Source organism: Coffea arabica, chromosome 6e, assembly GCF_036785885.1.
Source record: "Coffea arabica cultivar ET-39 chromosome 6e, Coffea Arabica ET-39 HiFi, whole genome shotgun sequence".
Classification (NCBI taxonomy): Eukaryota; Viridiplantae; Streptophyta; class Magnoliopsida; order Gentianales; family Rubiaceae; genus Coffea; species Coffea arabica.
Window position 1 is genome coordinate 52,299,658 of NC_092321.1, and position 69,257 is coordinate 52,368,914.

At 34.7% G+C, this 69,257-nt stretch overlaps 7 protein-coding genes across 10 annotated transcripts; 2 read left to right on the plus strand and 5 right to left on the minus strand.

The window, feature by feature from the left end:
• The first annotated feature begins 1,321 nt into the window (after positions 1–1,321).
• Positions 1,322–2,230, plus strand: LOC140009919 (uncharacterized). The gene has a single exon (XM_072056259.1). The coding sequence runs from the start codon at positions 1,322–1,324 to the stop codon at positions 2,228–2,230; it is 909 nt and encodes a 302-aa protein (XP_071912360.1).
• Positions 2,231–4,799: 2,569 nt separating this feature from the next.
• LOC140009920 (uncharacterized) lies at positions 4,800–6,820 on the minus strand. The gene is made up of 3 exons (XM_072056260.1): positions 6,189–6,820; positions 6,001–6,068; positions 4,800–5,065 (listed from the first exon to the last, which is right to left on the minus strand). Exons 1-3 carry the CDS (start codon positions 6,818–6,820, stop codon positions 4,800–4,802), a joined length of 966 nt encoding a protein of 321 aa, XP_071912361.1.
• Positions 6,821–32,681: 25,861 nt separating this feature from the next.
• LOC113694589 (uncharacterized) lies at positions 32,682–35,826 on the plus strand. Of its 3 annotated transcripts, none has more exons than XM_027213429.2 (5): positions 32,682–32,928; positions 33,086–33,317; positions 33,422–33,494; positions 33,975–34,140; positions 35,542–35,826. In XM_027213429.2, the coding sequence occupies exons 2-5, from the start codon at positions 33,152–33,154 to the stop codon at positions 35,767–35,769; spliced, it is 633 nt and encodes a 210-aa protein (XP_027069230.1). In that variant the 5' UTR covers positions 32,682–32,928; positions 33,086–33,151; the 3' UTR covers positions 35,770–35,826. The 3 variants fall into 3 exon arrangements, with proteins under 3 accessions (XP_027069230.1, XP_027069231.1, XP_027069234.1); XM_027213430.2 differs by having other exon boundaries at positions 32,684–32,928; positions 33,116–33,317; XM_027213433.2 differs by lacking the exon at positions 35,542–35,826 and adding an exon at positions 34,644–34,946 and having other exon boundaries at positions 32,692–32,928; positions 33,116–33,317.
• A 103-nt stretch (positions 35,827–35,929) lies between these two features.
• LOC113694588 (probable inactive leucine-rich repeat receptor-like protein kinase At3g03770) lies at positions 35,930–43,496 on the minus strand. Of its 2 annotated transcripts, none has more exons than XM_027213428.2 (8): positions 42,948–43,496; positions 41,252–42,588; positions 40,402–40,535; positions 38,886–39,126; positions 38,350–38,555; positions 38,213–38,259; positions 37,611–37,722; positions 35,930–36,330 (listed from the first exon to the last, which is right to left on the minus strand). In XM_027213428.2, exons 2-8 carry the CDS (start codon positions 42,585–42,587, stop codon positions 36,043–36,045), a joined length of 2,364 nt encoding a protein of 787 aa, XP_027069229.2. In that variant the 5' UTR covers position 42,588; positions 42,948–43,496; the 3' UTR covers positions 35,930–36,042. The 2 variants fall into 2 exon arrangements, with proteins under 2 accessions (XP_027069229.2, XP_027069228.2); XM_027213427.2 differs by having other exon boundaries at positions 41,252–42,771.
• Positions 43,497–46,248: 2,752 nt separating this feature from the next.
• LOC113696772 (protein ALP1-like) lies at positions 46,249–47,550 on the minus strand. Its single transcript, XM_027216155.2, has one exon. It carries the CDS (start codon positions 47,548–47,550, stop codon positions 46,249–46,251), a length of 1,302 nt encoding a protein of 433 aa, XP_027071956.1.
• Positions 47,551–48,577: 1,027 nt separating this feature from the next.
• Positions 48,578–49,186, minus strand: LOC113696773 (glutathione S-transferase T3-like). The gene has a single exon (XM_027216156.1). The coding sequence runs from the start codon at positions 49,184–49,186 to the stop codon at positions 48,578–48,580; it is 609 nt and encodes a 202-aa protein (XP_027071957.1).
• Positions 49,187–50,762: 1,576 nt separating this feature from the next.
• On the minus strand, positions 50,763–55,362 carry LOC113695091 (plant cysteine oxidase 2-like). The gene is made up of 5 exons (XM_027214055.2): positions 54,904–55,362; positions 53,007–53,128; positions 52,298–52,454; positions 51,939–52,145; positions 50,763–51,100 (listed from the first exon to the last, which is right to left on the minus strand). The coding sequence occupies exons 1-5, from the start codon at positions 55,145–55,147 to the stop codon at positions 50,976–50,978; spliced, it is 855 nt and encodes a 284-aa protein (XP_027069856.1). The 5' UTR covers positions 55,148–55,362; the 3' UTR covers positions 50,763–50,975.
• Positions 55,363–69,257: the final 13,895 nt, after the last annotated feature.

Below are 69,257 nucleotides of genomic sequence, written 5' to 3' on the forward strand. Positions count from 1 at the left end.
CTCTAGGTTCTCAGTTCTTACCAATGGGCAGCCGCATGGGTTCTTCCCAGCAGGGCGACCCCCTGTCACCCTTTTTGTTCATTTTGGTGTCGGAGGTGCTGAGTCGTGGCCTACGGAATCTCCTCGCCTTAGGAAAGCTTCAGGCCTACGCACAGCCATACGGCACTGAGCCGATATCTCACCTGGCTTTTGCGGACGACGTTGTCATCTTCACCAGGGGGAACCGACGGACATTGCGGAACCTGATGGGTTTTCTGCAGGTTTACCAACATGGCTCCGGGCAGAAGGTTAACCCAGACAAGAGCTTCTTTGTGCTGTCGGCTAGATGCTCGTCGGCTAGGAGACGTCTAATACCCAGACTCACGGGCTTTCAGCAGAAACCTCTTCCGTTTACGTATCTAGGTTGTTAACTCTACAAGGGAAGAACCAAGAGGGAGTTCTTCCAAGCTGTGATAGGGAAGATGCATCGCAAATTTGCGGGTTGGAAGACCAAAACGCTCTCCGTCGGTGGGCGATTAATCCTGATCAAACATGTTCTGGCAGCGATGCCTTTACACATTCTTGCGGTTCAGGAACCTTCGAAAGCTGTCCTCCACCAGATCAAACAGATGATGTCCAGGTTCTTTTGGGGAAAGGTAGAGGGGCGAGGGAAACGGCACTGGCGCTCCCGGGATTCGCTTTGCTCTCCAACGCAGCACGATGGACTCGGACTTCATAGGTTTGAAGACGTGATGGAGGCTTTCGGCTGTAAGCTCTGGCGGAAGCTACGCAAGGGCGACACGCTCTGGGCTAGCTACATCCTCTCCAAACACGTAGCAGCTCACGAACACATCACGACAGCGCCGCTGCACCCCTCGAGTTCGAGGGTCTGGCGAAGACTGACAAAGGTCCGCGCCTTCATGGAGGAGAACATGCAACTACTGATCCATGATGGCAGCGCCTCCTTTTGGTTCGAGAACTGGTTAGGAAGGGGGCCTCTGGCACGTGCCAAGCAATCCATCACGCTACCCCATAGCTGGTAGATGGGGAGTGGAGCTTGGATCCCGTTGGGAGCGACCTCACGGTGGAGGATTGGCAGCGCATCCTAGCCTGCCAGATTGTACCCTCGCATGACAAAGACCGCATAATTTGGAAGCCCTCGACATCTAGTTCCTTCAAAGTTTTCTCAGCACTGGAGAGGCGTCGTGCAGCTACCAACTCTTTAGTCTCTCGCCAACTAATCTGGGACCGCCGGATACCAGTCAAAATTTCAATCTTCATGTGGCGTTTGCTCAACACTTTGCTTCCCTTTCCTGACGTCCTGCGCCAGTTTGGTCTGCACATGCCGTCGAAGTGTCCGTTCTGCCCCAACGAGGACACCCTGGACCACGGCTTCGTTAGTTGCCAGGTTGCAGATCAGGTGTGGAGCTGGTTTGAGCGGACTCTCGGTCTGCCGGCTAGAGATGCGAACGGGCTTCTGCTGAAGTTACAGGGGTGGTGGATGCACTCCTCAGGCAGTCTCAGGGGTACCCTCTTCCATTTGCTGTCCGCGCTCATCTGCTGTGAGCTGTGGAAGGCTCGGAACAAGGCGGTGTATGAGGACTTGAGGGCTTCCCCTGCTCAAATTCGCCATCGAATAGTGGGTTTGCTGAACGACATTGTAAACGCTCACCCCTTTCCTTCTTCAGCTTCGCAAGAGTCTCCCTTGCGCCTATTGGGATTGAATGTACCGGCAAGTCGCCTATGGAGGACAAAGTGTTTCACCCTTATTTGGTCCTTACCTCCTTACCTTGATGCGAAGCTGAACGTTGATGGCTCCTTCCTGGGGAACCCGGGCTCCTCAGGAGACGGAGGTATTCTAGGGGATCACACTGGCCGCGTCCTAATGGCCTTCTCTTTCTTCTACGGATTCTGCACCAATATGGAGGCGAAGGCCAAGGCGCTCCTGGAGGGTCTCCGCCAGTGCCTAACTCTGGGGCTGCCGCAGCTAATAGTTCAGATGGACTCCAAGCAATTGCTTTGTATGGTGCAACAAACCTCTGTGACACCTTGGAAGCTCGACACCACCATCAGACGTGTGCGCCAGCTCCTTACCACAGCTCCCGTTACCTTGGAGCTTTGTTACCGTGAGCTCAACTCAGCGGCGGATGCACTGGCGAAGCACGCGGCCATGGGAGGCCAATCCGCCACCTACGACGCGTCCACTCTACCACCAAATGTAAAGGGCATCTCGGCATTAGATGCTCAGTAGTTTCCATATTTTCGTCTCCAGCATGTAAAAGAGTAGTACTCCTCTTCCCATTGGGTTTTGCTAATTAAATAAAAATAAACTTTTAGTTTAAAAAAATATAAATCAAAATTTGTAGAATATAAAATATTTTAAAGATATTGAATCTATTAACTAACCTTTTGTCAAGTAAAAGTATGTCACACTTAGTTTTATCATTGATATATGTTTGATAGTCTGAACCAACAGGTACAACTAAACCAATTACATCTGCAAAAGATCAAAAAGTATAAGTAATACCAGTTCAAATATACAACTTAAATAGAAGGAGCAAATTATCCGGTTGGCCATTAAACTTTTGCGATCGTCTAGTTTTGGTCACTCAACTTTTAAAGGTTTGGTTTTGGCCACTAAATTATATAAAGGTAAGACGCGAGGTCATTCTGTTACATTTAGCCGTTAAGTTCTTTGATCTGTCCGTTAGCACGATTTTCAAGACAAAAGGCAAGGTCTTTTTAGGAAGTTCAAAATAGCTGCTCTATTTTTTTTTTTTTTAACTAGAGGGCTTTTCTTCCCTCAGACCCTCACTCGATCTCACTATCTGGTGGTTGGTAGAAGTCACCATCAGACCCCACCAGCTCCGCTGCGTCTCCTTCGTCTACGCCTCCGCTGTAGAGGATGGGAATTTGTTAAGGAGGTGGCCCATCTGGATGCCAACAATTTCATTATTCACCATCAGTTAAAGATGGATGGAACTAACAACCCTGGTAGAAAAGAAGGGGATGCCTTATAAAGCAACAGCGCGTCTTCTCTTGTTCAAGTAATTGGCTATGATGATGATGTTTTCTTTATCTGTGACATCAAGGAAAAGCCGGCCCATGTCTTGGCAGGGCAACCTGAATCATGTGTGAGATGAGAAGGATTCGAAAATGGGTTCTTTCTCACTTGCATGTAATTAGGTTTTTGCAGCCATTGTGGCGTCCTCCTTCCTCTGATCAAAAGAATAGATCTGAGTCAACCTTCTTTACTGTTGCTTATTTTTGGCTTGCTAGTACTGCCTGCTATTATGGATTCATTGAAATTTTAGCTCTATGAAGAATGAGGCAGCGAAGAGATGGGATTTTTTTTTTTTGAAAGTTGGTTTTCCCTATCTATTTACACCTATGATTTCTTTCTTGTCAAATCCCATGGGCCTTTAGAGTCCTTGTTTGAAGGCAGGGTCTTGAATCCAGCTGATGATGACAACGATGTCTTTGATCTAGAGAAATAGTCCCTGTAGCAGATGCGAACGAGGTCATGGGCCTTGAGCTCCAAATGTTACACTGCATTATGTCAATCGCCGGGACCAGATCGCCGGAGTTCCGCTCTCCAAGCTGGGCTTCTTTCATTTCCTTCTCTTTTCCACATTTTTCAATTTTTGAAAAAGCATTGAATGCTATTTTGAACTTCCTAAAAAGACCCTGTCTTTTGTCTTGAAAATCACACTAACGGACAGATCAAAGAACTTAACAGCTAAATGTAACAGAAGTCTTACCTTTATATAATTTAGTGGCCAAAACCAGATCTTTAAAAGTTGAGTGACCAAAATTCAACGATCGCAAAAGTTTAATGGCCAACCGGATAATTTGCTCTAAATAGAAGTATGGTTAATTATGAATGAAATACCTATCAATTGCAAATCATTGTCCATGTGTTGTTCTGTATCTCTTAGTTTGACCAGATTAAACTTGAAACGGGGTATGGTTCCACAATCATCTAAAATATTCACTATCTTCGTATCGTTTCCAAATGATAATTGGTACTGATGTGATGCAAGCCGATATTTAAGATCTGCCGAAATTACATATATATTTTGAAACCAGTATACCTTGCCTTCATGGAGATGATCTGTGAAAATATTTATCAGATTACTGCCTCTTATAACTCCCTGCATGACAAATTTCTGATAGTTTTCAACAGATTAGTAAATATTCAATATTCAATATAATAAATAACATACGCTCTTAATTATTACCTGATCATCTACAAAAAGCATCTTGATACATCCCGAACGTTGAAGCACTCCATATATGGTCATATTTATTAATTGAAACAATCTAACCTTTACATTCCATCTGTATCCGCAAGGATCTCGATAGAGTAAAGGTGTATATCAAATATCTGTAAATTATTATAATATAGCATGAAGGTTAATTATTTAAACACTATAGTTGAGACAGCAAGTAACACAAATTCAAAGAAGTACAAAAAAAATGTCAAAGTGTGAAGCATATGTAGTACATATAATATGAACTAAATATACTATTTTTTTAAACAAAACGATGTCCACAATTTATCAAAGGGAGTCAAAAATCTCACGATACACAATATTTTTTGTGTAATCCCATGGATCATTATCTCTATTAACAATGAGTATTTTCAATCCAACTGGTGAAGTAGCACGGGACAGAGCAGCATAAAGTTGACTATGTGAAAACACATGTTCAGGAAGGTAAACGCCAACACTTTTTAATGTTTGGCCTTAACTTTTGTTGATAGTCATTGCAAATGCCACTTTCACAGGAAATTGTCTCCTTTTAATTGAAAAAGGAATCTATGCGCTCTGCGGTGTTAAAGAGATCCGAGGTATGAGTACTAAATCTCCAATTTTAGATCCTGTTATGACTTCTGCCTCGAGGACTTTATCCCCCATTATGGTAACGACAAGTCGTGTTCCATTGCAAAGACCTTCTGACTGATTGAGATTTCTCAAAAGAATTATAGGAGTTCTTTCTTTAAGTTCCAAAAAATGATTTGGAAGTCCAGGAAAATTCAAAGAATGCAACATTTCAGGAGGATTCATATTTTCAACAATGTCACCTTCAGTATTGCAAAAAGTATCAGCCCTCATGTAGGTACGTGATTGTCCAGGAAGAATTAATAGCATCTTATCATTCAACTTGTCAACATCACCATTTTTTGGAGCCAAAATAGCATATTCCTTGAGGTAAGTGCTATTTTTCTATGAATTTCTCAAATTTGGATAGACAGAATCTATTAATCGCATCAAAGATTGATTGTCATTTTTTATGAGAAATTGCGATGGCATCTGAATCCAATTTGATTCCCCAAATTCAGTAAGTGAAATTGCTGAAACCTTTCCTTCACCAATAGACAGCAACCAATTTGCAAAATCTGTCAATTGCTGACGCATATTTTCAGGAAGACGTAAATTCATTACGCGCATATTTATTTTAAGATGCAGTACTTTACAGTGATCCCAAATCGTTGATTCTTTTATTGTAGCTGATACTGTTGCTTCTCTCCTACCTTTAGAAACAATCAGTAATATTTGTCGAAAATCACCGCCCAAAACAATCAATTTTTCTCCGAAAATACGATCCTCAGAATTATTTTCACTCAACTTTAAGATATCCTTTAAACTTCTATCCACCGCTTCAAATCCATGCCGATGTATCATTGGAGTTTCGTCCCAAATTATCAAAGATGTCTCTCTAATTAATTTGGCTAAGTCAGAATTTTTATTGATTGAACAACTTGATGACTCATCCAAATTAATAGGAATTTTGAAACGTGAATGTGTTGTCCTTCCACCGGTAAGAGTATTGCAGCAATGCCTGATGATGCAACTGAAAGACCAATTTTTTCCTATGATCTAACTCGAGCAATCAATGTTCTCCATAAATAAGTTTTACCCATCCCACCGCTACCATACATAAAAAATAGTCCTCCGTGATTATGTGTGTATGATTCCATAATAAGATCATATGCTTTCAATTGATCCTTATTCAAACCTGCATATAAATTATCAAATAATTGCTGCTCTGATGTAAAATCGTAATCAAACTCTTCTCTTATAAGTCTATTCATGAAAAACTCAGCATTTTCAAATGACAGCAATGGCATTGGTGAAAAATCTCATAAAGATCGACCATTTTTATTCAAAATGAGTTCGAGTTCGACTAATCCCAAATTTTCTAACTTATCATCATCAATGCGTATTTGAGAGTTTCCAATATCCCTTCTGATCTGATATTGCAAATCATCTGTTATACTTTTCCAGTGACGCTGCCATATATCAGAAGGGTTAGTTATCTCAGAATGCATAAGTATTGTACAATACATGCTTCGTAATTTTTTGGCAGATGCCCATGTAGATGTTTCAGCAAAAGTTTCGTTCCACTCATTATCATCATCTAGAAGACCAAGTGCTACACATGTAGCTTTGAATGTTGGATGCACAACTCCATCAATAGTTCTCAAATGTTCAAAACTTCGTGCACCACGAATTTTATGCAGCAACATTCTCAAATAGTATCGCTCACTAGAATGAGGATGTGCATATGGTAGCCTTCCAATACACCTACCTTGCAATCTGGACTCCCATTGACGTTTATTTTGGTTCCAAGTCCACTTACTCGGAAACTCCGCAAACATCAAGTTTCTAGCTGAAACATCGCTCTGATTTCTTTCAAACCATTTCGTCAGCATTGTGTCATGTATGTGATCACGATCAAGAACGTCATAAAGATGATTATCATCATTAAATATCACAAATTGATGATCAGGAAGATGATACTGCAATCTAATCACTGATGGATATGGTCTCTGCATTTCGAAATCAAATATCTTCCAACATGACTCAATTGGCGATAAATATCGACAATCTAAGTACTATTTAATCTCATCAATGCTTCTGTAACGACGATGACCACTTTCATTTGCAAGTACAATGCTATTCTCAATTTGAACATTTGTTCTATCAACCCCCTTACTCATGTACTTGTACAGATATTTAGTGATTTTCGGACATGCAACTTTGGTCACATTGATATGACCATCAAAGATCACAATCAAATCTCGATTGTAAGAAACAACCCATCTGTTGTCAAATGCAAAACCATTAAAGTTACCCTCTTACTTGGATCATCTCTATGTCTGTATGATACAAATCCATCTTCATCAAAAGTGGTTTCACTACAAAATTTTTTTGGATAGTGTTTAGAGCACTTTCCATTCACCATACACGGAGCATTTGGATAAGTATCACCACAGGGTCCGTGTAACATGCACCTGATGACCGTATCATAAGCTAGTGTGTCAGCATTTTTGTCAGGTATTTCAGCACAAATGATATCATCAATTTGCTCTGAAGTAAGGGGCTTATCATCCGCAGCTAATGTTAGAGTGATATGAGTATGTGATAAACCACGTTTTTGAAATTCAATGAGAGAGATGTCTGCATATTATGGAAGTAATCTTAGTGTATAGCAGAATATAGGGATTGGAAAAAAGAAATTAATGATTTAAATAAAGTAAAATTTGTACCTGCAAGCACTTTTCCAAATAGTTTGGTATTTTTTAAAACATCCATCAATTTTTTTTGTCTTATCCGAAAAACTCGAGCCGTATATCAGGTCTGTCCTCAACTTTCTGTCCCGATATTCTTGTCAACTCTTGTTTAATTTCTGGCTAACTGGGATTGCAAGTAAATACAATGAAAAGATCTGAATTTTCAATTGTCCTACAAATTGCCATCGCATCCTGAAAATGTTGTACCATATTTCGGGATCTACCCAAAAATGAAGATGGTTGAACAAATCTCCTTCCAACTGCTGATGCATCTGTACCTCCAGCAAGTACAGCATCTTCTAAACCTTGATATACATCAGCATGTAATACAAATTGATGGGTTTTCATAAAATTTAATCTGTAGTGTTCAATAGCTGCATAACAATCAACAACGAATTGTTGAAATAGTTTGGCACCTTTCAAAAGTGTGTGGCCTTCATTTTGTCGAAATTGTATACGATACGCATAAAATTCGCGCATCGACACAAATTCTCTCTTCCTAACGGCAGAGGGTGAAAATCTTATTGCACAATGCCATCCGTCTATTCCATATGAAAATAGTAAAGGGAATTGAAGTGGCATGTATGATAGATGTGTCTCACTGATTCTTTTCAAATTTTCATCTCGAGTGACAGGCACAATATTACGGTGTGTGACATCTCCAGTATCTTCACCGACAATCAAAGCATCAACTTCATTTGCAGTTGGTTGGATATATTGTCTGTCACCTCGAGCACTAATTATCTATACTTGCAGATTGACAATATTTTGATTTCGAAGCATGTCTCTTGCACTTCGAAAAACTTGTACATATGGATTTATTTCATCTAACATATTTTGCAATCCTTCAACTATTGATGCATCAATCCCAATTGGATTGCCATCATGACTGTTTAGAAGATTCATACGATTCTGCAACTCATTATCGGTATCATGAAAGTATAATTGTATGAATCTACCTAATTCTCCAAGAGGTGGCAAAGGCTATCCGATTTGATGATAATTTTCTCCACTAATTCGAAATGAATATGGTTCGACAGAATTGACTACAGAATGATCTATTTTGCCTCCCGTGGATGTAAACCTGAATAGTGCATTCAACAATCGAATCTTCTCTTTTAATGTTGGAGTGGTAAATATATGTTGTAAAACTTGGGGAGTTTGAGGCAATAACGGTAAAACAACATTCCCATCTTGACAATATAAATTAAATCTTGGATTTTGTTTTGTACTGCTTTGAATTCTTTCCTCCACCCACATTAGAGATTGACATTTGTGACAGATTACTGTTCTTAGACCAAATGTGCATCTTCTTGTGATTCGACATCGTCGTCGCGTTCGGCCTATTTGGTCTAATTGATTGATGAAATAAGTATAATAAAGTACATACCTAAAACTAATAAAACTAAGTATGAAAGACATAATGTAAAGTTGTTGTATGAAAATAAAGCACATAATATTTGTATGCCTAAGAACATATAGTAAGAAATATTAATTATGGTAACATGAGAAAAGTATTAGTAGATTACCGATTTGTTCTGCTCCAGTTGTGTTAGTAGACATAATGTCTTGTGTAGCAGGAACAAATTCTTCGGATGAGCCTGTATGTATAATGGATTTTAGAAGTCAAATGCAAAAAATGAATTGGAAGAAATTGAATTGCATAAATAATAATTGATTACTTAGTCAAGATACATGAAAAAACTTGGACTTACCATCATCGAGACCATTAGATGATGACGTAGGTGTAATAGGAACTTCAGTAGTTGGTGAGTCATTATGCAATTCATCTACCGTTATGTAATATAGAAAGTTAATATAATAATGTAGCGTGTTAAAAAAATTAATGGTTAAGCATGAATTTGAAATTGTGGATAAATTTGGAGTTAACATGATCATGGTGAATTGCGGCTGCAGTCGATGGATGTTGAAGTTGAAAGATGTTGAGTAATCATTTGTTTGATCTAAAAGTATATTAAAATAATTGTATTAAAAGACGTATTAAATTAAGTTACAATTATTAATGTAATACTCATAAAAAATGTAATGATCTAATATACTGTATGAATATTATAAAGGAACATGAGTAGTCTGATGTAAAACCATAGCAAGATCTGATGAACATAGCAATATTTGTTAACACAAATTACTTTATGTGCAAAGATTAGAAATATCGAAAAGAAGTATTTTAGATTGAAAAAATATTTTTTTAATTAATGAATGATAATATGTGTATTTAATAGTAAGATTTGTGGAAATTTATCCTTAATTTGGTAATGTTTATGATAGTAGTTGGTAATGTTTTATGTTTGAGAAATTATTTAGTGGGTGAAATTGATGTACAATGTGAAGCTTGATTGAGAAAATTAAGAGTTTTGAGTCACTATATTTTTTATGGTATGTAATTAAACATTTAGAATAGTAAAAAATATTTTTTATTATGTTAATTATTGATCCAAACAAATTGGCAATTTTGGTAGTAGAAGCGGTGATATATTTATGTGAACCTATGATATTAGATAAGATTGTAGTGATTCAAAGAAAGGTTATCTTTTATAACTTCAAGATAAGATTGCAGTGATTTGAAGAAAGATTAAAGTTTATAATCTATCGATTGCATCTTTAGTGTTCAGTTTTAGCATGAATCATACAACCTCACGGTTGCAGCTTTACTGTCCATACCCCCCCTCTCAAATACTGGTCACCTGGTACTTTCGCACATTACTATGTAGTAAATGACTTTCGAACCTATTCATTATGGTTGACTACTACACATGCAATAATAGTTTTTAGTACTATTTGTTAACATGTAACATTTTAACAAAGCAATTGGGTAGCTTTCGGTAGTATTTATTAAAGTGCTTATAAGCAATTGGTACTCTTTTCACATTCTTATAAACAATGAAAACAATAATAATATTATAATATTCGAAATATTATTAATACTTAGAAGTACAATGAAAATGCCAATATTTAAAGAATAAATAATACCAAAATTTATAACTTGATTCTTATAAACAATGAAAACAACAATAATATTATAATATTGGAAATATTATTAATACTTGAAATTACAATGAAAACGCTAATATTTAAAGAATAAATAGTACCGAAACTTCTAACTTGATTCTTATAAACAATGGAAACAACAATAATATTATAATATTGGAAATATTATTAATACTTGAAATTACAGTGAAAACGCCAATAATTAAAGAATAAATAGTGCCGAAACTTCTAACTTGATTCTTATAAACAATAGAAACAGCAATAATAGTATAATATTGGAAATATTATTAATAATTGTAATTACAATGAAAATGCCAATCTTTATAGAATAAATAGTACCGAAACTTCTAACTTAATTGTTATAAACAATGGAAACAACAATAATATTATAATATTGGGAATATTATTAATAATTGAAATTACAATGAAAATGTCAATATTTAAAGAATAAATAGTACCGAAACTTCTAATTTGATACATAAGATTACTGTCCATAAGATTACATCTAGGAAATATGTTAATTTTTAGGTGCTATTGTCTCATATGTTCTTGTAAACAATTTTTTGCAAGAATTCATGGGCTAGTGTTAAAGATTCTTAGGATATGTTTTTTTTCAGGTGATTCTGTCAAATAGTATCCTCTGAGTTTGAAAGTCTTATAATTTTTGAATCTCTGAAAATGGATATCATTCAAAGCACCACCAAACTGTCTTTTATACTTCTTATGCTCAACCATCTCATTCTCATGAGCTTATATGTCGATGGCACCTTTCATAAATATTAGTATGTGATTTTGCACAAAGTTTAATTTGAAAGAATAATCAATTATGGATTTTGAAGGTTTGTTTTCTTAGGTTTCAGCTCCCACATTTTTTTACAGATATAATGAGTCAAACTTTTTGTAAATCCTTGCAAAAAGAAAATTCCTATGACAAGTGTTCTCAATGTTGACGTTGACTTCCTGTCATCATGATTGCATAACTAAATTTTGTAATGAGTAAGCAATACTCTTTTGATAGCTTATATACCTACTTAATTCTGTTCAAAAGGTCTTGAACAATTTCGTAATAATCATGTTGTTCAATACTTTGCTAACTTGTAATATGCTGAACCTTAAGTAGAACACTTTTGCAACACTATCATCTTTTGGAGGTCTATTGATTGAAAGTATGTGCAAATGTAAAGGGGCTTGCTGGATGGTACTGGTAGGCTTTTTGAAGACTGAGATGTTGGCATAATCTAAATTGTCTAAGTACTTTCCTCACCTCTAACTTCTAAACTTGACCACCCAAAATAACTGAGTTCTTCAGATACTTTATGATAAATCTAAATTGTCTAAATATTATAATGTGTAAGCTATGGCATGGGAGCATGGCAGATATATGACCAAGCCACGGATTTTTATCTATCTACCTACCCAATTATTGTGTAATCTACTTTTAGCTTAATGTTTTACGAACTCCATCACTTGGACTCCAGGTTATTTTAGTCAATCCTTAAGTTAAATATTACCTCAATTTAACTGGAAAGGCAAAAATTTTTGTTGTTTCTTGGAATCCTCTAGTTTATGCAGATGCATGTGAAATGGAGGTAAAATTGTTACTCATTGTCGTCTGAGTTTGGGGTGTTCTTGACGTCACCTTTCACCTTTCCGTTTGTAATCCAAGATTTTTAACGCACAAAATCCTTTGTGCGTAGAAATAATACATTTCTTTTGAGTATTATTACATTTAATTATAATTTCCTTTATAATGTATTGTATACACACAATTGTATTATACATCTAGGTTTCATCCATAAGATGCCATCTAGTTTATACTGAGGATCGTACTTCTAGTTTATACTACTGGGAATTGGAAGCTCCATTAAAGGTCCTTGCCGGGCATTAAATTGCAAGGCTCATGACTCTTCTTGGCTAAACCAAAGTCTGCCATCATGTTCTCTCTCAACCTTCATTCTCCCATTTGGCATTTGCCCGCCAATTCCCCACTTCATCTCCTTTGTTTCCCTTATGCCCACTATTCATAAAACAGTCACGGGACTATTTCATAAAAGAGACATTTCATGAAAAAATATTTTTTCTCTAATCAAAGCTATGACCATGTTCCGGGACTAATCTGACTAATTACTAATACAATGAGAACTATATGTCTAAATGTCTAAACTCATAGAAAAGCCATAGTACCACACTTTGTTGATTTAGCCAGCAAGGATCAGTAACATGTGAAGAAGGAGAATATTTAAAGAATGAATAGTATCGAAACTTCTAACTTGATTCTTATAAACAATAGAAACAACAATAATATTATAATATTGGGAATATTATTAATAATTGAAAATACAATGAAAATGCCAATATTTAAAGAATAAATAGTACCGAAACTTCTAATTCGATGGACGCGATGTTTGAATCAATGTAGTCGAGATTTTATCCATCGTAGTTGATGTGAGATTTCTCTTTTGTCGATGCAAAGTTTTCCAATTCTTGTGCGGGATCATTGTGGAGTACATTTCATTTTGTTAGCAAATGTTTTCTCCTTTGCAATCTTGCGAGTTTGAAATTTAGGCGTTGTTGACATGCCTGTAAACGGCCATGTTCCATTGTGAAATTAATTTGAGAGCTACTCACGATACCAGCATAAAGTGGAAAGAGTACTTGCAAGGTTGCAATCTTATTATGGCAGTAGCAGAGTAGAAAGGACAATATATGGCATTGGAAGAGTAGAAACGGCAATATATGGCATTGGCAAATTCGCAAATTCTTGATTGGAAGGGTTTTAATTGTAGTGGGAAGGTCTGTGTGGAGTGAAATTTAACTTGAGGGCTAATAAGGATACCAACAGCAAGTGGAAAGAGATCTTGTGCAATCTTATCATGGAATTGGAAGAGTTTTAATGTAAGTGAAATTCTTGATTGGAAGAGTTTTAATTGCAATCTTATCATGGAATTGGAAGAGTTTTAATTGTAGTGGGAAGGTGTGTGAGGAGTGTTAGTTGGAGTAAGGTGTGTAAGGAGTGTTAGTTGGAGTTAACTTCTTGTTTGAGGGAAATGTGGGAGTATTAGTTGGAGTTAACTTCTTGTTTAAGGGAAACGTGGGGGCGTAATGTGCCCATGATATTTTTTACGAAATAAATTAAATTTAAATGCTAGAAAAATAGAGTTGAGGGTGGGAAGGTTTGTGAAGGCTTGTTGCTAAAAATCCCTTCTCAAATTTATATAGATATAGATTATTTTAATATACTTTTAGATCAAACAAATGATTACTCAACATCTTTTCAACTTCAACATCCATCGACTGCAGCCGCGATTCTCCATGATCATGGTAACTCCAAATTTATCCACAATTTCAAATTCATGCTTAACCATTAATTTTTTTTAACGCGCTACATTATTATATTAACTTTCTATATTACATAATGGTAGATGAATTACATAATGACTCACCAACTACTGAATTTCCTATTACACCTATGTCATCATCTAATGGTCTCGATGATGGTAAGTCCAAGTTTTCTCATATATCTTGACTAAGTAATCAATTATTATTTATGCAATTCAATTTCTTCCAATTCATTTTTTGCATTTGACTTCTAAAAATCCATTATACATACAGGCTCATCCGAAGAATTTGTTCCTGCTACACAAGACATTATGCCTACTAACACAGCTGGAGCAGAACAAATCGGTAATCTACTAATACTTTTCTCATGTTACCATAATTAATATTTCTTGCTATATGTTCTTAGGCATACAAATATTATGTGCTTTATTTTCATACAACAACTTTACATTATGTCTTTCATACAGTGATAGTTTTAGGTATGTACCTTAGTATACTTATTTTATCAATGAATTAGATCAAATAGGCCGAATGCGACGGCGACGTCGAATCACAAGAAAATGGACATTTGGTCCAAGAACAGTAATCTGTCACAAATGTCAATCTCTAATAAGGGTGGAAGAAAGAATTCAAAGTAGTACAAAACAAAATCCAAGATTCAATTTATGTTGTAAAGATGAGAATGTTGTTTTACCGTTATTGCCTCAAACTCCCCAAGTTTTACAACATATATTTACCACTCCAACATTGAAAGAGAAGATTCGATTGTTGAATGCACTATGGGTTTACATCCATGGGAGGCAAAATAGATCATTCTGTAGTCAATTCTGTCGGACCATATTCATTTCGAATTAGTGGAGAAAATTATCATCTAATCAGATCGCTTTTGCCACCTCTTGGAGAATTAAGTAGATTCATACAATTATACATTCATGATACTGATAATGAGTTACAGAATCGTATGAATCTTCTGAACAGTCATGATGGCAATCCAATTGGGATTGATGCATCAATAGTTGAAGGATTGCAAAATATGTTAGATGAAATAAATCCATATGTATAAGTTTTTCGAAGTGCAAGAGCCATGCTTCGAAATCAAAATATTGTCAATCTGCAAGTACAGATAATTAGTGCTCGAGGTGACAGACAATATATCCAACCAACAGCAAATGAAGTTGCTGCTTTGATTGTCGGTGAAGATACTAGTCATGTCACACACCGTGATACGAGATGGAAATTTGAAAAGAATCAGTGAGACACATCCATCATACATGCCACTTCAATACCCTTTACTATTTCCATATGGAACAGACGGATGGCATTGTGCAATAAGATTTTCACCATCTGCCGTTAGGAAGAGAGAATTCGTGTCGATGCGCGAATTCTATGCGTATCGTATACAATTTCGACAAAATAAAGGCCACACACTTTTGAAAGGTGCCAAACTATTTCAACAATTCATTGTTGATTGTTATGCGGCTATTGAACACTACAGATTAAATTTTATGAAAACCCATCAATCTGTATTACATGCTGATGTATATCAAGGTTTAGAAGATGTTGTACTTGCTGGAGGTACAGATGCATCAGTAGTTGGAAGGAGATTTGTTCAACCATCTTCATTTTCGGGTAGATCCCGAAATATGGTATAACATTTTCAGGATGCGATGGCAATTTGTAGGACAATTGAAAATTCAGATCTTTTCATTACATTTACTTGCAATCCCAGTTGGCCAGAAATTAAACAAGAGTTGACAAGAATATAGGGACAGAAAGTTGAGGACAGACCCGATATTACGGCTCGAGTTTTTCGGATAAGACAAAAAAAATTGATGGATGCTTTAAAAAATACCAAACTATTTGTGTAAGGCCCAAAGACAACCTAAGAGAGGGGGTGAATTAGGTTGATTAAAATCTTAATCAAATTTATGCAATTTTTTGCTTAATAAAAATTTACCTTCTTTTCTAATAATGATCAATCAAGTAGATTAGAAGAAGAGAGCAATATAGATTCGAAAAACAAGTATAGCTAAGCAATGAGAATTTTATTAAACAAAAAAGAATAAGATAGAATATCAAACCGATTGTCTACCAAGCTTTCCTCAAACTTGAAGACCAATCACTAGGTTGAGCAACTTCTCTTTGATGAAAGATGATCAACTAGATGTACAATGTAGGGAGCACTTCCTCCTTGCCCTAAGCCTCACTTAGTCAAGCTAAGAAGTTTTACAATCACTCAGATAACCCTCAACAAAGCTACACTAAAGAAACTTTCAACCACAAGAGAAATGCTCACAGGAAATTCACACCACTTGGAGAACAAATCTAGCTTTGGAGACTATTTTCTAGCTAAAATATCTCTTGAGATCTTGTAAACAAAGTGTGCAAAAGTCACTTTCTCGTTCAGAATCGTTTGTATTTGAAGGGGACCAAAAATGGGCTTCATTAATGCTTCCAACGGATAGAAGGCAGATGAAGAGTCAGCTAGCCGTTGGGGCTATCGGACGTCCGACAGCTTAGTCATCGTCCGATCCCATCGTCCGAAAATCAGTCAAGTTGTTGTTCGGACGTCCGATGGGATTTTATCGTCCGAGCTTCTGTGTCCGAACGTCGTCCAGAGAGTTATCAAAGCTTTGTGGAATTTTTAGGACGTCCGATGAGATTGATGTACGTCCGAAGCATGCGTCCGATCCTTCTGGACGTCCGATGCTTCCTTACGAGCGTCCGACAGAGTTTCCTTCTTGATGTTCTTTATCCTTTCGGATGTCCTACAGCTTCCTTTCGGACGTCCGACATGAGTGCCCTGTTTTTGCTTCTTCTTTTGGTTGATTTTCTTTCCTTGACACCTTTGTACCTGATTCTCTAAAAAGCAAAACACTTATATTTGAAAAGAATTAGATAAACATTTCAAAGTGCTTTTGTGATCATCAAAATCAAGAATAACATTCTCCCCCTTTTGATGATGACAAAACAATGATTTGAAATAAAATTTGATGATTACAAATAGACTTCCCCTTTCTCAATCAATCGAAGAACAAAAATTGAAAAACTCCCCCTCACTTGGCTACTTCCCAGATTTATTTAATCATCCAAAAATAGTTAAGCAATTTAAAAACTCCCCCTCACTTAGTTAAGCGGTTTATTCACTGATTTATCCAAAAACAATTAAGCAATTGAGAAACTCCCCCTCACTTGGCTACTTCACAGATTTATCCACATATCCAGTCAATTCATATCTTTTCTCTCCCTTTTTGTCATCACAAAAGTCAAAAGTAAAGAGACATGTCTAGAATCAGTAACATAAAAAAAAAAGGACTAAACATTCTTAACAAAATAGCTTACGAGCATCACAAAATATTACAAGCATATGTCCAGTTTTGGACATTGCAAAACACCAAATGACACCAAGCACCAGAATTCAATAGATAAAAAGAGTTCAAGGCAACTATCTAGCATTCAGCAAATAAAAACAGTCAAACATAATGCAAATGATCCTAATAGGACTAGTGATCCTAAATGATAAGCTAAGAGGATCCAGGCGTCCTTCGAGCAAGCTGATACTGAGAGAGATCCTCCTCCTCAGTGTCTTCATCATTTTCAGTAACTGGTTTCTTGCCTTTATCAGATGTGGAAGGATCATGTGGTGCCACGGGAGTAGAGGTGAGGTCGATAGGAGCAGGACTCATAGAGCGAACAGGGGCTGATGAACTTGGATCATTGGAGCGTGGCTCCTTGCCAGGAGGGACTTCCTCAACCACAGGTGGGGGAAAAAGAAGATTCTTTTTATCTATGAAGTTAGCTTGTTGCTGGGATGACATGGTGAGCATGAGACCATGTTCAAGAAGCAGAACATGTTGCTTAAGGTCTCGAAGGAGCTCAACCACCTCAGAATTTGAAGAAGAAGATGCCTTAGTGGCAGTCTTCCTAGGATGAATAGAGGTCAGTGCAACAGAGGATGGAGTGTGAAGTGGATCATGTGCAGCCTTAGATCTAGGTTCATTAGAAGTAGCCCCCTTATACGCCCACAGATTATCCCTAAAGACAAGATTTTTGCGCTCAAAATAAGCCTTAGTGAAGGCAGAGGAAAATGTTCCTTTGGGACAAACACCAAGGATAGGTACTTTGTAAAATTTAAAAACCTTTTGAAGGAATTTTCCATAGGACAGTTTTCTACGAGAATCAGTGGTATAGCGAAGTAAAAACTTGCACATGACAAAGCCAAAGTCAATGCGAATTTTTTCTCGAAAACAATAAAACAAATACAGCTCCATTTTATTTGCATCTGTTCTATGACCGTCAGTAGGCACAAGCAGATTTGAAATGATTGAGAAAGTAATAAGATTCACTGGAGCAAGGTCATTCAGTTTTGCATCAGCAAGGGCAGAAAACTTCTTTTGAAAATAAGACATCATCTTAGCACTATCAAAGTGATTATCAGCAGTGGGATGCTCTTCATAAGAAAAGAAATTGGTAATTTTACTTTTGCATCCTGGTTCAATAACAGTATTTAAAACAGCATTCACAATCTCAGGATCAAACACTAAATCTACCCCATTTACCCTGGACATAATTTCAGTGTGATCAGTGCCTTTCCTAAAATTGGCAAAGAATTGATATAGCATTTCAGGGAAATAAACGTTAGGCATGGAAACGATATGTGACCATTTCTGAAATTCAAAGAGACGCAGAATGGACTCTAAACCTATTTTACGAAACTCAGAGGGATTTACTGAACGTTGAGGAATGAAACCTTTTTGGGATATCCAGGAGTGTTTTTCTTTGGCAGCGTCATCAAAGAATGGGGCGACAGTGGTTGATTTGGAGGTCGGTTGATAAGTTCCTTGTCCGGATTCTGGCTGAGCGGAAGGCTGGGAAATTTGAGCCTTTACTGCCCCCTTTTTGACACGTTTGGATGATCTTTTGGCACTAGGAGAATCAGCATCTTCATCCCTGAGTGTGTGTTTGCGTCCGGCAGTCACCTTTCCTCCTCTTAGTTTCACCATTGTGTGAAATGCGTGAGATGTATGATGCTAATGATGCACACAGTAGTATGGGAGTGAATCACACAAGAATTTTGGGTTAAAGAAGCCTTGAAGATGATTGACCAGAGCGGTTATGAGAAAGTAGGGTTTTGAGGGAAATTTGGGAATTTTCGAAATGTGATGAGATTTGGTGAACAGATCCGAAAATTGAACTTGCAATGATCAGGGAAAGTTTTTGGTTGAGTCAATTTTGGAATGAGTGCTTCAGAAAAGCACGAATTGAGTGTGAGAAGAGTAGAGGTTTCCGTCCGAATGAGAAGAGAAGAAGAGAGTTCTGAAGCAAATGAGGAGGGAAGTCACTTTAAAAAGTGTACCGTTGCACTGTCGGACGGCCGAACGTAGTCGTTCGTCCGACAGTTTCGTCCGAACAGATGTTTTCTGGGAAAATAGCTGAAGAACATCATCGGACGTCCGTTCATCTGCTTTAGGACGTCCGAAAGTTTTGAACCGAAAAATTTTAAGATGATTTTACTATTATCCCTAATTTTGATCTTAGATGAATGAATTAATCCAATGGCAAAGATTTTGTAAGAATATCAGCAATTTGATCTTTAGAGCAAACATAATTCACACAAACTTCACTAGTACTTTTTGAACAAGAAAGTGACAAGTTCCACTAGTACTTTTTCTATCCACACGACAACCACCAAAATCTGCATCCGAATATCCATATAGAGCAAATTCACAAGATCTAACATACCAAAGACCATGGTCTAATGTACCTTTCAAATACCTAAAAATTCTTTTAACAGCGTTCAAATGTGATTCTTTTGGACAAGATTGAAATCTAGCACACAAGCAAACAGCAAACATAATGTCGGGTCTACTTGCGGTTAAATAGAGTAGGCTTCCAATCATACCTCTATATGCTTTTCATCCACATGTTTACCTTCTTCATTTTTGTCAAGTTTTGTAGAAGTGCACATTGGAGTTCCAACTTGCTTTAAGTCCTCCATGCCAAATCTTTTCAGCAATTCCTTGGTGTATTTTGCTTGATTTATAAAAATTTTCTCTAGTGCTTGATGTATTTGAAATCCAAGGAAGAAATTTAATTCTCCCATCATACTCATTTCAAATTCACTTTGCATAATGGTGGAAAAATCCTTGCATAGATACTCATTAGTAGCACCAAAAATAATATCATATATATGCACAATAAGAGGATCATTTAACACTTGCTTAGTAAAAAGTGTGGTGTCCACAATAGTTAGAATTGTGTCTAACTAACCACATGCATCTCATTCCTCTGTTCAGATTTCTTTTTACATAACAATCTCCTTTCAAATGCCCTCTTTGACAGCAAAAACTACACATAATGGAAGAGTCTTTAACATGTAATGATTTGATAAATCTCAATCCACTCCTTCTATATGTTGTGAAACCATATGCATTTTTGTTGTGTGCTAATGTTCTTTCATGAGCAGTAAGAGAGGTGGTTGACATGTTCTTTTTGAGATAATCTTGTTTTCTAGCTGTTAAAGTCTCATCCAAACTGTCCATCCTTTTATTCAAGTCACCATGTCTTTTCTTTAGCATTTCCCAAATACTTGTCTTTCTATCAAGTTCATTTTGAACATCAAATCCGGCTCTTACAAGACACTCATTGTCAGCCTTTAGTTGTTTATTTTGTTGAAAAAGACTTGCATTTTCTTGAATGAGAAACACAACTTTCTGTTTTAGCTGCTTGTTTTTATCATAAGATTCCTTTAAGGCATTATGCAATTTTTCAACAAAGGATTCAAGATCATCATCATCTTCATCATCACTATCAGATTGAGAGTGTATGGAAGTTACATCATTATCTCCAATAGCCATGAAGGCCATTTGAGCTGATTCTTCCTCTTCTTCAACTTCCCCTTCGGAGTTGCATTCATTCCAAGTAATCTGGAAGTTGTTGAATCTTGGCTTTCGATCAGCTTTCCCATCTTTCATTTTCTTCATGGGACATTCATTTGCATAGTGTCCAGGCTGTCCACATTCATAGCATTTGTCCACTAGCTTCTTGTTGAATTCTTGTTTTCCTTTTCCTTGCATTTGATGAATAATTTTGAAATTGATTGCTAGGTCCTCCCCTTCTAAACTTTCTTTTATTCAAGATTCTCTTGAAACCTCTTGTCATGAGAGCAAGATCATTATCATCACCATCCGAGTCTTCATCATCCAAGTGAGTTGGATCATCTTCACCTTGAGTAGTCTTTAGAGCAATGTTTCTCTTTGCTCTAGCATCCTCTTCCTCCTGCACTTTAGATTTCAATTTCAACTCATAAGAGGTTAGTGAGTTAATGAGAGATTCAATAGGCACAGAATTTAAATCCTTAGCCTCCTCTATTGCAGTCACTTTATTTTCTCATTCTTTGCCCAATGCATTGAGAATTTTCCTGTTCTTCTCTCCCAAGGTGTACTCTTTGCCCATCACCTCGAGATCTTTGATCAAGTCATTGAACCTGCAATACATTTTGTCAATATTCTCAAGAGGTTCAATTTTAAATGATTCATACTTTGTGACCAAGATAGCCTTTTTCTGTTCTCTCACGTTGTCACCACCCTCATGGATTTCTCTTACCTTATCCCACATTTCTTTGGCCGATTTACAACCTTTTACTCTAATTGATTCATTTGAATCTAAGGCACTATAAAGAACATTCATGGCTTTGGCATTCAATGTGAGATTAGTCCTATCTTGAGCATTCATTTCAACTCTTCTTTTTGGCCGAAGCAACCCTGTATCTGCATCAAGAAAGTTAGCTTCATGCGATCCTTCACTCACAATAAACCATAGCTCAATATCAATAGATTGCAAAAAGATAATCATCCTTTCTTTCCAGCTAACATAATTGGAGCTACTGAACATGGGAGGCCTAGTAACAGATTGCCCCTCAACAAACATAGCATGACTGGTTGTCATCTTTACTCCAAGCCGTTTGAGCTTAATCTCTAGGAGACCAAGCTCTGATACCAATTGTAAGGCCCAAAGACAACCTAAGAGGGGGTGAATTAGGTTGATTAAAATCTTAATCAAATTTATGCAATTTTTTGCTTAATAAAAATTTACCTTCTTTTCTAGTAATGATCAATCAAGTAGATTAGAAGAAGAGAGCAATATAGATTCGAAAAACAAGTATAGATAAGCAATGAGAATTTTATTAAACAAAAAAGAATAAGATAGAATATCAAATCGATTGTCTACCAAGCTTTCCTCAAACTTGAAGACCAATCACTAGGTTGAGCAACTTCTCTTTGATGAAAGATGATCAACTAGATGTACAATGGAGGGAGCACTTCCTCCTTTCCCTAAGCCTCACTTAGTCAAGCTAAGAAGTTTTACAATCACTCAGATAACCCTCAACAAAGCTACACTAAAGAAACTTTCAACCACAAGAGAAATGCTCACAGGAAATTCACACCACTTGGAGAACAAATCTAGTTTTGGAGACTATTTTCTAGCTAAAATATCTCTTGAGATCTTGTAAACAAAGTGTGCAAAAGTCACTTTCTCGTTCAGAATCGTTTGTATTTGAAGGGGACCAAAAATGGGCTTCATTAATGCTTCCAACGGATAGAAGGCAGATGAAGAGTCAGCTAGACGTAGGGGCTGTCGGACGTCCGACAGCTTAGTCATCGTCCGATCCCATCGTCCGAAAATCAATCAAGTTGTTGTTCGGACGTCCGATGGGATTTTATCGTCCGAGCTTCTGTGTCCGAACGTCGTCCAGAGAGTTATCAAAGCTTTGTGGAATTTTTAGGACGTCCGATGAGATTGATGTACGTCCGAAGCATGCGTCCGATCCTTCAGGACGTCCGATGCTTCCTTACGAGCGTCCGACAGAGTTTCCTTCTTGATGTTCTTCATCCTTTCGGATGTCCTACAGCTTCCTTTCGGACGTCCGACATGAGTGCCCTGTTTTTGCTTCTTCTTTTGGTTGATTTTCTTTCCTTGACACCTTTGTACCTGATTCTCTAAAAAGCAAAACACTTATATTTGAAGAGAATTAGATAAACATTTCAAAGTGCTTTTGTGATCATCAAAATCAAGAATAACAATTTGGAAAAGTGCTTGCAGGTACAAATTTTACTTTATTTAAATCATTAATTTCTTTTTTCGAATCCCTATATTATGTTATACACTAAGATTACTTCCATAATGTGCAGACATCTCTCTCGTTGAATTTCAAAAACATGGTTTATCACATACTCATATCACTCTAACATTAGCTGCGGATGATAAGCCCCTTACTCCATAGCAAATTGGTGATATCATTTGTGCTGAAATACCTGACAAAAATGCTGACACACTAGCTTATGATACGGTCATCAGGTGCATGTTACACGGACCCTGTGGTGATACTTATCCAAATGCTCCGTGTATGGTGAATGAAAAGTGCTCTAAACACTATCCAAAAAAATTTTGTAGTGAACCACTATTGATGAAAATGGATTTGTATCATACAGACGTAGAGATGATCCAAATAAGAGGGTAACTATTAATGGTTTTACATTTGACAACAGATGGGTTGTTTCTCATAATCGAGATTTGATTGTGATGTTTGATGGTCATATCAATGTGACCAAAGTTGCATGTCCGGAAATCACTAAATATCTATACAAGTACATGAGTAAAGGGGTTGATAGAGCAAATGTTCAGATTGAGAATAACGTTGTACTTGCAAATGGAAGTTGTGATGATCCCACCTCCCCCTAGAGCGTACCCTAGGGTTTAGGTAGTCGTCTGCCCAACTCTAGTCGGGACTCACTCACGTTTAACTCAAGAAAAGAACTTACAACCATAGAAAAGAAATAAAACAACGATTCCAAACTTAACATATACATCGATGCTCAAATCCAATTACAAGACTTATACACACCCAAATATATCAAGGTGTTTACAATCCAGGTGCAACCAACCCTAGTCGAGCACTAGCGCGAGTACAATTGTAAAATCCAAAAAAATTAGACTACGCTAGCCTGTACAAGTCTCACGCCTCGCTCGTATCCCTTGTAAGAAAAACAAAACTAAAAGAATGAACTAAAAGCCCAATGAGGTTCCATACACATAATCGAACAATTAAATCCAGGACATTAATCATTTAATAGCAAATAATCCAAAAAGTATTTAACATATAAAAGCAATAATAACCCACTCATTAAAAGGATACATGCTCACGTGGAGCCATTCGTTCATTCGTTCGCCAACCATTTTCCTTATTCCTCCAACATTAGAAAACATTTGCAAGTGAAAACTCCTCCAATGTTTTTGACATTCATTCATTCATTTCATTTCCCGCCACTAGCCAATTCATTGGCTAGTCTCCACCAATTTTCGTAGTCATACTCGAGTATACCAAACATTATCCCAGGGTCACCAATCGCCCGACCGAATCCACTTCTGACTCGAGTCGACTGGCAACGAAGGGCAAGGGTCCAGTTCAACCAAAAGTCTTACATTCATGCACAAGTAGCATTTAATCATTTAATCATTGAAAATTTCACATTCATTTAGGTCGAGTGCGATAAACTACACACTCGCTTAGCAAAAATTCATTTTAGCAATCATTGAAAACATTTAACATTTAATCAAACATTCACAACAATCTACATAGTCATTTGAAGCATAACCTACAAAGAACACTTATCAATTTAAGCAAAATAACGTCAAAAGTTTCCTTCCAAATTATGCCCTTGATCACCGACAAACCCTAAGAATAACCAATCCCAAATTGAAGTGAGCAAAAGTAATTCAAAGTTTTCGAAAGAAAACTAGCACTTTTCATCTTAGTTGATACCAAAACTTGGTCAAAACAACTCATATATTACTATTGAAATGCATTCAAGGATACATATGTAACTTAAGATCCAACTAACCCTAAACTCAAACCTTACATCTCACTAATATTCATAAAAGCAAGTAATAGAAATTTGGGCAGCATGCCCTTTGTATTTTGCTATTTTTCAGCCATTTATGCCTTCATTTTTTTCCTCAACTCAGCCCAAATTCACACATAAGAAATCTTAACACAATAGCCCTTCAACTACGCTCAATGTCATCCAAATAGAAGGCAATTCTAGCAATGCAATCATAAAAATCAAAGTTGGAAACCAGTTTTGAAGACGAATGGCTAAGTAGCAGGTTGACATCTTCCGGCGTTTTAATCACATTTGACGCTACGCTTATCGGATTGGGGTAAATTTTATGGTGTTTCAAAGCTAAGACATAGACCTACATTTCCTATGAAGATATCGACACTCAGTTCGTGCATTTTTAGGGTCAAAATATGCAATCTCAGAGAAAACAGAAAGCTGCCTGTGAAATAGAGCTTTTGGCAGTCAGGGGTATTTTAATAATTTCACATGTTACAATACTCAGATTGAGATGAAATTTTATAGGCAGATAGTTAACTCCATTCCCTACAACTTTCATGTTTTGACCTAGACCTGATTCGGCCTCTAACATAGACGAATATGCAGGTCAAAAACAGGGCAGATTCATCATTAATGCTGGAAATTTGATGTTTCAATGCTTAAAACTAACACTCATGCCTTTAATCATTACCCCAAGTTCCTATCCGAACTCATAAACATCATATACTAGATAAACAACCTTAATCACAACTGAAAATTACAAACTAGCTGAAAATTATAAGCTAATAAGCAAGACCATGAAATCTTCCATAAAATCCATCACTATCAAGCCATGTATTACTTCAATTGCAAAATAAGAAAGAAAAAGAGAGGTTTCTAGTATAATACCTCAAAACCCCCAAAATAAGTTGTGATACAAGGACTTTCTTCCTCCCAAAAATTGCACCAAGCTCACCTCCAAGCTTCCCTAAAGATTAATCGGAGTGGATTCAAGTTTCACTTTACTTTTCTCAAGAATCAAGCAAGCTATCAAGATGAAATTTTTGGAAGTTTTTCTCTCTTTTCTTTCCCTAGAATTTTGGCCAAGGTGAAGGAAATGGAGAAAAAATGAAACCAAGAGAAAGATAAGAAGATAGGAAATTAATTTGGTCAAAGTTGGTTGGATCCTTGGCACTTGTCAAGCCAAGATTTCCTTTCTTTGTTTTTTTCTTTTCTTTCCTTTCCTTTGGTCAAAAATGGTGGCTTCTTTATAGGATATTTTAGGGGTGATTAGCTGAAATAAATGCAAGGTAATTAAGGTAATAAAATAGTGTTCAAGTAGTGTACTCACTCGGTAGCAAACGGTGCACGTCGGTTCGAGTTGTTTTTCCTTAACTCGCACATACTTGTGTTTTTACTTATGGTTCACTAGTTTATTATTATCACTTCTAATCGCATACTTTCCCTTACCTAATACTCATTCTTATCCATCAAATTTAGTACACACAGCTCACCAAGTAATCACACGGCCAAAATACGCGAAAATCCTAATTTACGCTAACTATAAAACTAAAGGTACAACCCTTGATTCTATGATTTATTATAACTATTGAGGGAGTAAATGAGTAGTAAAGATATTATAAAATAATTTAATCAAAATAAAAGGATATTTTAAGAAAATAAGAAGAATTTTGTGAGTCCTCACAAAAGTGGTCATCGTCGTTACAGAAGCGTTGATGAGATTAAACAGTACTTAGATTGTCGATATTTATCGCCAATTGAATCATGTTGAATGATAGTTGATTTCGAAATGCACAGACAGTATCCATCAGTGATTAGATTGCAGTATCATCTTCCTGATCATCAATTTATGATATTTAACGATGATAATCATCTTTATGACGTTCTTGATCGTGATCACATACATGACACAATGCTGACGAAATGGTTTGAAATAAATCAGAGTGATGTTTCAGCTAGAAACTTGATGTTTATGGAGTTTTCCGAGTAAGTGGACTTGGAACCAAAATAAACGTCTATGAGAGTCCAGATTGCAAGGCTACCATATGCACATCCTCATTCTGGTGAGCGATACTATTTGAGAATGTTGCTGCATAAAATTCGTGATGGACGAAGTTTTGAACATGTGAGAACTATTGATGGAGTTGTGCATCCAACATTCAAAGCTGCATGTGCAGCCCTTGGTCTTCGAGATGATGCTAATGAGTGGAATGAAGCTTTAGCTGAAGCATCTACATGGGCATCTGCCAAAAAATTACGAAGCATGTATTGTATAATACTTATGCATTATGAAGTAACTAACCCTTCTGATATATGGTAGCGTCACTGGAAAAGTATGACAGATGATTTGCAATATCAGATCAGAAGGGATATGGGAAACTCTCAAATACGCATTGATGATGATGAGTTACAAAATTTGGAATTAGTTGAACTCGAACTCATTTTGAATAAAAATTGTCAATCTTTATTAGATTTTTCACCAATGCCATTGCCGTCATTTGAAAATGCTCAGTTTTCCATGAATAGACTTGTAAGAGAAGAGCTTGATTATGATTTTACATCAGAGCAGTAATTATTTGATAATTTATATGCTAGTTTGAATGAGGATCAATTGAAAGCATATGATCTTATTATGGAATCATACACACATAATCACGGAGGACTATTTTTTGTGTATGGAAGTGGTGGGATAGGTAAAACTTATTTATGGAGAACATTGATTGCTCGAGTTAGATCGCAAAGAAAAATTGTTCTTTCAGTTGCATCATCAGGCATTGCTACAATACTCTTACTGGGTGGAAGGACAGCGCATTCACATTTCAAAATTCCTATTAATTTGGATAAGTCATCAAGTTGTTCAATCAATAAAAATTTTGACTTAGCCAAATTAATTAGAGAGACATCTTTGATAATTTGGGACGAAACTCCAATGACACATCGACATGGATTTGAAGCGGTGGATAGAACTTTAAAGGATATCTTAAAGTTGAGTGAAAATGATTCTGAGGATCGTATTTTCAGAGGAAAATTAGTTGTTTTGGGCGGTGATTTTCGACAAACATTACCGATTGTTTCTAAAGGTAGGAGAGAAGCAACAGTATCAGCTACAATAATGTTTCGAAACAAGATGGAATGTAAAGGTTAGATTGTTTCGATTAATAGATACGACCATATATGGAGTGCTTCAACGTTCGGGATGTATCAAGATGCTTTTTGTAGATGATCAGGTAATAATTAAGAGCGTATGTTATTTATTATATTGAATATAGAATATTGAATATTTACTAATCTGTTGAAAACTATCAGAAATTTGTCATGCAGGGAGGTTATAAGAGGCAGTAATATGATAAACATTTTCGTAGATCATCTCCATGAAGGCAAGGTATACTGGTTTCAAAATATATATATATATGTATAATTCCGACAGATCTTAAATATCGGCTTGCACCACATCAGTACCAATTATCATTTGGAAACGATACGAAGATAGTGAATATTTTAGATGATTGTGGAACCATACCATGTTTCAAGTTTAATCTGGTCAAACTAAGAGATACAGAACAGCACATGGACAATGATTTGCAATTGATAGGTATTTCATTCATAATTAACCATATTTCTATTTAAGTTGTATATTTGAACTGGTATTACTTATACTTTTTGATCTTTTGCAGATGTAATTGGTTTAGTTGTATCTGTTGGTTCACACTATCAAACATCTATCAATGATAAAACTAAGTGTGACATACTTTTACTTGACAAAAGGTTAGTTAATAGATTCAATATCTTTAAAATATTTTATATTCTACAAATTTTGATTTATACTTACCAAAATTCTCTAAATGAAGTTTGACAGTAGTTCAGTTGACTTTATGTGATAAATTTGCAACTAATGATGGTGAACACTTGCGTCAAACTGTTACAAAAAATAATGTTTTGCTAGCCTGTGGTATTTGTGTGAGAAATTATAAAGGTAATTCAATTTATTTTCACTTTATTTTATTTAATTTTTATAGTTTATCAATAAATATAGCACATTATGCACGACCGTCACTTTATACTATTCGAGCAAGCAAATTGTATGTCAATTGCTACTTGGATTTTGCTCAATACCTACACAGTTGGTAAGTTTTACAAATACCAAAATATTAAATTATTAATAATATTTCATACCCTTATGAATATGTATTTGAAAAATTTGCAGGTTTGAGAATGATAAATATGCTCAGAAATTAGTGCATGGTTGCAGTCATGCAATTTTACAATGTCCCAAGCATTGTTGATATCAAATGCTAAGAGAATATGGATATCCGAATATGCAATTATACCTACGGTACAATTCCTCTCAATTAATTAAGTAATGAACGAGTATCTACGTGTAGTTTTGAATTAATATAATCTATACATTCTTTGGATGGTTTTAGGTTAAATATTTTCGGATACTTGCTTACATTCAAAGTATCAACATAGACAATATGTTCCATGAGTTATGCAAAAATTGTGGACAATCATGTCAATCTCATTTTGCAAAAATGGTGTGTATCCATTGTAATGACGTAGTTAACACTATTGTCAGGTAATTATTTTCATATATTTTAAATTTTAATATAATTTTTTGCATCATATATCACAATTTCTTCTTAACAGATACAATGTTAACATAGAAGTTAGAGATTCCAGTGGTAACCTATACCTCGTTCTTCAAGACAGGCATGCATGATTCATGTTTCGTTGTGATACTTCTTATCTTAGAAATTTAAAAACAAAGGTATACATTATTTATATGTATATATTTTTATACAATATTATTTACAAACTGTCTAAAACAAAAGATAATTTTGAATTATGTATGCTTTTAATTGTCAGGAAAATGGAGGTGCATTGTTTGACCACACATTAATTCATGCAAAAATCATGCATTCTCATTTATAGTACGAACTCCACAAAAATCAACAGAATTAATTAAACCCCCAATACTGGCGTTCGTACTAAGAGTTGATTGGTGTGAAGAATGTTCACACCTTCGTAGAAGATTATCAAATCAAAGGCAAAATGTTTGTAAGTATTTTATTTACTTATCAAATTAAATATTCAATTATATTTAATTGGACCCTTATGTCGCTCAATTTATGATATAGATTTCTATTTTTTTTTTTCAGGATCCAACCTTCATCAAAGTGATAGTTTATAAATAATGGAAATGTTTTTATCATATATTGAACTATTGTTACAATGTTTCATTTTTTTAAATATACTTTCATGTGCCCGTGATTATAATATTTTACTATTTTTAAATTCCTCCATAGATTGTAATTTTTTTCAAAAATGTAATCTGCTGTGCGTAGCACGGGTATTTATACTAGTTTTTTAAAATGCTTAACGCCATCTACCAATTGTTAAGTCAAATGGGATGACTGTTACTTCTGAACCTCAAGAGGTATTGGTAGTTTGGTCAAAATAGAGAGGTAAATGTAATTAATTCAATACTTGATTTTGTGTTGTGCTATAAACAAAAATTTTTTGGTTTAAAATTATTTTTCTTTTTTTGTTGCCACTCTATATATATGAGTTTTCAGGCAATCATTATCCAGTAGAGACATCCAACGATCGGGATGGCAATTTCTGGCACGACACAACAATACGACTGGAACACGATCCGTAATTAATAGGTTTTAGCACGACCTGAATTTTAATGGATCATTAGTGGGTCAACTTGTTAGTGACATGAATGTAAGTGAGTTGGGTCAACCAGCGGGTTGACACACTAACCCGATAAGGTGCTTATTTTATAATAATAATTAACACTATAGAAGCCATTTTGAGTATTTTGTAAAAACTAAGAACGATCAAACTTGGCTTGAACATTTCAATTAGATGTTTTAAAAACTCATATTTTGTATCTTCTCATTTATGGAAATATCCTACCATGTTTCTAAAAGGTTAATTGGATCTCACTTTCTAGAGAGTTTTTTGAGAAAAATTACTTTAACACTTCTTATAGGATGTTATATATGTGAGATAAAGGGTGATTGAAATATGTATAGAAGGAATATTCACAAAAAGTGGAGAAATTTTCAAAAATAGCAATCCAAATAAGGTTGACTTTGTAACTTATATTATGCTTGGGAAGCTTCATCATCTATCATTTTTGTAATGTTTTGAAAACTTTAAATTTTATGTTGACTATGTATTTCAAAAAATTTACAGTGAGTTTTAACAACAGTAACATTGGTCGATTACATGATCAAATGGGTTAAAATAAGTGATTAAAATGCTAGAGTGCTTCTTGCATAGCTCAATAGGTTGATTTGGCAAAATAATGCATCACATCAAAACTATTTTAATCGTATAGAGTATTTAATAGGTTATGCAAGTTGGGTTGGATCAACCTGTTAACAAACAGGTCATGACACGACATGAAAGTCTAATTGGTTGGATGAGGGTTGAGATTTTCTAACATAAACACGATAACGACACGACACGATAAGTGTAGAGTATTTAACGAGTTACGCGAGTTGGTTTGAATCAACTCGTTAACAAATAGATCATGACATAGCACAAAATGAAAGTCTAATGGGTTGGGTTAGGGTTGAGATTTTTCTGAGATGAAAATGATAATGACAAAACACAACAAGTACACGACACGATCCATTGCCACCCTTACACCATGACACATAGCGAAAAAAGGCCCAAGTCGTTTATTAATTCTATTGTTTACTTAATTCAATTCATCCATTACTTGCAAATTAGAGACATATAATTTTATCTTTGGAATAATTTCATAAACCTCTACCGAGGTTTCTAATAGAATCACTTGGCAGCAATTTTTAAATATCTCACTTGTCTCTCTTAATTTAAGTTTTTTTGTAGCATTTGAAATCTATTTCAAAATATAATTTTAAAGAACTCATTTTGGGAGAGAGAATATAATTTTATTCTGAATTTACCCTTTTGTTATCTTACTTTTTAGTATAAAAAATTTTTTAAACCAAGGACTGTGGGGGAATAGACCAAAGTTTTCAGTACATGGGGATTAAAAAAAAGCCAAATAAAAAAGGAGTGCTACTCCTTAACGTATATAATAATTTAAAAAACTTGAGTATATTAATGATAATTTAAAAACAAAATCCAAAAGCATGAAATTTTAATTCTAACGGGATAAAATATAGTGCGCTTTTAAAACACAAAGAGTAAATATTTCAAAGTGTATTTGAAGACTTTCCAAGTTACAAAAGTATTATTTTCTTTACTGTAAAGTGTATTGAGTTAATTTAAAGAGTTTTATAAATAGTTCACATTTTCTAAGTTTTCTAATTTTTTTTAATCCAAGTCAATAGCTTGCAAACTAGAATAATAAAAAAAAATGCTAAAAATTATATATAAACTTGTTTGTGATGTTTCCAAAAAAGATTATTTTCATTACTATAAAATTTTCAAGTTATTTTTACAAGTATTGTAAATTATCTATAATTTTAAATATCTTAATATTTGTTGTTCGAACTCGTGACATAAAACAATATTAAGAGTCTTTCGAGCCCATTATCGACTTTATAATTTCAATTAAAGAATCATATTGACCAAGTTGATAAAAATTGAGAAATAAAATTAATGTGATATGACAATTAAGATTCCACAAGAAAAGGGTAAATATAGAATGAGATTATATTATCTATTCTAAAATGAGTTTTCTAATTATTATATTTTGATGTGGGTTGCACAGGTTAGAAAAAAAAATTCCAAAATAAGGGAGGCAAGTGACATTTTTCAAAGTTTAAAGGTGCCAAGTGATATGTTAGAAGCCTCAGGGGAGGTTTCTGAAATTATCCCCTTATGTCACCGTGCTTGACTTTGACCTATACCGTAGGCGTAGCCGTCTTCTCCCCCGAGTCTTCCTTTCATCCTTCTTTCCTCCTCCTCCTTTCCAAATTTCACCACTGCCCGCCGCCTTGCGTATGATATGAGAGCCTCCTTGTCTTCTTCGCCCTTTTATTTTTGTTCCTCCTTCTCTTGAACCTCTGCCACCCATCTACTGTTTGGTGAAGAGTCTGCAAAGAGAGCATTTTGGGTTGAAGATTGATTTGCTATTTCTGTCTTTCTGTGCAATTTCTCACAAATTGGACACGGGTAATTTTTTTTCTTTGAAAATCATGGTGAAAGCCTCCGTTACTCGGTAGACTTGGCCGCTCTTTTGAGTTCCGGAGTCGACTCAGTCCGAATAAAATGCGTCCACCAAATAATGGAGCAATACTTTTTCTCTGATTTTTTCCCCCTTTCATTGCAGAGTCTGATTCCTTTGGTGAATGTATTTCAGATATGGTTTCTGGGCTTAGGTGATTTTGGTGCGCATATGGGGACTCGAAATTTTTTATGGAACTCGGCTAAGAAGTTTTTCACCATTGGCCTCATAGGCCTTACGGTATCTGACCGGTATTTTAGCATTGTTCCTGTTCGAGGTTATTCAATGTCTCCTACTTTTAATCCCCAAATCAGCAGTTCTACAGGATCCTTGACTGGTAACTTTCTCATCTTCTTTGTTGTCTTCTGAACAAGTATGCTAATGCACCAAGTTTTGCACTTATATGCTTAACTTTTAATGTTAATGATAAGTCTATTGTAGATGACCGTGTCCTTGTGGAGAAATTTTGCCTCGAAAAGTACAAGTTCTCATGTGGTGATGTGGTGGTCTTCTGGTAGGTTCCTTTTTGCTACTTCTGGATGAGAGAATTTCTCCCTCTTATTTCCTGCTGGTGTAAATATGTGCTTGAGCCACATGATTTTTGAGCTATGCTTAAGCTGATACATAAACTTAGAAAAGCAGTTTTACGTTGTGAATATGCACAAACTTGTTGAGTGACTTATAATGGTAATTGGTTAAAAGAATATTACTTTGAGGCTTAGTGGATAAACAAAACTATAGATGGAATGGAGAACATTGCATGGATACAAAGCATAATTTATTATAGATGATCTGTAGACCAAAAATTTCTTGGGACTCAATTTGCAGTTGAAAATCATGATTTGATGCCAAGCTTAGACTTGATAAATGAGTTGGCGGCCTAATTTTAGATGTTATGGTGCATTCTGTGTTTGCCTTTAAAAATTTAGCTTAGTGGAGTTAATCTCATGGAATGTTGTTGATAGTGACTTTTTTTAATCATGGCTTTGTGCAGCTCTCCTAGTAATCATAGGGAAATGCATATAAAGAGAATAACTGCCCTACCTGGTGACTGGATCAGTACTCCTCACTCTTACGATGCTATTGTGGTCCCGAAAGGGCATTGCTGGGTTGAGGGAGACAATTCAGTGTTTAGTTTGGACTCAAGATCCTTTGGACCGGTATAGACATTCTTCACTGTACTGTTGAATTCAGTTTAAGGAGTATGTAGAGTACTAACAAGAAGAGAAAAAAAGATGCCCTCTTTGTGTTTATTCACCTATATTTATGTGTATTTCCACGGGATTTGCGTCTGTGTTTGTTAAATTGTTGATGGTTTGTTCGTAGCATTTAATTATCAATAATCATGCTCTTTTACAATTCAAAGTGCCTGCTTAGATTATGTCATGTCTGGAAATGCTGTTGTACTGGATGTTTTAGATCATTGAACGGACAAAAGTTAAATGCATGTAGTTACCCAAAAAAAGATGTTGAATGCATATGATAATACATGTTTGCTGACCACAGTAGGGCAACAAGTTGTGAAAACATTTTTAGTCCAAAATAAATGTTTGAGATTCCTGCTTTTGACATAAATGGTTATTGCTGGATTAAGTCTCTGTATGCCTGCATTTGTAGAAAAAGGCTTTGTTAGCTAATGAATTTCTTGATGGTTTACTTCCAGATTCCTTTGGGTTTGGTTCATGGAAGGGTCACACATATTGTCTGGCCTCCCCAAAGAGTTGGTAAAGTTGACAAAAGAATCCCTCAGGAGCATTTGCCTTTCTAATTTTTTTTTTGAGTTTGTCTTCTGTACGTTCTACCAATTTTTGCCTATGCTAAATTGATTAAGATATATTCTTCAGAAGTTAAGAGTTTAAGGTGGAGCAATATTATCTTAAACTCTTCAGGCTACAAATTATTGTTGGGTGGAGATTGTGCAATTTTGGCTCCTTTTTCTTAATGACATTTGTTGTTTCTTGTATAAGGCAATTTTCAACCATCCTGTTTGAGTTTTTTGTTTAAGGGTCAATATTTCTATTTATTTGGATTTGTTGGTGGCAAAAGCAGTGTTTTTAGTCTATTTTCCAGCCATTTAAGTACAGTATTGACTATTTATATTCGTCATAAATAGATGATTAGAGTAAATTAAGGAAGGAAAAAAAGAATTATGCATGGTAAAGGGTATGGAGTGCAAAGATGGAGAGGTGGACATTTTGCAATTGTGATTATTGCGGCAGTGTGAATAGGTGCAGTTGTAGACATGGATAAGTGGATGTTTAGTCCAATTCTAAGATAACCATATTAATTATGACGGCGGGAATTTTTATTTTTATTTTTCTTTAAATAAAGTTGACCAGTTTTACCATTTCTGATTAGGTAATCTATATAAAGAATAGGATGGCACCAGTAAACTAGTCTTGTATTTGGTTCACTTAGACTGTTTAAACACATAAGCTGGAACTGTGAAAGCTATCAAGCATGAATAGAACTTTTAGGCCACAACTGCAGGGTGGACTACAATAGAGGTCCAATCTGATTGCAAATTTGTGGTGAGCCTAATCAACTCAAGCAATGTGCAGGATTGTAAGGTACAAACAATCCTGGAAGACATTGAAGACTTGAAGAAGAACTACTTTGAAAGCTGTTTGTTTTTGTTTGTTCCCAGAACTGCTAATAGTTGTAGCCATGCTATGGCTCAATTTGCAGTTAAGTCAGTTAGGATGATTGAATGGGAGGGAGCATTCCCATTTTGGTTATCAGAACTAGCTAGAAAGGATATGGGAGTAGTTACCCCTTTTTGTAATTAACTCTTGTAATATCAAGTGTTAATATTTATAAAATTGGTATCGTTTGGTTTTAGGCAAGTAAGCATGATCAGACTAAAACGAGATTTTGTGTTTTGAGATGATGTGACCAGTTCTCTATTGCTTTTGAATTTTGTAAAGTTGCCTTTGTAAAAGATCCAAATTAAAATCCAAAAAGCAGGTTTATGCTATCTTCTAATTGAGTTAAGAGTTTGATTTATGTCCAATGACTCCATATTAGAACACTTGATTTTTACAAAATAGTAGTACTAAATGCTAATGCCAAGGAATTGTGAGTCGTTGGTGTGGAGGTTTGAAGGATGAAACTGGAGAGCCGTCACTGCTGTGGAAGGACTCCCCTCTCCATCCATCCTGAACCTGAGCAGCAAATTGCAAATTCCAGAGGATATCCTCAACTGAAGGTCTATCTGCAGGATTCTGGAGCAAACATTTGCAGCAAATCTCGATCATAGTTTTCAGTGATTCGTCTGAACATGCATCACTAACAGCCGGATCGACCACTCTCTTTCTGGATGCATCATCTGCTGTAATGACTGCTTGTAGCTGCATGACAGGAAAAAACAAATTCTTTTCATTCATGGGTGTTGAGAACAACTTTGGTAGAACACTCAGTTCTGTACACCTATAACTGATGAAGCCAATAATTATCAGTCAGGCTCACAGATTCTGCTTTTCTATAAATGCCAACTTGTGGATTCAAAATAAAGAAAATCTCCCCAAGATATCCAGAAACCTATTAGGATGATGCATCGCTCTCTCTCTCTCATGCGGCCGCACACGCACAATAAGTGGAACAAAAATGCTTAAATTTGATTAGGTGAAGGTCTCATGTTTGTTTATCAGATTACAGATATTAGAGATTGCATGGCATGTCCTGGCCTAGGCACTCCTATTAAGATCCTTTTGAGATGCCATATATTGCTAAATGCAAATATGATTACCCTAATTGAAGGTCTTACAACTTGCAGGGACTTCATGACTATATTGTCTTCACTGTCATTACAAAATTGCAGTTTTGTTTTGTTCTTTTTTCCCTTAAGTGTGACAGGGAGGGGGGAAATGCAACTGTTCCGGAAAGATTTTGTTCATTTCAACAAAATATAAGTTGATTTTTTTCAGAATGCAAATGACTTTGAATAGAAGGTAATTTTGGATTAATTTTTATGGACCAGACGTATGGTGTTAAAAAGGATGGACACCACATGATCTTAATCTTGCATTTTTTTTCTTCTGGGCCAATCATTGTCAACCTTCAACAAAGGTTGAACTAGCCAACTATTCCTGCCTAATTGGTGTATCATAGGAATTATTGTCAAAAAAGGGAAAGCAATGTATTTGTACCTGTCTATAGCTTCTAATTCAAAGCAAAATAGCAGCTTTGTATTATTCTCTTTTTCCTATGTATGATATGATTATATGAGTTAATGTCTCAAGGGCAAAGCAATATACTTAAAGCCAGCAGCACCGGACAATAGAGAGAGCACAAGTCTCATTAACCTCAGGACCTATGGAGCATTTTTACCTGTCTACAGCTTCTAAATTTCCTTTAAATTTAGCATTTCACTATTAGATTTCAGCAGAATTGGATTCTGTATCATATAACTCCCAAAAAAATTCAAAAGAAAAGAAAAGAAGAAGAACATTCTGCAAAGTGGAGTTTGCTAATTGAGAACAAACAAAACATGGAACTCCAACACTATGCAAATTGAGAACAAAGAAAAGAAAATTTCGCAATATTGATGCTGAGTAGTATCTGTAACTAGTCCAAACCTGAGCGTTGGCTCCAAAGACAAGTTAGATCTGATAAAGTTACATTTATATACCTGATCTTTGAGAACCACCACTTCTCTCTCGGAAATTATTGGCCTTCCAGAGATGATCTTCAGCAATATTATCCCAAAGTCATAGATATCGAACTTTTCTTGATGCATTACCCTGTGAACCAAGAGTGTAGTTTAAGCATTTCTTATCGAAATTTTAAGAAGTGCACCACCTATTTGGTATCAGTTATGTAATTGATGGTACAAGTCCAAGCACTTGTGACTTTATACAAAAGGTAGAGGACTTGTAACAACTGATAGTTTGCAGATTTTTCTCAAGTATTTGACTTCCAAAAATTAAAAAAAAATGAATATTGAGTAAATGCCAATGAAAATATATGTGGAAGACAATACAAAAGATGAATGGTTAGTCAAAAACAGTTGATGCAGCAGAAAAAGTTGCTGAGAAAGTTAAATTCCCAGATCAATAGTTGTGCCCCTTGAGCACAAGGTTTTCAAGTAAAGGCTTATAGTGTAAAGGTATGAATTTGGCTATTGATGAATAGCAGTAACCAGAAATCTTGCAAGTAAAGGAAGTCCTGTGTTGTTAACTATTCGTCTCGTTAAGCAGAGACCAGAATGCTGAAAGTTGGACAAGAACAAACCTTAGGTTCTTCAACTGTGTAGATGTATTCGAACTATGAACATCATCCTGTAAAATTAAGTAGCTTTCAACATCTATCTTGTGCAAGAATAACATCTTACAATCCTAGAATTTAAAATTCTTCATTCAAGTTTATACCTTTCCCATATGCTCTGCTAGCAAAGGCAGGTTATAGCTACTAACTTTTGCAACAAGGTTCTGATCCAATAGAATATCTGTTATTTTCAAATAATTTGGAAAGATACCAGGCACTATTCCTGTATGCAGGAATTGTATACCCTTTGCTACCCCAATTGCAGCTGCAATACGTTGTGTCCAATTAAGTTTCGATCCGGCACGTCTATCTGTCATATAACAATGAGATCCACTTAAAATTGTAAAAGAACAGAAAATCAAAACAGTTTGCAAGTTGAATAGCATAGATAATCAACTAATTCGTAATTTGATCAGACAGCGTGCTTTTCTTAAAAGAGTTTTAAAAGTTAGCTGATGGTGAATCCTCTAGGTGGATGACTCACTGAAATCAGAAAATTATACATGCTACTAATGCAAGTGATATTCTTTTAAAGAGATGTCGGCTTATAAGATGTTATCTACTGCATCCAGCCAAATCTTTTTTCATGAAAGAACATGATTTGAATATGCATCCTGATATCATAAAACATTTGGAATACCTGATATCCAGCTCCTCAATGTCCCATTTGGAACATATTCAAAGACAAGGAATATTCTGCTCACACTTGAATCATCCAAGTAACACTCGAAGCAGTGGCCAAGAGCACTGACCAGATGCTGATGTCTTAGTTTCGATATTAATTCAATGTGATGCAAGAAATCTTGAGTGCTGTGCCTTCTTTTCATTTTCAGGCATCTAATAGCAACGTAGGTACCATCCGTCATCTGGCCTCTGTACATCTGAGTCAATGGCAAAGAAAATTTCAGCTATAGTCATTTAAGTAGTCTATGGCTTCATATTTTGGGAAGAACTATCCCAAAAACACAATAGGCAGCATGTGTCACAGCAAAAAGTTTCTGTGATTTTGAATTAGTCTATATGACTCATTTCCACATGTGAAGAACAGGTTACAGCCATACTGCATAGTCATTTAAGTAGTCTATGGCTTCATATTTTGGGAAGAACTGTCCCAAAAACACAATAGGCGGCAGGTGTCACAGCAAACAGTTTCTGTAATTTTGAATTAGTCTATATGACTAATTTCCACATGTGAAGAACAGGTTACAGCCATACTGCATAGTCATTTAAGTAGTCTATGGCTTCATATTTTGGGAAGAACTATCCCAAAAACACAATAGGCGGCAGGTGTCACAGCAAACAGTTTCTGTAATTTTGAATTAGTCTATATGACTAATTTCCACATGTGAAGAACAGGTTACAGCCATACCATAGTCAATTTATACCAGAAGCAAAGTTGGTGTATGCATATAACTTTCAGATTCAGGTTTCATTAACCACGCATTAATATATATACCAATTGTACCTTTTATTTTTACCAGTTCTTAGAATATAAAACATGAAGATTAAATATCTAATTCTTTACGATTATATCCAAAAAACCATTCTCTCCAACTTCACAACCTGCAGAAAGTTGATTACCGATTAGATAAAATATCTGTTACAAATTAACCTGAAATGATTGGTGAGACGTGGGTCTTTTTACTGAGCTATGTTCAGGAAGAAATCAGTGTGAGATCAGAATGTAGCTCAGAGGATAGAACATGTGGTTACAGATGACAATGGCAAGGATTCACCCCTAACTCACATAGAAGGGAAGTAGATTTTGCTTCAGGAGAAGAGTTGTCTATACAGCAGACACAAAGCAATGGAACGAAGAGTATTGATCTTAGCATTTTTGGCAGATAGGGTTTATACAAGTGAACTTAAACTTTTCTACACAATTGGCTTCATCATCACAAAGTATGGAGGGTAAGATAAAAATGGCGACTGTAAAGACAAACAATGAGTTGAATACTAGTAAGAAATATCAATTGGAGGGAATTACTCCACCGTCTCATACTCAAATAATTTCAGTTTCATATTTTCTTCAACTGTCTTCTCATAAACGGTTCGGGAGAACCCTAAGATGAAGTGAAGACACTGAAAGCCAACATATTGATGCTAGTACAACAATTCAATTTGCATTGGGAAATTGTTATGAATAACACATTTACCTGACCACAAGAGCCTTCCCCTATGAAGGATGATGTGTCAAAGTTGTTAGTTGCCTCCTCAAGTTCTTCCAGTGAAAAGGTCCTGTAGGCTGGAAGACCAATTGCTCCAAGCTTCATTGCTTGTGTAATATATCCTGGAGAACTTGCTGATTAGTTGTTAAGACTCTCATTAATGCTTCATAGCTGCTTTAGGATCAAAGATATCCAGAAGACTAGATATATTTCCATTCTAGACTGAATATTCATGGATCCAAGAAATATTGTTAAAACAAGAGAACTGCAATCAATTAGTACGATTGTTACATTCTCCTTCTTAAGTTGAATCACTTCATCTCTTTCTGAGACCAGATGGTTATTCAGTTTAATCAACCTGTAAGGTGGGTGCAGACTATCGGATGAAGGAGAGAGAGGCAAATTTAAAGCCAAATTGGTGACGTTGTCGTTGTGCTTTCACCTTTTTGGGCTTTAGGGTCAAAGATAAAGAATTTTGTTTCCTTAAACTCAGCTCTTGCCACTGCAGAAGCTTAAAATTGAGTGTGCCGTTACAACAGCTTCAATGTACAATGAAGAATTTACAAAAACTTGTGCTTTTCTATGCAAGATTGATCACACATTACATAACCAGTAAACCAATCCTGGATTTGGTCCATTGAGATTACCTGTCAGGTATGGTGAATGCCAATGAATGGAAAATTCAAGAATGTGCAAAACTTGTACTTTGTAAGCACAGTCCATTGAGCACAATATTTTGTGAATTTAAAAAGAGCAAATTCCATTATTATAAGTAAAAATCACATTTCACACCAGCAAATAAACTTCCCATTAGCAGATGAAAAGATTGAGGACTTACTTGCATCTGAAAGTATTTTTGAAGTGTACCCTGTTGAGGCATTTTCTTCTATTATTCCAACAGGAAGCTTTTGTGCTTCATTCTTTGCAAGAAATTTTCTTGCAAGAACAAAAGCTAGAGCGAGTAGTAGAACTGCACCTATAGTACTTCCAGATATGCTCAAGGCCAGGATTATTTTTGAAGCTTCCTTTTGCCTTCTATGATGAGGCAGGATTCCCACAGCCAAAGCTTGATTCTGACAATATGAGTTCGGTTGTTGAGTTACATCCTTCGTTGCCAAACAATTTGCAGCATATTGAAAAATCCTGTTTCTTGAATTGGACAGTAGACAGCTAGGCACCCCCCCAGTCAACAGATTAGCAGACAAATTCACAAACTTAAGTTCAGTATTGCAAGACACATCTTCGAAAAGCATTCCAGTAAATCTATTAGCTGAAATATCCAGGTATGTAATTGATGGCATGGACAGAAGATATGATGGAAATGGCCCCACAAATTTGTTGGATGACACATCTAGGTGATCAAGCTGATAGAAGGATTTCACTTCATCTGGAATGCCATAGGTAAATTTATTTTTCCTCAGTACAAGGCTTACAATTTTTTTATTAACTGGAGGAAATTGAGGTCCAAGAGAATTGTTTTCCAAGTCTAGAACCTGAAGGTTTTCCAACTTTCTAAGATCAGGCACTTCTCCAGAGAAATTGTTATTGGATAAGGCAAGGATTCTTAGATTTTCCAAACTTCCTAGGGAATCGGGCAGAGATCCACTACAAGAATTATTTCTCATACTCAAAACTGTCAAAACTGATAGTGATCCCAGCTCATCAGGAAATCTACCATTAAACATATTGCCATCAAGTATGAGAGCTTGGAGACCTGTTAATGACAATATTCCTCGAGGTATGGTACCGTAAAAGAAATTCGAACTTATGTCCAATATTTCCAGAGATGACAAGCGGGAAAGTTTATCTGGTAATGCCCCCCATAAACCCAAAGAAACCAACCTGAGGACCTTCAAATTGGGAAGTTTAACCAGTGTAGTAACAAATGAATCAATAGAGAAGTTCTTAGAAAGCTTATTAGTCTCTTTCTCCCCAATTATATGCAGCTGAGTTATGCTTTCCTCATAGCAGACTACTGTAAGAGTGGACCTTGGTTCTGGATTGCAGAAATCTGTATCATTCTTCCAGCCATTCAAAGACTCGGGAAAATTCAAAAACTGTTGAATCCTTAAAAGAGTTTGTGCCTGGGATGACTGCAATTTTTCTGAATGGCCAACTAAGACTGACAATGCAAAAAACAGAACCAGCGCTGCATGGCCTACCTCTTTTCCCATCCTGCAGAACAACAGAACAAGAGATCCCACAAACAGAGTTGACTAATTCAAAGCTTAAGTATTCACTTGTTTCCACACATGAATCACTAACATCTTCAAAACTCAACTTTTGCAACAGCGGAACAGTTGAAAGCACAAAAGGGACAATAGGAAAAGGAGCAAGTTATTGTTTCATCATGGATACCTGAAGGTATAAAAAATTATTCACCTTCACTTGCTACTCTTTGGTTCTCAAATGATTTTCTTGATATCTACTTAACTACAACAATTACATATGCTGAACGGGACTAATCTATCTTGTCTGCATTATAAACAAAAGAAACAACTGAAATGAAAATTTGAAGCTGATAGAAGGCTAACCTCTATACTGAGAAACAGAAGCCAAATGTTAATCTCCAATTTTCCTTGGTGAAGTAAGTTTAACCTTCATTTCCTTCAAATGAAGAAATAAACTACAGTTCCAACATCCCAACTTCCTAAGTAGCTTAGAAACAAAGGCTGACCATAATCATATCAACCTACCACATCTTCCACACAATAGTCAAAAAATTCATCAGCACTCACTCATTCTCATCTTTCTATCTTCCTTTCACTCTCAAGCAATAAATGTCATGTGTCTATGGAGACAAAACCCCTGAATCTTTCTAGTAAACTCAGAGAGCCTTCTCTGAACAAGAGTTGTGAGAAATAACAATTCATCTATTGCTAGCACAGATGAAGACATGAAACTCTGTGCCACACTTGTGAGCTATACTACTTTTAACTGCCATAATTACTTCATAAGCCGACAATATTTTCATATGGGGTGTGGACACAATGTTGCTAAATTATACTATGGCTTTTAAGCTCTAAAGGGTCTCTTCCAGTTGGACTGATTCGACTGATGAGCCACCCAATAGAAAAGCAAAAAAACAAAAGGAAAGATGCCTACTGAAGAGAACCCTTTATTTATTCTCTTGACCTCTATTGTACATCATCTAGTCTTGCATGTTTCTTTAACTATTGACATCAGTGGACGTACAGGACTAGATTTTGCTAATGTGGATTTCTCCTTTTCAGACTTGTTCTAGATTTGTCAAGGAACGTGGTGGAATTTTATAAGGTGGATGAGTGTTGTCACTTTGGTTGGCAACTCAGTAGTTGAATGTCCGTTCTATAGTACTCAATATAATGAGTACTATAGATGGAAGATGGAAGAAAATGAAAAAGAAAGGGGATTTTAGTGCAACCTTAAGAGGTAAAGCTAGTGGACTATGGATTAGGATTTAGGGCCAAACAAGTTGCAATTTTCATGTTATTTATGAAATTGAATTTACATTTATACATTTAAGATTTACAAATTTTTGAGAATGTACCTAATAGAAAAAGATTAGCTAAGTATTATCTCATGACAAAAATTATACCTCAGATTACGTAATAGCACTTGTTATATTTGACAACAATAATGTTCGCATTGGATGGGATGTTGACCTTCTTGGATACAAAATTAGGGAGTGGGGTTCTCTATAATTGTTAGAGTAACTGTACCACATAATTGATGGCTACATAGGCTTAATTTGAATTTGTACCATTTTAAATATCAAAATTTTTTATGAGTGATACATTCATTGCATTTTTGCACTAAGGCCTTGTTTCGAAAGCCATCTTTCTTCAAAAAATTTTGACCTTTTTTTAAACACATTTTTCAATTACTTTTTTATCTTACACATATTAAATCATTGTAGTACATTTTCTATAAAAAAAACTCCAAAAAATTGCAATCCAAACAGGTCTATATTTGATGGATTTAGTGCATCATTGCATATATTTTATGGTGCAATTAATACTGATAATCTAAGTTCAAGCTCCAGAAAACTAGAATTAGCAGAATTTTTCTCTTTTTTGCCTTTTTTTAATTGGCAAAAAGGAAAAAGCAATACCTTAATGGGATTTGTCATGCAGCGTAAGCTTTCACTTTCCGAGGTTGGCCAGCTTTGGCTTTTTTAGCGGTGGCCCCTTCATTTTGGCCCGTTTGTTTGGCACTCTTTCTTCCCCCGTCGCTAAGCATTTGCTTTGAATTCAGTGCAAAGTGATTATTGGTTTTCAGTTATTGACTGATGGAATTGCATCACCACATCTGTCCCTTTTGGGAGTTGTTTGAATTTGTCCAAAATTTGCTAGCTTTTCAACTTGAAATAGTACTATGTACCATGTATCCTGCGTCAATCGCCCATTTTTTTTTTTTTCAATCCGCAACTTCTACATTAACCCTACTTCTACTTTTACCATATATTACATCAATCTTCCTTTTTTTTTTTTTCAATCAACGACTTCTACATTAATCTTACTTCTATTTCTAATTTAGCCTATTTAGAGACAATCATCAACTTCTACACTAATTCTATTTTTACTCTTACTTTAACTTATTTAACAGAGGGTTCAATTGGACCAAGGGAATTAGGGAGATTTATTCCCACCTGTAATCCAAAGGGGTGCATTGTTGCATATTCTTTCAATTTAGTGGAAGTCATGTATTAGTGACAATTGATCTGACGTAAGATTTGAACATTTAAAAGACAATCTTTTAAGAATTCAATTTGATGGGTATGCAATACATGGATTTAAAAAGAACTCTACTTCCATAACTTGTGCCTCTTTTAAGAATTCAATTTGATGGTATGCAATACTTGGATTTGAAAAGAACCCTACTTCCATAACCTATGGTAGAAAAGCATCCCAGAAGGGTGCAAAAAAGAATATGAAAAATAGAAATGCTAGAGACGCTGATTTTGAAAATCACTCTTTAACTACAAAAAAATTTCAAATCTATCATTATTTTGTTTCTTTATTTTTATATTAGATAGTTTTATGTCTGAATTTCAGACACTTTTACGAGTATTTAACATTTCAAAAGATACAAATAGCGATTGAGGAGTCTGATATATGTCTTGATACTATTAGAATCCAAAGAATATATGGGAAAATGATGCCAAATCCCATGTTTAATTTTGGTTTAAAGAGACTACGAATCCCATGTTGAAGCTATGCCCGCTCGTGATTGGCTGAGATTGGTTCGGCTTTTATAAGGAATGGGCAAAATGGGTCTACCCACCCAGGATAGTGTATTTTTCTCCACATAGGCTACTAAATATTTGTACATTTTCTTTTAGTATCAAATTTATTATCAACTTTTTGATTACCGCCTAGGGTCTAAACGAGACTAATCAAATCAAACACCCTAATATTTAATCTTATATGATTATTTTAACAAAATTAAAATTTTATTCAAGATTGGCTTGTTTATTTGCCAAATTGAGTTTGAACGAACTTTTATCGAGTTTGAAGTTTGGTATGATTAGTTGACGAGTTTGAATGTTATCGAATATAAAATGCTATCTAAATTTGGTTTAACTAATTTGGTTTAACAAGGCGACCCTCTATATCTACTTGAATGGCATAAAAGAAACCAGGATTCTCAGATAATGCACAACTCATAACCCATAAATAAATAAATTTATTATTTTAAAAATGGTTATTTTTAAAAATAAATTATTGACGTGACACCTCAAACGTGAAAATATCATAATCATCCATTATTAATTAATAATACCCTATCTACTGAATTTAACTCCACAACATAATATTAAAATTAAATAAAATACAAATAATAATATAATGAATACTAATTTTCATTATTATTGCCTCCGAATCGTTCCCAAATATGTTTGACCAAATCTGACCGAAGTTGATGATGTACTTCCCAGTCACGTAGTTTCGCATTCCTTTGAAGATAATGGTGAAAATTTTCGACTAAACCTTGAGTCACAGGGATCGTTGGTTCTTCATCATCATCATCCCAGTTTCTTATTACATCTCTCTCATCCTCGACAATCATATTATGCAATATGATGCATGTGTACATTATATCTTTCAATTTAGCTATATGCCAAAACCGAGCTGGGCCACGTACAATTGCCCAACGAAATTGAAGCACTCCAAAAGCTTGCTCGACGTCCTTTTTTGCAGCCTCCTGCATTTGCTTAAATTTGATCCTCTTTGGATCTTTAGGAGATGTAAAACTTTTAACAAAAGTTGCCCATTCTGGATATATGTCATCTGCTAGACAATACCCTTTGTTATACTGTGTGTCGTTTACCATAAATTGAATATCAGGAGCATATCCATGTGACACGTCGTTAAATAGTGGAGATTGATTGAGTACATTAATGTCATTGTTAGACCCCGCGACGCCAAAAAATGCATGCCATATCCACAAATCTGCTGATACAACTGCTTCTAGCATTATTGTGGGAGATCCTTGATCACCTCGAGTAAATTGACCTTTCCATGCCACGGGGCAATTCTTCCATTGCCAATGCATGCAGTTAATGCTACCTAGCATTCCGAGGAAACCATGGCGCTGAGAAGGCAATTGAAGTAAACGTTCAACGTCATTAGTATTAGGCCTTCTCAAGTATTGTGCCCCATAAATATCGATCACGCACCGACAAAATTGTGACAAACATTCGATTGCAGTGGATTCACCCATCCTTATGTACTTGTCCAATTGGTCAGCAGGTGCTCCATATGCTAACTGTTGGATAGCTGCTGTAGTTTTTTGAAGTGGAGAAAGTCTTTTGCCGGTTGCATCGACCCTCATTTGAAAAAACTCTGAATGATTTGTCATCGACTCCACAATTTGAAGGAATAATTCCCTTCTCATTCGAAATCGTCGGCAGAATATATGTGAAGGATACACTGGCTCGTCAGTGAAATAGTCATTAAAAAGTTGAACATGTCCGACACCACGCTCTCGATTGTAATATCTTCGACTGTGTGGATGGATGTTACGACTTGAAGATATATGTTGCGTTTGCCATTGCTCCAACGTCTTCATAATTTGATCATCAGTGTCATCCATCATTTCATCAGCTAAAAACTTTTTAATTTCTTCTATAAGAGAGATATCAGGATATTGAGACATTTTTTGAGTGTGTTGCGTATTTGGTGGCAATGTATTGCGTCCTGCCAATACATATATAGTGATAGTGTTATGACGGCTAGTTTTCCAACGGCTCATTTTTCTAACAGCTAATTTTCCAACGGCTAGTTTTCTGACTTATTACAATGAATATATTAGTATAATGAATATATATAATATATTTTATTATAATATTAGTATAATTATATATTACAATTATTTAATTAAGTATAATTATATTTATATAATATAAATTATAAATTTATGAATATTATATTAATTTAAAATGATGAAATTTAAAATTTCGTTAGCTTGGTTTCGAATCCATGGTCGGATTTCATAGTTTGATTTCGAATCCATGGCTGGATTTCATAACCTGGTTTCAAATCCATGGCCGGATTTTATATGTTGGCTTCGAATCCATGGCTGGATTTCATAACCTGGTTTCGATTCCATGGCAGGATTTCAAAACCTGGTTTCCAATCCATGGCCGGATTTTATAACTTGGTTTCGAATCCATGGTCGGATTTCATAGCTTGTGTCTAGTTACTCCATAAATGTACTACACAAGTGATTAATATGATACAACATGGTTTTATCTGCATCTTATTGCACCGTATAGTAAAATAAAATTAAAAATAGACTAAGAAATATTATATTTGGCTTTTTGAATGGAGCAAATTTGCTCATGAATTCGAAGCTATTGATCGGTCATGCCCGTGGTATCCTTGAGTAAGATTTCGTAATCACTTCGAAAATTATAACTTTCTAACTTATTTGCCAAGTTTTCCATAGCCTGCAATTTTTCTTCTTTTTGCTACATCAACATTTTTCGGATTTGATCAAATTCCCCACTCACATTTTCCTCGTTCACCTTTGATTTTGCCTTTCTCTTTCCCTTCTTTGATGCTTTTTGACCAGGTGGGCGAACTTCACGTGCTTCATTATCATCGATGTCAAAATGTGAATCCGTATTGGATGAAGAAGTGTATGCCCCGCTTTCATCAGTCCTTATCTTTTTTGAAGAACGCTACATAGGAATATTTACCTTCCACTTCGGATCATTTTTCAACAACACCCACACATGTTCATGTAAAAAATGCTTGTTATTATTCTGATGAAATAGCTCACGTGCGTGTTGCTTGATCTGGTCATCATTCCACCCGCTATGATGATCGCCGACCAATATGTTGTAATATTGGTTGAACTCATTAACCATCCGACTCAACCAATGCCAATGTGATTTCACTACTTTATATTTTCGTGGTGGTCCAGATTTTCGATTCTCATTGAAGTAGTCAACAACTCGTTTCCAAAAACTCTCTTCATGTTGAGAGTTACCCACAATGCTGCAATTTGAAATTGTGAGCCAAGCACTTGCAAGTATCTTGTCATCATCCACACTCCATGGAACGCATTTACCGTCAGGTTCTTCCACCGCCTCATTTGTGAGATTTATATTTTCTACCTCACGCTGTGTTGAATACGGAGGAAATTGAGAATCCGAAATTGACTCTGTTGGTGTTGCATTATCTTGTTGACCGGTGAAATCAAAATCCTTCCTTATCTCCGACGGAGTCGTTGAGCCTCCATAACCCATATCAAGGTTATAATACCTCGGTGTATAGTGATTTCCCATTAAAGGATTAAAATAATTAGGTGACGGATACATGGGAATTTGATATGGAAAATGTGGTGGATTTTGGAAATTTGATGGATGATTGGAATTGGGTAAATTTGGGTAATTTGGAATTAGAAATGGATAATTTGGCAAATTTGGATAATTTTGAAAATTTTGGTGGTTTTGATTTTGTGAAGAGGATGAATTTTCTATATTTGAACTATTTAACATATTTCTAAAACTACTAAGATTCTCATCCATAATGATAAAATACTAAAATTTATAAAATTATGTAAATAGATTGAAAATACTGAATAAGGGACTAGGAGAGATAATGGAGTAAAAGATTGTGAGGTGAAATAAAAAAATTACTTTGTGTATTTATAGGAAGTAAAATAAATTATCCGTTGCTAAATATAGCCGTTGTAAAAAAAGGCCGTTGTAAAATGGCTAGCTCCAAAAATGACCATTGTAAAATGTTTCAAAAAATGACCAAATAAAAGGCTGTCTCATTTCAAAAAAATGTCTCATCTTGGCTATTTGGACGTTTGCTGGTGTTGTAATGCCGTTTGGGCCCCACAGCATCTTCCATGACGCGCATCATCAGTATTGTGCGTGTAATCTCCATGACACGGCTCCAATGGGAGACCGTGTCATGGAGGGCATTATACTCCCATTATACATTGTTGTGGATGCTCTTATGATATACCAGATTCGTCTCGATTATTGATAAAGTGAATAGATCTAACCACTGGGCAATGGCTCAGTGGCCACCAGGAGAGACTTAAGTCCCTCCTTGGGTCTATAGGTGAGGGTTCGAACCTCACCTGTAGCGAAAAAAATCTAAGGGTTGTGCCACAACATTCCCTTGGTCTAGTTGGATCTGTATATCCACTAGTCCCTACAACAGCCTCCTTAGGCTCCTCCTCTCCCTAGTTTAGGATAGAGTAAGTTATACAAATGTATCGTTGCTGACAAAAAAAAAAAAAAAGACCCGTCATTTCTTAAGCTGCCAGAGTCGTCTCGGTTATTGATAAAGTGAATAGATCCGTCATTTCCTGAGCTGCCAGCATAAGTCGTCGTCCAAATTCAACAGAGGTAAACAGTTATTCTAAAACTTTATGGTATGTGCCTAGGAATACCTCAAAATACTGGGATTGTTTATTATTAAGTATGAATGTCTTATCTTTCTTGTAGTTGATAATGCATTTTCATTCACAATGATTATCAGCAAATCTAGATTGAAATTGATTCCTACGGGGTTGTCTGGATGCCATAGCATCTCTGCGGGAAATTTTTAAGCCTGTATATTAATCTAATGTAACTCGAAATCTTGAATCATTGAGATTTCAGTGCTTTCCACATTTTTAAGGGACCAAAAGCAGTAAATGTTTGATTTGGCGGTTTCTAAGATTGGAGATAACTGATACAGTAAATAGTTTAGGAACCTAAAATTTGATAGAGTAGGATGCGTTCGCATTGAATCTTGCATTTATGATTAAGACCGAAAGGAAAGTTTTACTGCGTTTTATGAAACTTGTACTAGGAAAGTTTTTGTGTACTTTATGAAACTTGAACTTGTCCAACAAACTGCTAAGAGTAGAAGTGGTACTTTTATACAGTAACAGGTGTGTTATGAATGCGGGTTCACAAGACGCTTCACAACCTATCCAGGGGACCGTCTATACATTAAGGGCCATGGTAAAGAAACACCAAATCAAAGAAAAGGTACAAAAAAACCAATTAAGGCAAGAAACAAGTGAATACAGGGAAAAAAAAAAAGAGTTATATCCACTGGATTAGATGACTAACTAGCCACAGAAACCTGTGGACCCAAGTATGGAATCAGATCCATCTCTGAGTCATTTGGCAAATCAATCTCCTCCAACCACCCATAGCACTCATCTTGTTTTGCCTCTTTAACTTCTACATCTACATCCAGTGAAAGCATATAATCAATATGGCAGCTAAAAACACAACAAAATGAGAAGAAGATCGACTGTAAAACTAATGTTGAATGTCAAATTAATCTCAGAATGTCCAATGTAATCTCATGATAGCATGGACACTCTGCCTCACTTCAAAACTTAACTGGTTTAGTGGCTAAGAAACTCCAAGTTGAAGAAATGACAATATTCCCCAACATTTCAAGTAAAATACTCCTCAATATAATCGTAACAACGATTCCCTGAACTACAAGTGTTAATGCAGGCTGATTCTTTTGAAGAAATAGGAAAAATCCATGCAATTATAGCAAATATTCAAGTTCTTTTTTCTTGTTGACAGCGTACCTTCTCAATTATAACAAAAATTCAACCATGCTTTGACTATATATTTCCTCTGCACATTTAATCTTTTCCAAATTCCAATTGCTTTGATAAGTTCACTACAAACTTTCTGAAGGCTTAATCTCCCATTGGCTATCACAAGGCAAATTGTATAGCCTCCAGGGGAAAACTGTGGAAGTTCTATTCATAACAATCTTATACTGCAAATTTAACCAGTGTATGATCAATAAAAAGTTTTTCCACTTCAATCTCCAGAACAGTTAGCCCAAAAAACAAAAAAGATGTGGAGCGAAAGATCTCCAACAATGGCATCAGGAGAAGGCAAAAGTATTTAAATAAAAGGGCTACTTAGCATAGAGTAATATAGCTCTTGCAATTACTTTTTTTCTTTCACACATGGATGAAATTAATTCAAGAAAGTTCACCATACTGAATTAACAAATACAATAACGAAACTTGTACAGGGAGAACAAAAGGCTTACCTAGCGTAGCATCATAGGGACTATCCTTGTAGTATGAGCAGTCACGGCCATCATCTTTTGAGTAGGGAGGTCCAAGCACATCAAGTACTGCACAAGGTGTTATTGCTGTAAATTCATGAATATTGCCTCCCGATGTAGGATATAGCACAGAAGTGTCACATGGGGCTGTAAAGATCCTATTCGCTCTCAGTCGTGCCAATCTCTTCACTGAAATAATCATCTTTATTTGTCAGAGAAAGTTGATAAATTATGAACCAATATATGTAGGTTATAGAGTGGAAGGAATGAAGAGAGTTGGATACATCGATACATGGATAGATAAAAGTAGAGAGACAGACAGAGAGACACCAACCACATACATTTAGGATCTGATTCATGGTTATCTGAACTTGAATTATCAAGCCAATCATAAGATTTAATGTGCATCGACCCCAGTAAAAGCTTGCTGAAAACAGTCATTCCTGGGTGATTGTGAAGCGGTATGACTGAATTTGCTGGAAGAAAGAAGATGCACAACTGCAGAAAGCAATTCACAAGGTTAATCAACCCAAGCTTGCCCTTGAGCTTCAAAATGATATGCCTATATATTGCAATGTAGTTCAAAAGATGATTCAAGAATAACGGTTATTAACTTGCACTAGATCATGAACACTTGACTATGGATCACCAAAGAACTAAAGTTTGAAAAGAAGGCACCAGCTTTTTTACCCATTTCATTTGGATTCAAGTATCACAAATAATTCTGTAAAACAGAAATTCTAAAAGCACCTGTGCTTGCACAGCTATACAGTTCAAGTTATTGACTCGTTACAAAATGCTCGAAAGCACTCAGATAAATATCAAACTCTGAATTATTTACTGCCTTGTTTTGAATAATTATGCAGTTATCCCATGGATTATAGAACATGAATCATGCCAAGAACTTTTGTCCACACACTAGAGAGCAAATAATGACTTTATGACAATGCTTGGTGCATAAATACATCAAACTTGTGTTCACTAAAATCGTGTACTCATCACTTGCTCATCAAATTTAACAAAAGCACAAATAAACAGAGGCAGTCTTACCGAGAACTTCTTGCATTGGTGAATTGTTGCATATGCTACTCGTTCATGGGCCTTAACATCAGTGTTGGGCTTAAAGAAATGGAGATCACTACTTAGCCCAACGTCTTGTGGCGTCATTTGATCTAGATCGTAGCAACAGGTTCAGCAAATAATAAAATAGCACTAAATATGTAGCTTAAGATTGACTTAGGGACATGAAATATAGAGAAGGACATATCTACATATATAAACATACATAAACATGTATATCTCTAAGAATTTTGCAATCTCAAAGACAAAATCTAAAGAAGAATAAAAGTACTCAAGATCCATGTTTCCTCTCAATTCATATTCTTATAATGCTACAAGGCTCCTTAGGAATAGTAACAACTATGCCTATAAGTACTTTACATTGTGTTCACAGGGTTAGCCAAGTTAATGTTCAGAACGTCCATGTCTTAATTGTGTTAACAAAGTTCATGTTTGCTAATTACCACTGCTCATTAACAAAGCTCATAAACGTGTGATTCACGTTTTACACATTCTGCTCAATGATCAAGTCGGTGCATCAGTGGAAAGCACAAAATTCATGTAATCCAATCATGCTGCCATTAGTTGAGATCAATGACACTTTTTGTTAACTAAAATGAATATTATTTAACTCTTTTATATTGAGTTAGAGCATGTATAATACCTTTTATCTCATTTAATGGGCTTATATGTTGTCAGCATAACTTGACAGTTTGTTCATAAGGTCAAATTCATGTAACAGAGATTGAGCAATATATGACTAGGATTTGTTCAAGTTTCTTTTGCGTGTTCACTAATTATTTAGTTTTCTAAAGCTACAGAATGCAGCACATTTAGATCCAGCAACTAGTAAGCAATTATGTACACAACTAATGAAGCAAAACTTTCAAATCCTCATCCAGATTTTAACTGAATTTGATAGTCTATAATCTGCTACAAGTTTGCAATAAAACATGCATTAATTAAATCATTTCTTTCATTCGAAAGATACTGAAAGAATGAAGTTCAGTTATCACAATACCAAAAAAATAAAAGTGCTCTTTAGGATCAAATAAATAACGTAAAGAACAAAATCGGTTAGACTATTTGTGATCACTTAACATATTTAAGAAGTCCCCCTTGCACTTTGACAATTTCCCTTCCAAAAAAACAGAAATAGTCCACGGCAAAATCCAACGCAATGTGGTTTACAAAAAACTAAAGTGAATACAACATTATTTGTAAAGTTTCAAGTCACAATTCCAATCCCTCATAGCAATCTAAAATAAATCAAGAATTCTATACCTCATACTATATGTCATTATTTACAATCCCTAAAGAAAGCGTATTTATTTGTCAACTGCAATGTTTTGAACCCAACTTTCAACTGCGCAAATCTTTCAGGCAAATATTCTGAAATTATCCAAAAAAATCTGACAGAATCATCTTCATAATTGATAATATCATTATTGAAGTTCCAAAAAATTACAATCTGTACACACATCCCTCCCCAGTAAACCACATTAGGCCTAACAGTTTTTTCCCCCCAGCTAAACACATATATTTTATTCTCCCTTTGCCAAAGTAACATGATTAGGACTGATAAGTGGCACAAAGAAAATCTTCATTCCTATTGAAGTCCATGATTTTGGATGAATCAGCCATCAATACAGAAAAAAATTAAAAAACAGACAAGAAAAGAAAAACAGCTCAAACATTTCACCAATAGCAAGTTGAAGAAGCCAAAAACTAGGACCAAAGACAAGATTCCACTACCAGTATTGTCTAAGATGTAACATGCCAATAATCAGAACATTGATGATACAAAAAGCCAAAAAACCACTTCAATTCTGAAAAAGAACAAAACAAAACGAGAATGGCAGGACAAACGAATAGATCAAAGACTCACCAAGAATGTGGCAGAGCATTTGAACATCATTGGGTGAAGGCACGGTACCAGGACCTTTAAACACTTGCTGACACGATAAAAATAGCTGTTGGAGACCCAAAATCGGCCGCAATGACCTCCTTATAATTACCTTCCTCCTACTACTATTACTACATCTCTTCTTCCTTATGATCTTATCCTGTACCTTCCCAATCAAATCTCCCGGTTTTCTCACCAGCCCTGCTGCCTCTGCCTCCATGGTCATCTTATCTTCTTCCCCTCTTACAGAACTAGACTAACTCTAACCCTGTAAGGGGTATATATATTGACTGACTTCCTTTGTCAAATTCAAATCTGTTTGCAGATTTCAGGTGGGTGTTGGCTAAATATAAATGGGTCAGAATTAAATTAGCGTAAAACCGTAAGATTTTGGTGCATGGAATTGACAATAAGTGGAAGAAAAACGGTTGTAATATGTATACAAAGTATACGACTACAGGAATATGTATAGAAAGAGGTGGGAGAAAACCAGGGGCGGCCATGGGGGGAGTTTGAATGGCAAGAGTTGGAATGCGAAGTTTTATAATCATTTGTTTCGTGGAAAAAATTGACTAGAGAACAGGGGCAGTTTTCTTGATGTTTCCCGCCCGCAAGAATGAGGGAAACCAGCTGGTTGTGGTGTAACCTGACAAAGATTAACCGTCCACAGTTTTTCTTTCCATTTGGGGGAACAGAAGGGCGCGGATCACGTGCTCATACAGTGGTCATTTTGCCAATTTGGAATTCCATTCAGACAAATCAGTCTAAAATTGGTTTTTTATAGTAACTTAATGCTTCCATGCATACTCATATGGGCGTCAAAGGTAGCACGACTTTTGCAAAATAACAACAGAAAAAATGAAAGTGAAAAACAAAAAATAAAATTCTCAACAACAAGGCACAACCTAATTAATAAGACGCTGCATCTATCATTAATAAGTCACGAGTTCAAGTAAGTGATTCGGGGAACTAGTGTTGGTCCTATTTAAAAAAGATAATTCTAGAAAAATAAAAACAAAAAAAATAAAAATAAAAATCGAAACAAAAAGTAAAAGGAAAAAGAATATATTCTTTTATACATGGACACATCTCCAACAAAAACATACCATAATTTTGTTGATGGAAATCCACAATCACCTTATACAATGATGTAAAAAAAAAAAAAGAAAGAGCTGGCATTATCAAAAAGTATTGAAAACGTGTTGATGATATAAGTAAAATATTATTTAAAAACATTTGTATCCAAACACACTTAACATTATTTGATCATTTATCTCTCCATAAGGATTAAGTTGATGGTGTGTAATTTTCAAGCAAAAATGCCAAATGTGCCCTTCAATTAAGAAAGAGTTTTTTTAACACTTCACTCCTAATTTTTAACACCTCTCTCACTTTATTCCCTAATGTTATCAACAAAAACCAAGAAAGCGAGAAACTACGAGGAAGAAATAAAAAATTTCTTTGAGAGAGTTAAAACCCAAAGCAATATACCATTGGAATCCTTACATCATGAGGAGTATTTTGTTGTTTAAATCTTCAAAAAAAAAAGGTAATAAAATTGACTTTGATTTAGAAACTTACATTTAGCCTGCATTTGCGATTTTCAAATTCATTCTTAATGGTTTAGCTATATGTGATTGTGGTATTTAATCATTATTAATGGATATATTGTTAATTTCTTAGTTAATTGTTGATATAGCTTCATATTTCCACTCATTATGAGCAGGGATATATATATATTATTATATACACTTTGATGGGCTTTCATGCTTATGCATATTTTGAAAATATATATAAAAAATTTTTGGAGGTGAAGTTGGCACTCCTGCTTTTTGCATAATTTTAATAGACAAAAGTTTTTTTTCAACTTAAATGAACATGTTAAAACACCTTAAATTTTATTAAAAAAATACACTATAATATTCATAAACACACATCCATTCCTCTTTTCTACCATCACTCTCCCTAACCATTTCCACTTTCATTGTTGCCGCTGCTACCTCGTCCACCTACCCCTACCCCTCTTTACCCCATTGTCCCCATCACCGGCCACCGCCATCCTTCTCTTCCCTCTCCTTCCCTTCCATTTCTTCTCCCATCATTCCCTGCCTTTGCCCCACCTCTCCCAACCCTAGCCCCCTCCCCTTCTTCTCCAACTCCCATTTGCCCTCTCCCTCTGTTCACAACCACATCTGGTCATCGAAAAGGAGAGGCATGAGTGGGAGGGTAAGCCCGAGTTGGAGAATGTTTGGTTGTGGGTGTGGTGGCAAGAGTGGGTGGCGGAGTTTTACAAATATTCTCCAAACATTTCAAATACACAGAAATTTTTGTAAAAATTTTATAGTAAAATTTAAAACAAAATTCTGAAAAACACACTATCCAAAGATTGAGCCTCGTCCCCTCTCATCCATCCTTGTTTGAATATAGTATTTATGCCATTTCACGTGATTTTGGAAGAGAAGAGATACAAGTGAGGAAAAGTATGTAACAACAGCACATCGGTTTTTTTTTTTTTTTTTGGGAGCATAGGAGGAGAAAAATTTAAAAAGTAGGAGGGAAGAAGAGGAAATTGCAGCATATGGACCGTTGTGTAAGATGGGTTAGAAAACAAGTAATGGGTTTGTTTGGATTGAGTATTATTTGAGATATTATTTGAAATGATTAATGTAATATTTTTTTTGATGTGATATACATGAGATAAGAAAATTATTGAGAAGATAAAAAAACACATTGAAAATCGTATTTATGACGCAATCAAATAATTTTTTGCAAATAATCTCTCATCCAAAAAATTTAAGAATTAATTCTATAAAAATCACCTTCTACAAGATTAGAGAAATGTTAATACGGACTAAAATGACGGACGACGCATTAAACATTAAAGGAATAAAGTCATAAAAATCCATCTAAAATTGGTCTTTGCAGCCTTTTGTTTTCTTTTTTCTCTTTCGCTTTTCGTTTTCCTATTGAATATAGTACTAGCTTTGTGCAAACTTTCAATTGTCAAATTTAATAATAAATGCAAAATTATATAATTTTTACTTTTATATATGAGTAAATCTTATATACACTATCAGTATATATACTATTATGGTTGGATAAATGATACATGAGCAAAATTTGAATTTCAAATTCAAATTTTACACATGTGTCATATATCTAACGTAATAGTATATATACTGACAGTGTATACAAGATTAATCCTTGATTATATTTGCACACATATTTACTTATATTAATAACCCATCCTGCCTTTTTTTTAAACTATCATTGTTCACACTTTTGTTGATACGTGTGCGAACAGATAGTAGTTCTAGTAAAAGGATAGTAAACTGCATGCACCGAAACCATTACCCTTAAAGAACACAGTTTACATAATGCATCTTTGCCTTTCAGAATAAAAGGGGCAATTCTGGTGGCCAAAGTAGGGGCGAAAACCAATATATATATATATATATCAACGAAGACTAAATTAAGATTGATAAATCTTCAAGGAATCTTGCTTTGGATCTTTGGTGATTCAGCTGCTTCAGTACCTTCGTATGAATACGATTTTTGGTTAATTTAAAGGAAATTAATTGGGCTTTGAAATGGCAAATTCTATATATACATACACATTTTGAATTAGATCATGGGAAAATTAGGAGAGAAGTTAAATGCAGCTGATTTTTTCAGAAACGACAGGCAATCCATAGGTTTTCTACAAGTGTTGGAAGTTGTACAATGAAAGAGTTTGACATCACTTTTTTTTTTATTTGTAGAATCACAAGGAATGTATAATGCCATTATAATGATTTACATATGTTGGTTCCATGTAACACGCAAAAAACAAGACTAAAATTTTGAGCATGTAACCCTCATCCATGATACATTGAACCTCGAGAGTGGAATCTCTCCCTCTGAGACCTGTGATTTGAATCTTTTCCACTGTTTTCATTAATTAAATCCCCAATGTTGGATAGAATATTATTTGAATTGATTACTGTAATATTTATTTTATAATGTGATGAATGTAAAATAAAAAGAGAATTGTGATTATAAAATAATAGTTGAAAGTGTTTATGATACAAGTAAAATATTATTTAAAAATAATATTTGTATCCAGATACACTTGTTTTGGCACTTATTTTTGTTCCAAAATTATATAAACATTTTCCCACCCCTCTTACACAGCAGTCCATATGCTGTGTTCTCCCGCCTCCCTCCCCACTTCTTAAATTCTATCCGTTCCCTGTTAGAAAAAAAGAGAAAAAAAAGATCCATATACAGCTGCTACTTACTTTTCCTTGGCATTCTTCTCTTACCAAGATCACGTGAAATTGCACAAATACTACATTGAAACAAGGATGGACGAAAGGGGGCGGGGCTCCGTCCTTGAAATTTATAATTTTTCTCCTTAAAATTTTCAAAATTAAAAAATATCTCCTTCATAAAATAAACTTCACCTCCACAAAATTTTTTAAAAATCTTTTTCTTGACTTCAAAGTATGCATGAGTGTGAAAGTCGGCCCTCACAATGTATTTTCTAATTCTGCCCCTATATTGAAATGATCTTTATAATGAGTGGAAAATGAAGCTCACAATTAACTTAGAAATTAACAATATATCCATTAACAATGATTAAATACCACAATCTAATATAGCTAAACCATTGAGAATGAATTTAAAAATTGCAAATGCAGGCTCAATGTGAGTTTCTAAATCAAAGTCAATTTTATTACCCATTTTTGAGGATTTAAACATCAAATGACTCCTCATGATGTAAGGATTCCATTGATATACTGCTTTTGGTTTTAAACTCATCCGATGAAATTTTCTATTTCTTCCTCGTAGTTTCTTGCTTTCTTGATTTTTGCTGATTAATAATAACATTAGGGGATAAAGTGACAAAGGCATTAAAAATTAAGAGTGAAGTGTCAAAAAACTCTTTCTTAATTGAAGGGCATATTTGGCTTTTTATTTGAAAATTCTACACAGTCAATTTTGATCATCAGGAGATAATTTGATCAAATAATAATGTTAGGTACTAAAATGATAGACACGTTAAACAATAAAAGGAAAAAAGTGATAAAAAAAAACCCATCTAAAATTGGACTTTACGGCCTTTGTTTTTTTTCTCTCTTGTTTTTGGCTTTTTGGTTGAATATAGTGCTAGCTTTGTGCAAACTTTCAAGTGTCGAATTTAATAATAAATGCCGAATTGTATCATATTTACTTTTATATTTTTGGACAAATAATTACTTATTTTAATAATCCATTCTGCCCTTTTTTTTATAAAAAAAAAAAAAAAAAAACTATCAGTGTTCACGCTTTTATTGATACGCGCCGAGCAGATAGTAGTAGTACGATTAAAAGGATAAACAATCATTATCAGTGATCAATAGGTTTAAACTATGAACCAAGACTAAATTGAAATTGATAAATCTTCAATGAATCTTGCCTTGCACCTTTGGTGATTCAGCTGTTTCAGTACTTTCGTATGAATGCGATTTTTGGTCAAAAGAAATTACTAATTGGGCTTTGAAATGGCAAATTCTATATATACGTGTGCATTTTGAATTAGTTCATGGGAAAATTAGCAGAAAAGTTAAATCTAAGCGGTTAAGGGCAAATGCTGACTTTTTCAGAAACGACAGGCAATCCATAGGATTCTACAAGTGTTGGAGGTTGCACAATGAAAGAGTTTGCACGGCACTTTTTCTTATTTGTAGAATCACAAGGCAGGTATAATGCCATTACAATGATTTACATGTCATGGTACTATGTAACACGCAAGAAATAAGAATAAAGTTTGAGCATATAATTCACATTTATAAAATTTTAAGGATTAATCTTTTCTACACTGACAGTATATACAATTTCAATGTTGAATGAATGACAACTATGCAAAATTTGAATTTGAAATCCAATTTTTATGCATGTGTCACGAATCCAATAGTGATAATGTATGTACTTTTAGTGTATATAAGATTTACTCAAATTTTAAATCTTGAAATTGAAATCTCTTACTCTGAGAGTTGTGATTTGAATCTTTTCCACCTTCGAATTTTTTTTTTTCAAATTTGGTATAGTTGTCATTCATTCAACGCTAAAAGTGTATACACTGTCAGTGTATATAAGATTTACTCAAATTTTAAATCTCGAAATTGAAATTTTTTATTCTGAGGGTTGTGATTTGAATCTTTTCCACCTTTGATTTTTTTTTTTTTTTTGATAAATGAGGGTAGAACTATAATTACTAAATTTGTTGAAAATCGTTGAGTACCAATTGTTTTACAAAATCTGAAAGAGGATGTCAAAGAGAATCAATCGAAGTTCCTGACGTAGCAAAATAAGTTAACTCACCAGTTGCTTTATTCGATTTTCCTTGGAATCCAATTAACTTTAGTAAAGACAAGAAGCTACCGTAGAAAGTCTAATATCATTAATGAATGGACCAACGGTTTTCCACCTTTGAATTAGTGGCTCATCAAGTACACAATAATAATATTTTGATTACTTAGAAATGTGACATATCATTTATTATCAAACAAACACATTATTAAATTTTTTAATAACGATTCTTTTCTGGTTTGACTGAGCAAGAATACTATGGCTGGGAGGAGTGCCAAAAACATCGAGAGGGAAGGGGGAAAAATGGACAACAATAAAGGTCCCTCAGTAAAAAATGGAAAAGCCAAAAAACCATTAGCTATTGATTTAGGGAAAGACAAAAAAAAAAAAAACTAGTGCAATTAGTAGTAGATCATATTTGCTTGCAATTTCAACGGACGAAAAGTTCCTTTAGCCACATTGGGATTAAGCAATTTAAATTCTTTCACACCCTATTTCTTGCTAATTGATGGCTAATTGTACCCACAGGTTTTGCTGAAAAGGGAAATGTGCATTTATACAACAAAGAATTTTAAACCAAAAACATTCTCTAGAAGTGTTGCAGCCTCATCATATGCTGCTGCTACTTACTTTTTCTTACTTGCTTTTTTATTTTCCCTTACCAAAATCACATGAAATTTCAAGAATGTATAAATATCGAAATGATCCTCATGATCAGTGCAAATATGAAACTACCCACAATTAACAAGATATCCACAAAATTCAAGCCATATGATGGGGTTAAGTAGTGTATATCAATTCTTGAATGAAACCATTTTCTTACAATATCATTTTTGCACAAGAAACATGAATAAATACCACAATCACATGTAGCCAAACCATTAACAATGAATTTGAAAATCGCAAATGTAGGCTAAATATGAGTTTCTACATCAAAGTCAATTTTATTACCTATTTTTGAAGATTTTAAACGTCAAAATGATTTCTCCGATGCAAGGATTCCAGTGGTATATTGATTTTGGTTTTAAACTCCTCTGAATAAATTATATATTTCTTCCTAATGGTTTTCTCGATTTCTTGGTTTTAGCCCACCAATAATAAATAACATCAGAGAGGCATTAAAAAATAGGAGTCAAATGTTAAAAAAGTCTTTCTTAATTGAAGGGCGCTTTGATCCTTTGTCCAGAAATAACGTGATCAAATAATAATGTGAAGGGAAAGGTGCATTAAACATTAAAGGAATAAAATGATAAAACCCCATCTACAGCCCATCTAAAATTTGTCTTCGCGGCCTCTCTTTTCTTTTTCTTTTTTTTTTTTAGTTTTAATCTTTTTAATTGCAAACTTTCAAGTGCCGAATAATAAATGCCCAATTGTATCATTTGTACTTTCATATTTTCTTTAAAACAAATTTTCATATATTGTTATCTCATTCTTCCTTTTTTTTTTCCGCTGTCATTGTTCACACTTTAATTGACACGTGTTGAATAGATAATAGTACGAGTAAAAGAATAGTAGTATGCGTGCACCAAAATCATCACTTAAAAGTACACAATCGGAATGCATCTTTGCTTTTCAGAATAAAAGGGACAATTTTGGTTGGCAAAGTTTAGGACAACATGAAAAAAAAGAAAGAATTAATTTTCTATACACTGACAATATATACATTTTTACTATTGGATGCATGATAAATAATTTGAATTTGAATTTACATATGTATCATATATCCAATCGTGATAATATATACACCATCAGTATATATATAAAATTAACTCAAAAAAATAATCAAATTTAGCAATCAATAGGTTTTCGACATAAACTAAGAATAAGTTGAGATTAATCTTCAACGAATCTTGCTTTGGACCTTTGGTTTCCTCAAGTTTGCCAAGAGGACAAGTAACCTAAGGAGAGGAGTTAACTTTTTGTTGCTCTTTTTTTCATTAATTTTGTTATGCAGTTATGCTGTGTCGGTGGAAAGCCTAAAGGGTAAACAATATTAATCACCTTTTTCCTTAGCTTATGTAATTAAATTTGTTGGATTCTTAGGATTCTAAAGTTTTGCTGTGCAAATCAAACTGTACAATGTACATGGCTGCAAGAAATCCAAACAAATCTAGAGTTGCTGCATTGCCACGGGTTTAAACGTGAATCTTACGGCAGCAATCATTTAATTTGTGATGCTGAATCATGAAAATTTGGTCCCCTATTAACTATCCACCTTGGTCCACAACTTGCTAATTCTTTAAGCACTTTTAATGACTCTAACTTTGTCATGATATTCAATGCATATCAAGCAGTTACAAAATTCCATTAAAGCAATCTTCACTTGACTTGAGCAGGAAATTAGAAACTAATATCATGAATTCTCGGCCAAATGTCATTATTGGATTTGAAATTCAACATACCAGATAAGCACATAAATTAATGTATTTCTTCTAAATCTTAAACGAACAAAATGGGACTACAAACCAACATTTAAATAGAAGAATATATTATCTGTTCTTTGGTTTCTTGAAGATGTCAAATTAAACAAACCGAAACTAATTTAAAAGCTGATGGCAGAATACTTCTGGCATTCTAACTGGGAAAAACATGCAAAATAAAAAAAAAAAGCAAAAATAACTATGTTTCACTACAAAAACTTGCGCACTTTTTTCCAATACATTGGCTTAAAGCTGATTAACAGCCATAATATTTTACTAAAGCCAAAACTAAAGCACTAGAGTGCATTCAACATAGAAGTAGTTCTTTCCTTGCTTCGCGTAGCACCTAATTTTGCCTTGCTAAAGTGCCGTTTATACATGATATAAGCATTTTCTCCGTATTGCTTTTTTATCGTGTAAACTAAGGGTCCATTTGAAAGGTGTGTTTTTTGGTGTTTACATATAATTTTACTGTAACTTACAATAGCAATTGCAGAAAAACTTTTGTGTATTTAGGGTTTAAAAAAATTGAAAAACTTTCCTTTTATTTTTTTTTCCTTTTCTTTCTCTTTCTTTCTTTTTTCCCTTTCTCCTTCTTCCCCACACCTGCTCTTCCTCCTTCCTCCTTCTTTTCCTCCTCCGTCTTCTCTCCCTCCTCCTCCTCTCCTTTCCCCCTTCTCTTGCCACCCACTCTTCCCCTCCTCCCTTCACCCTGCAAGAAGGGTGAAGGGAGAGAGGGGGTGGCAAGAGAGGGGGGAAGGAGGAGGAGGAGGGAGGGAGGGAGAAAGGAGAAAGGAGAAAGGAAAAGAGGGAAGGAGAAAAAAAATTTGGGAAGGGAGGAAGAGAGTGGTGCTAGCATCGACACAGGAGGGGGAGTAGGAGGAGCGAAAAGAAAGACAATAAGAAAAAAATTTGTGGCATTTTGGAATATTTTGAAGTATGTATTTTAAAATTTGGGATATTTTAAAAGGGTTTTTGTAAATAAAATTGTAAAAAAAATTGCTATTAAAAACTCCTAAAAGACACCCCTCCCAAGTAGATTCCTCCGTTTGGATTGGGCTGTTTTTTATAAATTAGATTTTCACAAACAATGCTATCTACCTTGTATATAAGAAGAAAGCCAAGTTACTGTATATCTCATCTTTTTGACACATATTTTGCCTATATTTTTGACAAGTGGAATCTTGCTCATTTTACCTAAATTTTTCCTTCCCTTTTTTGATTCAATTGGGCCAAAAGGATTAAAATATTTTTTCTCCTTTAGAAAATCAACAACATCTCTTCTTCTTCTTCTGGTAGCAACTACTGTCATCCCTCACCTTTTTTTATTTTTTATTTTTTAAAACTAATTTAACTAAGATTATTTCCATATTCATTTTTCTTTTTTCCGCGAGATTATTAGCTACTTAGCAAAGAAAAGTTTTTATTATTTCTTTGATACCGTTTTACATTTTCTCTTCTTCCTTTTTTCTTCATCTCTAATTTCTCATGTTTGCTCTATTCTTCAATCATATTGTTATAGCCAATTGGCATTTGTTTGTTAAATTTATAGGATGACATTTTTATTTTCTTCATGGATAAAAGGTGAAATATTAAAAAATGTAAAAAGATCTTAAAATTTATTTTATACCAGTGATCATCTTCTATGAAGAATAAAACAAAAATTCATTCTTTTCTTTTCTCCTCCTGGGATTTGATTTCTTACGTCACATTTTTTTCTTTTTCTTTGTTTTTTGGTTCCATTTTGTAATTATCTACAATTTTTGTGTATTTTTTAGGAGAAAAGATATATCATGTGATGCTTCACCAAGATATTTCTAATTACGCATTCTTCGACCTCTGTTTTTCTCTGTTTTTTTCTTTCCTCTCCCCCTTCCCCTTTTTTGTAATTACTTTATGGTCTATTCAATTTAATTGAAGGATCCAATAAGATTTTGTATATATTTAAATTAATGTTAATGTCTGTTTGTTTTTTAATTACTCAAGTGCTATAGTATCAATTGGGTTGGCATACAAGGATTGCAGTTGGTCGTGGAAGTTAGAATTGAGACTTTCAGCCTAGAGTGTAACTTGACAAAAAATTGTTAGAAAATTCAATTTTGATTAGGAAGATGTTTTTGCAATCAAAAAAATGGTTCGGTTCAAATTTGTATATGTGGATCTGAAAACGTAGCAATTCATATTTTTATCTAACCTTGCTATTTATATTTTGGTGTTACGGGATAATGTTGTCACCTTTAGAAGGAATTTAAATAGATGAACTAACTTCTTCTATCAAAAAGAAAGAAAAATGTGCAAGTTTAAAATAAGTTATATTGATGTTGAAGATTGTGCTAGTTCTGAGTGGTTTTCTAAACTTTTTCTCATTATTAAAGTACTGGAAGCATTATGATTGTTTTTGGTTTGGTTACAACTAAAGTTATGATGCTATTAATACAGCAACACACTTATAGTATATTAATTCTCTCTCCTTTTTGGGCTTTATCATAATAGTGGAACAAAAATCTTTATCCAAATTATAAATAGGGGGATTGATTTCATAGATAGAATTTCTCTTCACAACAAATTTTAAGGAAAATTTTGTTTATACTCTATATTTCATTAATTATTTCCTCCTTTCCCTCCTTCCTTCTCCTTCCTCCTCATCCCTTTTTCTCTCCTCTCTTTCTTCTATTTCTTTATTCCCTTCTTCCTCCCTTTCCCTTTCTTGTGATCCCTCTTCTCTTCCCCCCTTTCTAGTTGTAACCCGCAACCAAATTTGATCATGATGGCCAATGACTAGTTTCTAGTCGCAGGGTCACAACCAGATCTGGTTGCAAGCTAAGACTAGAAAGCTGGGGAGGGGGATGGGAGTTGCGGGAGAGAGAAGGGGAAGAGGGAGGAGGGAAGGGGCAGGGAGGAGGGAAGGGGCAGGGAGGAAAGGGAGGAAAAAAAGAAGGGGATGAGAAGAGGAAAAGGGAGAGGCGTGAGAGAGAAAGGGGGAGGGAAGGGAAGGGGTGATGGTGGTGGTGGTAGTGGGTGGCGGTGAAACTTTTTAAATTTTTAAAGACACCCCACTAAAATTTTAAATCCTAAAAAAACCCTAAATATATATCCTCAAAAACACTTTAAAATATATCCTCAAAAACAATTATAGTAAAAATTTTTCACATATATTGTTACAGTAAAGCTTTTGAAAACATCCACGAAACACCTAATCTAAATGGAGCCACAAACATTAAAGACGTCTACTTGGCGAAAAATACACCGTACACTAGGCAGAAGGTTAGAGTAGCCAATTCAACAGCCTATTAAAATTGAAACTGAACATTATTTTATTTTACACACACATCTATATGATTTTTAAGTAGGCAGTCGCATTATCTAAATGCATCTGTCCAATTGAAATTTAAAAAATAAATTATTCTAGATCACGTGATATCAATAGCCCGCCACCTGATCCCTCACCCCTTTGTCTTTTCTCCCTTTTTTGTTATGCTAGGAGGGGCACAATGCATTGCGCATAGCGAAACAATTATGTTGATGAGGATTGACTCTAAATGTTTCAAAGTATACATTAGAAGAATAAGAAGAATCAATTACAAAGTGGTATTTTTATTTTTTTATTCTTCTTCTACTTTTTAGTAACAATTAATTTCCTTCAATTTTTCATCCTTATTTAGAGCATAGTTTCGTATTTATAGTCATTTCAACAAATCTATTAATGACCTTCGTTATATAAATTTGTATTTATTGTAACTTCTTTATTTTTTTTATCAATCAACCCATATCTTTCCATTTCTAATCATTTTCAATCATGTTCTTTATTCCTAATATTTGTTTGATTATTTAGTACTATTACTAAAATTTGAACAAATATGCCACATTAATGCTCACGTAAGTAGTTTTTCCTACACCTTCATAAGACATTCATACATACATACATACATACATACATACATACATACATACATGACTTTGCTATTCACTTCCTATTCTATTAAGTTGTTGAGTTGCTGTATTTTTTAACCATTACTAAAATATGGAAAATTTTCATTTTTTTCCTGTTATTCTATACTTCTTATTTATAGTAAATTTCAATTTGTTAATTCCCTACTTTATATATGATTACATTGATTATTTATTACCATTACTAAAATATGGACAAATTTTTCTTTTTATCATTCTGTACTTCTTTATTTGTAGTAAATCTCAATTTATTAATTCCCTACTTTATAAATTTACATTGATTATATCTTTCTTGATTTTTTTCAATCAATCAACTCATAATTTTTTATTTGCTTAATTTTCTTCAATTATGTTCACTCTATCTCTATTATTATACTTGATTATTTATTTGTAATTCTAAAGTTTTGGCGATTTTCAATTTTTAATGAATCCACACTACACAATTTTAGCATTACTCGTACAAGTCTATTTAAATTGAAAACAAGTCCATTTAGATTGTATAAATAGTCATTCTTTCCTAAAATATTCTATTAATTTTTATACTTGCTCCATTCAAATTCAATTTAGGCCAAAGTAGTATTCACATAAACATGTGGTTGTAAAAATTCTACCAAATGACTCTTTTAATTTTAAATAATTTAAACAAATAATAAGTCCATCATCTATTACTTTGCTTCTAACATTCTTTTTAATTGTGAAATAATCAAATATTGAATTGCACTTATTTTCTAACATATCTCCTTCATTCATATGTTGACGTGCCATCATTAATTAGAGTAAACATAATTCAATTATGGGATAAGATTCGACTGAAACTAATTCTTAAGTTGTTATAAATTAATCAATTTCAATATGTTTACTTTTTCAATATGTTTAATTTTAATGTTTGTCTTACAATTAGCATATTAAATTTTATAAAATAGCATTTTAATTTTTTTAAATAATTTTTGTTCAAAAAAATTATAGAATATCAAAAAGTGCTTGTGAATATGCACGAAAAAGAAACTAACTTTAAAAAATATAGTTGATCACAATTCCTAATGTAAAAGTCCACCAAAATTTAAATTTGTTTTCTATTTTCATTACTACAAGAGAAAAGTGAGGTGGTCACCATCGCCCCGCTAAGGTCGTGTTGTCCAAATAGCCCAAAAGTTGGTCCAGGAACGTTACATGAGTTAGCTATCAAATCCTTGTGGCAATTTGTTGAGTTAATTATCGCATATTTGTCAATTGTCACACTTTGTACAACTTAATTTGCAATGAATTACACTAGGTACAACGATGTTACACTAAATTCATTTGCATGATCCCCTTAGACAAATTATGCTAGGGCCGTTGCCTTAAAATAAAAAAGGATGTTGGACTAGTCTCCTCTGCAGGAAAAGAATTCTCTCTATTACATCCCCACAAAATTAATTTAATAATTACTTTCAAAAATTAATAGCGTTGTTTATAAAATATTCTATTACTTGTGTTAGTTATACATAAAATTTGGTACAAAATTGACAAAGTTTCATCATCTGATTAATCATTACAATTTTTTTCACAATTTTGACCCATTTTTCACCGTTCAAATGTTTCATGTAAATTGGATGCCAAAATGTTCTAAACAAATCATATTTTTTAGTATGT

What these genes read in the sequence shown, in the direction of transcription:
- LOC140009919 (XM_072056259.1), top strand. Translation starts at nt 1,322, where the DNA reads ATGCCGTCGAAGTGTCCGTTCTGCCCCAACGAGGACACCCTGGACCAC.
- LOC140009920 (XM_072056260.1), bottom strand. Translation starts at nt 6,820, where the DNA reads ATGCAGAGACCATATCCATCAGTGATTAGATTGCAGTATCATCTTCCT. An exon ending in ATACGCATTGATGATGATAA is followed by an intron (nt 6,069 to 6,188) that starts GTTAGAAAATTT and finishes TTTCATGAATAG; the next exon opens with ACTTATAAGAGAAGAGTTTG. An exon ending in ATTTGATAATTTATATGCAG is followed by an intron (nt 5,066 to 6,000) that starts GTTTGAATAAGG and finishes GCAATACTGAAG; the next exon opens with GTGACATTGTTGAAAATATG.
- LOC113694589 (XM_027213429.2), top strand. Translation starts at nt 33,152, where the DNA reads ATGGGGACTCGAAATTTTTTATGGAACTCGGCTAAGAAGTTTTTCACC. An exon ending in TTCTACAGGATCCTTGACTG is followed by an intron (nt 33,318 to 33,421) that starts GTAACTTTCTCA and finishes AGTCTATTGTAG; the next exon opens with ATGACCGTGTCCTTGTGGAG. An exon ending in GGTGATGTGGTGGTCTTCTG is followed by an intron (nt 33,495 to 33,974) that starts GTAGGTTCCTTT and finishes GGCTTTGTGCAG; the next exon opens with CTCTCCTAGTAATCATAGGG.
- LOC113694588 (XM_027213428.2), bottom strand. Translation starts at nt 42,587, where the DNA reads ATGGGAAAAGAGGTAGGCCATGCAGCGCTGGTTCTGTTTTTTGCATTG. An exon ending in ACACAGTTGAAGAACCTAAG is followed by an intron (nt 37,723 to 38,212) that starts GTTTGTTCTTGT and finishes CTTGGTTCACAG; the next exon opens with GGTAATGCATCAAGAAAAGT. An exon ending in TGGTGGTTCTCAAAGATCAG is followed by an intron (nt 36,331 to 37,610) that starts GTATATAAATGT and finishes CCTGTCATGCAG; the next exon opens with CTACAAGCAGTCATTACAGC.
- LOC113696772 (XM_027216155.2), bottom strand. Translation starts at nt 47,550, where the DNA reads ATGTCTCAATATCCTGATATCTCTCTTATAGAAGAAATTAAAAAGTTT.
- LOC113696773 (XM_027216156.1), bottom strand. Translation starts at nt 49,186, where the DNA reads ATGGGAAATCACTATACACCGAGGTATTATAACCTTGATATGGGTTAT.
- LOC113695091 (XM_027214055.2), bottom strand. Translation starts at nt 55,147, where the DNA reads ATGACCATGGAGGCAGAGGCAGCAGGGCTGGTGAGAAAACCGGGAGAT. An exon ending in CCATGAATCAGATCCTAAAT is followed by an intron (nt 52,146 to 52,297) that starts GTATGTGGTTGG and finishes TGATTATTTCAG; the next exon opens with TGAAGAGATTGGCACGACTG. An exon ending in TCCCTATGATGCTACGCTAG is followed by an intron (nt 51,101 to 51,938) that starts GTAAGCCTTTTG and finishes CACTGGATGTAG; the next exon opens with ATGTAGAAGTTAAAGAGGCA.